The sequence below is a fragment of the Anopheles coluzzii genome, chromosome X, assembly GCF_943734685.1.
Source record: "Anopheles coluzzii chromosome X, AcolN3, whole genome shotgun sequence".
NCBI classification, from domain to species: Eukaryota; Metazoa; Arthropoda; class Insecta; order Diptera; family Culicidae; genus Anopheles; species Anopheles coluzzii.
The window spans coordinates 23,703,429-23,775,517 of NC_064669.1; the positions used below are offsets into that span (position 1 = coordinate 23,703,429).

Genomic DNA, 72,089 nt, shown 5'->3' on the forward strand with positions numbered 1-72,089 from the left:
ATATGAATAGATACATCAGTGTTTGTGGTGACAGGTACGTGTGTATTTGTTGGTGCTGTAGTGGTAGTGGTCAGGGGATTTGTCGACAATGTAGAAATAGGAGCATTCCTACGATCCGTGAACTCTTTGAAGACAGTTCCGATCGGCCACGATGAGCATAATAATGCTTTCTCCTTATAATCCGGCGACAAACCGACTTTAAACGAAGAGAAAGTCAGAGTGCGGACATCGCGGTTAAGTGGCACCAGCTTAAAAACGGTGACATCCTCGATGCCGATTTGCTCCTTGACGAAAGTCTCCACTTCTAAGATTGTGGCTGTCGGGCGGCAGCGCGACAGGTACAACCAGAATTTAGGCGTTTCTGGTGGTAGGAGCAATGTGGCATGAGCTGAAGTGGCGATGGGTGCGGTGCCATTTAGAAGCGGAGAGGTGGCGACAACGGACGGCGGAGAACGGTCCATTAAACGACGTTTTGCCGGGTTGCTAAGTTCGGTGGCTGGTGTTGACGAAATAACTGGTGCTTTGGATGTCGATGTCTTGCGTTGAATGGTGAATGTAGAAGTGTGTAAAGCAGGACGAGTATCTGTGTGTTGATCGAGTGAGGATAGCATCGTGCGTTTTAGCGATTCCGCGGCAGCATCCATACGTGTTTGGAACTCAGCTGACAGCTGAGATTTGAGATCGGTGAGTGCCGCCGTTAGCTCAGCAATCATCACTGAGTGTCCGTTGCGGCGATTCTCCGAACAATTGTGGCAAAGCCACAGAATTTGAGAATCTTCTTTGATGAGATCCTTGACTGCGGCACTACTCACACCAAGACACGAACGATGAGCCCATCGCTTGCAGAAGCCGTCGCAAGTGTAAGTAAGTCCCTCGGATGACAAAGCACGGGCGCAGGTCAAACAGTGATCAGCCATGACGATTCAACAGGCTCACCGCGCCAAGGAGTATACACTTTAAATCACTTATACAGGCTTTGAGCACTTGAGTATATGAACAGTTTATTGAGGCTTGCACAACTGATATTCAAAACACAGTGCAATGATAGAACCAGATCGGAATTGGCGAAAATAAGTGCACAAAACGGAAATAAAGCGGAGCGAAATGTGGTACGTGCTATCAGTGTGAGTGTAGGCGAAGGAATAGATCCTGGCGATGCACGATAGCACCTATCTTTTGGTGATTGCCCCAATCACGTATGGGGTGTTGATTTTGAACTGCAACGTGTCAGATGTTGGGTCCCAAATCAACCCGAGGGTGGCGAGAAGTCCCTTCGATCCACTGGTAGCATAAGGGCTGGATGCTAACTTCTCCTGGTTCACGTTCTGGAGTACTGATGGGTCGCTGGACGCCCACTTCCGCAGCTCGAATCCTGCACTTGCGTAAAGTTGCTCAGTTTGCAGCTGCAGCATCTGCGCCGCTTCAGATGATTGCCCGCCGGAAACGAAGTAATCTACATAGAAGTCACAGGAACGTTCTGCGGCGGCTGGAAACTCTCCTCCATGGTCCGCTACGATTTGTTGCAACGAGCGGACTGCCAGGAATGGAGCGGATGCTGTCCCATATGTTACCGTGTTGAGCTCGTACTCTTGAATGGGATCGTTGGGTGAATTCCGCCAAATGATGCGTTGCAGTGACCGGTCCTTTGGATGAATCCAAACCTGCCGGTACATTTTTGTGACGTCAGCGGTAAGCGCGATTGGTTGAGTCCGGAACCGCAGTAAAATAGAAGTGGCATCTTGTTGAATGGTCGGGCCGACCATTAGTGTGTCGTTCAACGACACACCCGTTGAGGATTTACTCGATGCGTCAAACACCACTCGACACTTCGTCGTGGTGCTGTCGTTCTTGAAGACCGGATGATGTGGTAGATAAAACGATCCATCGTTCTTTGAAGACGCTGCCACCTTGCTCATATGACCTAAGCGAAGGTACTCATCCATGAAGTCCACATAGGCACGTTGGGTGTCGGGTTCCCGTTGAAGTCGACGTTCTAGTGCTAGGAACCGTCGAAGTGCGATAGTCCTTGAATCGCCAAGCTTGCCAATCATCTCTGGCTTGCGTGGAAGCTGAACCATGTACCTGCCATCCTCTTCTCGTGTGGTGGTTGCCGTGTAATGATCCTCACAGGCTCGTTCCTCGATGCTCCAGCTCGGTGTGTTGCTCAGGTCTTCGATGGCGAAGAACTGCTTCATCAGATTGTCCAACTCGTTCGTGTGTGTTGCCACCGCACACATTACCGGTGACATGGGTTCGGTGATGGTAGCACTGCCACTGACTACCCAACCAAATTCAGTTTCCTGAAGAGTTGGCATACTGTCTCCCAGGGAGAGTCGTTCGGTCCTCAGGATCTCGTAGAAGTGTGTTACTCCCAAGATGATGTCAATGGTTCCTGGCCGATTGAAGGATGGATCAGCCAAGACGCAGGTTTCCGGTAACTTCCAGTGGCTGATGTCGATCCGTTGAGTTGGTATGTCTGCTGACAGCTTCGGTAACACAAGCAACTCCAATGACGCAGCATAGCTCGAGCATCGAGAATGGATGGTGGTTTCGATGGAATGTCGCACATTCGATCTTGTACTGCCACCAATGCCTGATAGCGGAAGATTGATCAGCTTCCGCGGCAATTCCAGGAACTGTGCCATCCTGCCAGTGATGAAGTTGGATTGAGCTCCGCTATCCAAGAGAGCTCTTGCTGGATGGCTAACTCCGGCACGATCGGTGATGTTGAGCACTACTGTTGGCAATAGCACTGTGGATGGCACGGCTGTCGTCAATGAAGTCATCGATGCCCCGATGAATGTTGGTTGAGCTGCATCGACTGGAAGCTGATGAGATGTTGCAGCGGCGTCTGGAGGCTGAAGAGATGGTGCTGCTGGAAGCTGCTCCCCATGAAGTAGATGATGATGACGTTTCTTGCAGATACGGCACGTCCATTTCGATCGGCACTGCGAAACCGGGTGTCCAGCGCTGAGGCAATTGAAACAACGTTTCAATGACTGTACTTTGCTCTTCCTCTGCACTACGGACATCGCGATGAAGGTTGGACAGTTCTGAAGAGTATGATGCTGCTGGCACAGAACACACGATGGATTGGCAGCTGTGGTAGAAGTGAATGCTTTGGTGCTTGTTGATTTCCGTGACGTCTCTGGCGTGCAGCTTTCGAGCACCTCACATTGCCGATTGATGAAATCGAGAGTTTTGAAGAGATCCGGAAACTCTCCATGTTCCAACGAACTCTCCCATGCCTTCCTTGTGTCAGCGTCCATACATGAGCTGAGCAAATGCGTGATGATGAGGTTGCTGGTACTGTCGATAGTCTGCTTCATAAATACTAAGCCATCCACATGACTCTTGCACGTTTCCGCTAGCTTCCGTAGGTCCTTTGCAGATTCTCGGGGTGCATGCTTCAGCTGAAGCAATCCTGCGATGTGCTTGTCGACAATCAGCCGAGGATTCTCAAAACGCCTCTCCAAGACGTCCCATGCCGCCTGGAAGTTGTTGCCATTCAGAATGGACGTGTTCAGGATGCCAGCTGCTTGCCGTTGCAGCGCTTTGTTGAGATGATGAAGTTTTACTGCATCCGAGTCATTAGTCCCCTTCATGATGTCTAAGAACATGGCCTTGAACGTTGGCCAGTGTTCGTATAGACCATCAAAAGCCGGCATTGGGATGTTGAGATGATGCTGGATGGAGACCGATGATGATGCAACTTCAGGAGGTGTTGTAGCTGACGATGGCTTTTTGTCGATTACGACCAGCTTCGCTGCCTTAGAAGCATATAGTGAGTGGAATGCTTCGTCTTTTGCCAAGTCTTCATCTACGTCATCTGGCAATTCTTCCAGGATTAAATCCATGACGTGGCTCTGCACCGCTTTCAGTTCTTCCAGCATACCTCGTTGGACTTGAGATATGCTGTCGTCTTTCTGTTCGGTGTTCATGTTTGCTAGCTTGCGGTATAAGCCCTTGTGTTTGGCGCGTAGACTTTGGATGTACTTTGAAGAGTTTGGCTGCGACGCTTCACATCCTTCTTGAAGATTGGCTTGTGCCATTTCGTCGCCTTGCTGTTCTTCGATGATAAGATAATCTTCTTCTTCTACAGGAGGTGCACGTGAGATAGACATTGGGCAAGTCTAATCTCCACGTGTGCTGACGATGATCGCTGTTACTTGAAGTGGGACCAACCCGCCTGGGTGTCCGTCGAGGATGGGACCAACCCGCCCGGTTGTCCGTAGAAGATGGGACCAACCCGCCTGGGTGTCCGTTGAGGATGGGACCAACCCGCCCGGTTGTCCGTAGAAGATGGGACCAACCCGCCCGGTTGTCCGTAGAAGATGGGACCAACCCGCCCGGTTGTCCGTAGAAGATGGGACCAACCCGACCGGTTGTCCGTAGAAGATGGGACCAACCCGCCCGGTTGTCCGTAGAAGATGGGACCAACCCGCCTGGGTGTCCGTCGAGGATGAGACCAACCCGCCCGGTTGTCCGTAGAAGATGGGACCAACCCGCCCGGTTGTCCGTAGAAGATGGGACCAACCCGCCCGGTTGTCCGTAGAAGATGGGACCAACCCGCCTGGGTGTCCGTAGACGATGGGACCAACCCGCCTGGGTGACCGTAGAAGATGGGACCAACCCGCCTGGGTGTCCGTAGAAGATGAGACCAACCCGCCTGGGTATCCGCCGAAGATGGGACCAACCCGTCCGGTTGTCCGCCGAAGATGGGACCAACCCGACCGGTTGTCCGCCGAAGATGGGACCAACCCGTCCGGTTGTCCGCCGAAGATGGGACCAACCCGTCCGGTTGTCCGCCGAAGATGAGACCAACCCTGGTTGGTTTTCTCCTGGTGATGAACGCACCTGGCTGCGTTATCCGGTTCGAAGGACCAAAATGTAGATTTCTACGGCCTACTCCGTCTCGTGGACTGTATTTTTAGAAAGGGGAGCAGTACTCCCGAGCAAAAGCCTTGAAAAAGGCTGGCACCCCGATGCAAACTTCCGCCTAACAACGGATATTGCCAAAGGGGTCTGGCCACTCTAAATGAGAATCGAATTTCTCAAGAAGAGCAATGCTCACACAAAACTGGAGGAAGAATTAAGTATTAACACTGGAATTCTAACTCGATTTATTGGTGATTTCTGGGGGGTTCTTATCAGGAGCCGACGTGCTCCGTTAGCGATGCATACATTTTCCTGTTCAAATCCTGTTAAGTTGGCAATATTCCAACTGGATTCTGGTTCAACTGATCTAAATGGTAATTCATGTGATGCGTGTTGCCTATGCATAGGCGTTGTTAATTCATTGCCTAACTTGCGGGTGTGTTCTGCCTATCTCAAAATCCAACAATCATCATCAGCAGTCGAAGGCATGAGAAGAGTGTGACGAAAGTAGTGATCTGTACGGCGAGTGCAGTGTACAGTGTACCACGAGGCCAGTGAACAGTACGAGAAGTGTGCGACGAAAGTAGTGATCTGTACGGCGAGTGCAGTGTACAATATGAGAAGTGTACCACGAGGCCAGTGAACAGTACGAGAAGTGTGCGACGACGGCGGTAGACGGCAGGAGTATACTGTGTGACGACAGCAGTGAACAGTACGAGAAGTGTGTGACGACGGCGGTTGAAGGCAGGAGTATACTGTGTGACGACAGCAGTGAACGGAAAGAGAAGTGTACGACGAGAGAAGCGAGCAGTAAGAGAAGTGCATCACATTATCAGCGTGCGGTACGAGAAGTGTGTTGTGACGACGGCAGCGGAAGGTGAGAATTAACGAGAGCAGCGGACGGCGTTTGGCGAGAGCAGTTGACGGCGTATGAAGTGTTCGAGAATATCGGACGGCAAATGCAGCAGCGAAATACGATAATGACCCCTCCCCCCGTAAGGTAGGATATGCGTAATGAAATAGAATTGGGTTACAAAGAATATTTTTGGGTTTAATTATACTAAGGAGCTAACGATTAAGGGTGAAATTATAATTGTAATTGCTCAATTAATATTTTTCGCGCAAAGAAAAAAAAAATAAAAAATAAATATATATATATGCATACATATATAGAACAAAAAAGTCACTATTCAATATACCCCTTCATGATTATTTACCTTCGTTGCCTCAAAATAGTCGACATGCTCGTTTAAATGTTACCTAAGATCAAACAATATTTAAAAAGATTACAAGATATTGAAGAAAAATTAAAGCCGGGTGATAAAAAGTTTCGCAGATGTTTGATTGAACACTATGGTGTCACTGCAAACAACACGTTCGAAAAAATAAAAAATTTAGTATCCAAATTAAAGATAGCAGAGGCGCCAGTAGAATTATAAACAATTACTAAATTTGCAAATATCAGCTACAACAACATTAATTCGTACATAAAGTTTCAATTACACAATAAAGTCCAATTTAAATTTAAAACACTTGTTAAGATTAGCATTGCATTACGCCGTTGGAAAAGGAAAACCATGGAGGATTTCGATATAAAAACCGCAGCAACATTAGTACAATTATATGACGGAAATGCGGACAGCTTAGAAAATTTTCTGGGTTCAACAAATTTATTAAGGAAGCTTTTTCCGAAAGACACGAAGCAGATACTAGCAGAGTTCCTCAAAACACGATTAACAGGTAAAGCTCAACTAGGGTTAGCACCAAACATAACTGATTTTGAAACCCTTATCCAGGATGTAAAATCACGATGCCAAGAAAAAATAAACCCCGACAAGGTTATAGCAGAATTAAAATCGATTTGCCATACAGACACGAAGACCCTATGTGACGAAGTGGAGATACTATGTACAAAATTAAAAGTGATGTATCTCAAACAAAACATACCGGCGCAAGTGGCTAACGACATGGCAGTCAAGCGAGGCATAGAAACACTCATTGACAAGGTCAAACTCACGGAAACAAGGATTATATTACAAGCAGGGCAGTACACCTCTATATCGGATGCAACAGAAAAGGCACTTGAAAGCGAAAGAATGCACAATTCAGCTCAACAAGTGTTCGCATTTAGAAAAAAATTTAATGCTCCCAATCGCTCCTTTGACAATAGATATTCAAATCAGTACACTCGTAATACGTACAACAGGTCACAAAATAGAGGAAATTTTACTTCAAATTGGCAAACAAATAATCGGCATCAACATAATAATTTTCACAACACCAATAACTGACGATTTTTCAGAAATACCAACAAAAAAAATAACAGGATTTACACTACACAAGCCACAGAACAAGAACATTTTTTAGAAGAAAACCCGCAGCATACCGATTACCAATCTTAGCCATAAATCTAAATGCCAATAACCTTATCAAAGTAAGAGTAGAAATGTCAACAGAAGAATACAGTCACCTAATCATAGACACCGGAGCAGATGTTTCTTTGTTTAAAATAAATAAAATCAAGTCCAACCAACATATATCTGCGCAAAACAAAATTAATCTGACAGGTATAACTACTCATACAATAGATACTTTAGCCACTACTTTTACAACAATACATTTCGGAGAGACGTCTGTCAAGCACCAATTCCACCTGATACCAAAAGAATTAGATATTGGGGCAGATGGCATTTTGGGCAGAGATTTTTTTTTGCAAACTATAGATGTGTAATTGATTATGAGCATTGGTTACTCAATTTTACTCACAATGGCATGGCCGTCTGCCAACCCATAGAAGATAAATCCAATGAGGGTTTCATATTACCCACGCGAAGTGAAGTGATACGAAAAGTAAAACTGCCAAACATCGACGAAGATTCTATTGTGTTTGCAGAAGAAATAAGGCCAGGATTATTTTGTGGCAATTCAATCATATCGAAAGAAAACCAATACGTAAAATTTATAAACACAACTGAGAAAAACATTTTCATCAACCACAAGTCCTTCAGACCCCAAGTCGATCAAGTCGCATCTCTCTCGAAGTTGCGAGCTATGATGTCATAATACTAACTGAGACATGGCTGGACGATTCGATTCCTTCATCCCTCTTCTGTGACCGAAAGTATACCGTCTATCGTTGTGATCGTTCAAGCGCTAACAGTACCTGCTCTCGCGGCGGTGGTGTACTCATTGCCTGTTCCGCTAAGCTCTTGTCGCTGCACATTGAAGTATCCCAATGCTCGTTAGAACTTTTATGGATTCAAATTAAACTGAACGGTCACTCACTCTTTGTTGGTGGTGTGTATTTACCTCCAAACCTCAGCTCGAATACTGACACGTTAGACTCATTCTTCAATACAATTACATTAATACAATCTCGCATGAAAGATAGGGATTTGTTTGTCTTATGCGGTGATTTCAATCAACCTGGACTATCGTGGTCTCAAAATGAGGATTATTTCGCACCGCTTGCCGTTAACCCTGCCTCATCCTACTTTATAGACGGATTAGCTGAATTCAATCTGCGTCAACTTTCAGGGGTCGTAAATATTTTTCGGAGGCAACTAGATTTAGTTTTTGTTAATGAGTTAGTGACATATTCATGTTCACCAGTTTCTTGTAGTATTGACCCTATTGTTAAATTAGATCATTATCACCCACCTCTGGAATTCGTAGTAAATGTTCCTTTACCGCATAATGGTAATAATGTTAGAGATAAAAAATCTGATTTGAATTTTCGGAAAATGAACTTAAAAAAATTTAGGGAAATCATAACCAACTCTGATTGGAATTTTTTAGAAATTAGAACCGATTCTCCCTCCACTGTGGACGTAGCGGTGGAGCAATTTAGTAATATTGTTAAGGCAGCTTTCCCTTTATGTTGTCCTCGTTCTAAACCCTCCTCTCGCCTTCCTTGGTATGATGCTACATTGCGGTCATTAAAGGCGGATAGAACACGTGCCCTCAAAAAACTCGGTTCAACTCCTTCTGAGTATAATCGTAGAGTTTTCAAATATGCCGCTTCTGCTTTTCGTATTTATAATCGGGCCAGTTATAGGTTGTATCTTGGAAGGCTTCAATGCATGTTATACCGTAATCCTAAACTTTTTTGGTCTTATGCCAAGAAGCGTCGTAATCCCTCTTCCCTTCCTACTTCCATGTCGCTCGGTTCGGTCACTACGGACAATGCTGCTGACACCTGTTCCCTATTCGCTGAGCATTTCGCCAATGGTCTGTCTAGACCGGAGAGTCAACCTTTGACGGAGTCTGAGGGCATATTGCCTGGTTTAAACTCCGTCGCATGGGCTGAGGGTATTGTCAATGTTAATACAGTCTCTGTAGCTCTTAAAAAACTTAAGCCATCCTTCTCCCCTGGACCGGATGGAATACCAGCCTCCGTTTTAAAAAAGTCACCTTTTCTATTCGTCCCTCTATTGGTAAAATTATTTAACCTATCTTTGTCCTCGTCTTCATTCCCTTTATTGTGGAAGCGAGCATGGCTAGTTCCCATTCACAAAAAAGGTAACCCGTCTGTCATTTCCAATTACCGTGGCATCTCAATACAATGCGCAATAACCAAGGTATTTGAGCATATTATCCATACCTATGTGTTTAAACTCACCTCTTCTACTATTATCCCTCAGCAACATGGCTTTTTTCCTAACCGTTCTACAACAACTAACCTTATGTCCTTCACCTCTTTCGTATCATCCCAGTTAGAGTCAGTTAAACAAGTTGATACTATTTATACTGACTTCAAATCTGCATTTGATCGTATTCCTCATTCCTTACTTCTAAATAAAATTTCACAACTTGACGTCAATAATCTTTTTGTATCTTGGTTACGTTCTTTTCTATGTGATCGTTCCTATAGTGTTAAATTTAATGATATGTTTTCGACTCCCTTTTCATGTAGTGCAGGCGTACCGCAAGGTAGTGTTCTAAGTCCTTTGCTGTTCATAATTTTTATTAATGATGTCCGTACCACCCTCCCTCCTGAGTGTTTCCTCTGCTACGCAGACGACCTCAAAATCTTTCTCCCAGTTTCGTCTCCTAGAGATTGCATTTCCCTACAAAATATTCTTGTTCGTTTTTCGTCTTGGTGTTCTAGTAATTCCCTCACATTATGTCCTGATAAGTGTAACGTCATTTCGTTTAGTCGTTCGCAGTCTCCAATCACTTACTCGTACGTCCTAAATTCTGTACAAGTCAATCGTGTTTGTGTCGTAAAAGACCTCGGTGTCTTGCTTGACAGAGGCCTCACCTTCAGCCACCACATTGACTCAGTTGTCAATCAGGCGCGGAAAACATTGGGTCTCCTAAAGAAAATTGCGTGCGATTTCTCCGACCCAATGTGCCTGAAGACTCTGTTCTGCTCTCTGGTCAGATCGATTTTGGAGTACTGCTCAGTAGTCTGGTCCCCTACAGCTCGAACCCACGTGGAACGTATCGAGCGGGTGCAGCGATCGTTCACCAGGTTTGCTATATGTAAAATCCTGGGTAGATTGTCCTCCCCCATACCTCCTTACGAGGACAGGTGTCGGCAGCTTGGCCTGGAACTATTGGAAAACCGCCGTTCCCATGCCCAGTCCACCTTTATTGCCGCATTACTCCTTGGTAATATTGATTCTCCTTCCCTTCTTTCTTCTATCCCTTTCTACGCCCCTAACCGTGTTCTTCGAAACCGCCCTCCCCTAGTGATCCTTTCCCGCCGAACTGCAGTGGGCCGTAATGACCCCCTTCTTCGTGCAATTCGTCGATTTAACTGTGTATATTCTATGTTTGATTTCAACCTTCCCTTATCCTCTTTCCGATCCCGCATCAGAACCCTCCATAATCCCGTGCTGCCTTAATTTTTAATTTTTAATTTTTAATTTTTAATTTTTAAATTTTAGATTCTAATTTTCTAAAAAAAAATTTTTTTTCTCAAATTTTTGATAATTCGTGTTCATTTTTGTTAGGTTAGGAACATAGGTAATAAGTATTATTTAAGCATTTGTGTAACCAAAAGGTAGACAAATAAATATGAATATGAATAAGTGAATATGAATAAGTGAATATGAATAAGTGAAAAATTATAATGTTACAAAACCCTCCGGTAACAAGGAAATAACCAGATTTGATAGTATAATAAATAGCATAAATATGAAAAATGTCCCACAACACATAGAAAGTGACTTAAAGAACCTCCTAGCAAAATATACAGACCTGTTCTGCGTAAATGAAGATAAAATTTCCATTAATAATTTTTACAAACAATCGATACAGTTAAAAGACAACATACCGTGTTTCGTTCCGAATTATAAACAAATTCATTCCCAATCAGATGAAATAAAACAAGTCGATAAAATGTTAAAAAATGATATTATCGAACATTCAGTATCATCCTATAATTCCCCGATATTGTTAGTTCCGAAAAAATCTGAGACAGAGAAAAAATGGAGACTTGTCGTAGATAATCGGCAATTAAATTAAAAAATAATGCCAGATAAATTTCCATTGCCCAGGATCGATGAAATATTAGATCAACTCGGTAGGGCAAAATACTTCACAACACTAGATCTCATGTCAGGTTTCCACCAAATACCTTTGGATGAAGAATCGCGGAAGTTTACTGCGTTTTCCACCGCTACAGGCCACTATGAATTCAAAAGGTTACCCTTTGGACTAAACGTGAGCCCAAATAGTTTTCAGCGCATGATTACAATAGCAATGGCTGGGTTAACCCCTGAGAGCGCGTTCGTTTACATCGACGATATAATCATAACAGGTTGCACTACTAAGCACCACCTTGATAATTTAAAGAAAGTTTTTGATAGACTACGGCATTATAATCTTAAATTAAATCCTCAAAAATGTAAATTCTTCCAAACCGAAGTTACTTACCATGGGCACAAAATTACAGACAAGGGAATATACCCTGACGAGTCCAAATTTGAAGCAATTAAAAATTACCCCAAACCAGTTAACTCAGACGAAGTTAGAAGATTTGTTGCTTTTTGCAATTACTACCGTAAATTCATTCGTAACTTTGCGGAAATCGCGAAACCTTTAAACGAATTGTTAAAAAAGGAAAAAATATTCAATTGGTCGTCCGAATGTCAACAAGCTTTCGATACCCTTCGCAACAACCTTCTATCACCTATGGTCCTCAAATATCCTGATTTTACAAAAGAATTCATTATCACTACTGATGCGTCGGACACGGCATGCGGGGCCATACTATCGCAAATATGCGAAGGAAATGACCACCCTGTGGCATTTGCTTCTAAAAGCTTTACCAAGGGTGAGAAAAACAAGCCAACCATAGAAAAGGAATTGACAGCTATACATTGGGCTATCAATTATTTCAAACCTTATGTCTATGGTCGAAAATTTAAAATTCGTACCGACCATAGACCCCTAGTTTTTCTGTTCAACATGAAAAATCCGACCTCCAAACTAACACGAATGAGATTGGACCTTGAGGAGTTTGAATTTGAAGTAGAATTTGTAGCCGGTAAAACTAACGTTGGGGCTGACGCACTCTCAACAATAGTAACTACCTCTGATCGTCTGAAATCATTGCAAGAATGCACTAATGAGGCCAACAACAATCAAGCTTTAGTAGTAAAGACTAGGGCAATGACTAGAGCTAATAGAGAGGAAACAAATCCTGTAGCACAAAACGACACAAGCGAGAAGATAGGCAAACCAGCATTTTGGAACACCGAGAACCCATCAGAGGTTAATAAATTATTAAAAATTCAGTCGAAAATAAATAAAGATTCAATTAAAATAACACTTTTTAACAACAACTACAACAAGGAACTAGAAAGTACAATAATCAGATTAAACCAGAATGGAAGTCAGGCATTCGAGGCTGCTCTTCTAAGATTATGTACTTATGCAAAAAAGTTTAATAGAGTCAAATTAGCTATCTCCATGGAAGACGAAATTTTTGCTCAATACTCGCCTCAAACCATTAAGGAAATCGTAAATAGAACCATTTTCGGTAGCGAGATTATTGGATTTGTACCACCTAAGTGGATTACAGCAAGAAAAGAAATAGAAGAAATTCTACACAATTATCACATGCTACCTTCGGGAGGACATGTTGGGCAATACTTACCAATACAATAACTACTTACAATTTTACACTTTTTACATTTTTTCCGTGAGAAATGAAGTTATTGTACTGCTTTATTTTTTGAAACATTGTTCGTGATATGCTTAAGAATGCGCAGTACCATAGCATGACAAAAATGAGAAGTTTGCTTCAAGAAATAATATTTTTTCCAAAATTGATCAAAATCACTGTGCCAAAATAAAGTGCCCACTTTATTCATTCTACAGAAAATATTTTTCTGAACAAATATAACACCAAACTTATAATTTGTATGCGTTCCTCTCGCATTCTTTACATGTTCGATGATCTTTGCCATAATTTATTTTGTTTTTATCTGCACATATTTGGCATTGGTTCTTCCTAAAATTATTTCAGAGCTTTAACATATTTTGTTTTTCTTAATCACGTCATTTTCACTACATTTGCATTAAAATTTGCACACTAAATCGCGATTGAATTAAAATTCAGAATAACTGGGAGCCATTAAAAAAAATTATTCGATTTGATTGAAAAAATAAAATAAAAAATTCTTCGTGTATAACTTGAGTCGCCTTCCTGTTGTAACATCAATTTATTTACTAACTCCGTATTTTTCACAGAAAACAGATAAATTCACACAGGATGCTTGAATAGGTATTAGCTTTCATTATGCCGTCGATTCAAACCATGCTCCCCACTTCTCGTATAGAAATCCCCTCCCTGGTCATCACATTGCACTCTTCATACATATTGGTTTGTTGGATCGCGTCTACTTATTTTTGAACATCAGTTCTAATTTGGACTCATCTGTCCAAATACCAGTTTTTCATCGATCTAACGATATATCAGCATGTTCTTGATCATATTGAAGCCAATTGGCTTTGTTAGTCTTGCTGTAGCTCGGGCGAGGAACTTGAAGGACGCTACACCTAACGGGCAGTAAATTACGAAAATTGCAATGTGATAGCTAGGGGGTGTTTCTCTTTAGGAGTAGCAGGAAAACTGGTGTGAATCGAAAGTACAACGATTGCTGATACCTTTTTTAACATTCTTCATCACTACTTTGGGATATTTCTTTTAAAAAAATAGGGTTTGAAAACTAAAAACATGTTCCTACAGGCTAACATCTCAACAGACACAATCAATACAAAAATCATTTCTCAACTAGTATTGTATAAAATACCTTGCATGTCCTTCATGAAGTCTAAATTTTTGTTCCATCGAGAATTTGTGGAAGATTCTATGTGCGAAGGTGGATAAGACTGGTGTCACACACATATAAATTTAAATTTAAAGCTCTTAATAACGCTTGAGAAGAACGAGATGCAAAAACTAGATGCAGAACAAGATAAACCTTTAAAAATTAGAAAAAAATACGCCAACGATCCTCGAACATGTAAAGAATGCGAGAGGAACGCGTATAAATTATAAGTTTGCTGTTATATTTGTTCAAAATAATATTTTCTGTAGAATGAATAAAGCGGGTACTTTATTTTGGCACAGTGATTTTGATCAATTTTGGAAAAAAAAATTTTTTCTTGAAGCAAACTTCTCATTTTTGTCATGCTATGGTACTGCGCATTCTTAAGCATATCACGAACAATGTTTCAAAAAATAAAGCAGTAAAATTGTAAGTAGTGGCCACTTTATTCTGCCGGCCACTGTACATATGGAAAAACATGAAAGAACATATAAAAGGCTTCGTTCGATTATCGAGCCATCCTTTGACAGCGTCTCGTGCAGGTCTTGTGAGACACTCTTCTAACCGGGCTGTATTTTGGACTAGAGAAAGTCCGCAGGCTTTTGTTGATTCCACAAAATAGTTGTGGAATTTTGGCCACTCTCGCGGTTGCCCTGAAAAAGAGGGTAGTTTTTTTGGCCATACCTGCCTAGCCGCTATGTGGTCCGCTGGCCTCCATTTCGCAGCAGCCATTACTGGTCCGGCTGCAGCTTCTAGTTGTTGCTCATCTTGCAACATGGGATTGTCGCTGAAATACCCTGGCGGCTTGAAAAAATCAGATTGGTGTTGCACCCACTCTGTCTAATTGGACACACCACTGATGCTTGTGGAGCATATCGAACTGATCGTCTCCTCGAGGTTGTTTCTCTGGGTCTCGTGTTGCAGTTCTAGAGCGGCCAATTTACATTTTATTTCGACCTGCGTCGCCTTTTTCTCCTTCTAGGCCATATTTTTTTCCTTTTCGGCTGACAGAAGTTTGACCTGCAGGGCTTGCTCCCTTACCAAGCGTTTGGAGGGTTTGCTGTGCAACGCGCTGAACCCTAATTTGCATTGACACGTTCATCCCGGCGCTGTTTTTCATCAGCTTTCCGTTCCGCCAGTATCAAGAACGCAACCTGATTGTGAAACCGGCACACTGGAAAGTTCACTGGCAGTCCCTGCGGCCCGCCATCGAACTGAACGTGTTAAGCATTAAGCATAACTTTGGTATCCTAAGCTTTTGCTTTCTTATGGTGTAGATAACATAGATATCCTGAGCCATCTGCGCGTGGGTGTGAGCGTGCGTGTGTGCAACACTTTCGCCAAATGTGTTTTCTTCCGGAATGTTATGATCCATCGGTCAAAGAAAGGAAGGTGTTCATGAAAGGCGGAAAGACGAATTGAGGCCCCTGTAAATGGTAACTGATGACCGGGAGCAGGGGGTACTGACACACAGCTGTTGGAAGATTGAACGGTATACTTAAATTGCCGGCGGATGGGGGGGAGGGGGGGGGTGGCCATGGGACCCCTACGATCATTAGTCACAGGCCCTAAAATAGTTGTCGCCATGGGGGGAGGAGAGGTGCAAATGGTTCTCCAGCCACGGAGCCCTAACGACCATCTTTCCGGAGGCCCTTGTCGTTAATACTCTGTCCACTTGTAGAGATCATCGGCGACCGCCTAGTCCGCCTACCGTTAGGTCCGCAGCTGGTTCATGACGGTGTTATTTTGTATCGTGGAGGTGCATCCTTCCCCCTGCCTGCAGCGTATATATCGAGCAGGAGACAGTGTGGCAGTACCCCCGTCGTGGGTTCTAACCGCGTATGAACCGTCCGCCGTAGCAAGGGATTAGTCACCGGCTCCGGCTACGTGGTACTCAAGTCCTGAAAAGGCCGGCATGATCGCGTAGGCCATTACGCCAATAATAATAATAATAATAATAATAATAATAATAATAAGAAGAAGAACTTAACATAGCAGTCCACACACGGGTAAGAGTTTGTCTTAACTTTGTTGCTGCCGGGCTACCGCTGTGACGCGACAAATGCACGGAATGCACTCGACCAAAACATGAACCTACCGATCCGAACCCATTCCAAGGCAGTGCCGGTCGCACGGCGTCATGATACCGACTCAAAACCAACAAGCCACCAGATTCTGGACGGACAGAAATTTTTTATTTTTTGACCGTTTTTTTGCTCCGCCGCCATAAATAGTTCGTCCATTTCGCCAACAGATGGCGCTAAATTTGCTCGACCCAGCGCAGGAATCGCTAAAGTCCCCCGCTGCGCAAAGCGACGGAAGAAATCAAGGCGTTCGGAGAATTTTATCATGCCATCTTTTTCCCTCCAACGGCAAATTTGTCAAGCAGCTCGTCGAGCTACCCGTCCCTGGCTCCGCCTCATACCCCTCGCCTAAGCGCGCTGTCGAAGGTTTGGATGTGTTGGTGCGTCAGACGGCCAATCGCTGTCAGCCGTCGTCCGTGATTTTTCCCTCCATAGCGCCATCTCTTTCTCGCGTGTGGTCAATGCTCGCGAGCTGTTGTGGCGCCTAAAAATGCCGTTAACAATCATTGCGGCGATGAAGTTGCATTTTCACAAATCAAACCAAAAAATCGCAATGAGTTCAAACACTGCTGTTGTGACGAGTAGAAAACGCTCTTAGGCACTCAGGAGCTGCGCGCCTCGGAACGTGAGTGTGCTACGTGGTACTCAAGTCCTGAAAAGGCCGGCATGATCGCGTAGGCCATTACGCCAATAATAATAATAATAATAATAATAATAATAATAAGAAGAAGAACTTAACATAGCAGTCCACACACGGGTAAGAGTTTGTCTTGACTTTGTTGCTGCCGGGCTACCGCTGTGACGCGACAAATGCACGGAATGCACTCGACCAAAACATGAACCTACCGATCCGAACCCATTCCAAGGCAGTGCCGGTCGCACGGCGTCATGATACCGACTCAAAACCAACAAGCCACCAGATTCTGGACGGACAGGTGCAGTATCATACGCGCACCGTAATAAACCAAACCAGAATTCTCTTTTGTATGAATTCAATTCAAAATGTTGTTTCCACTTGCGTCCGCTAGCTGAATTAGAAAGAAATGTGCAACATATCACATGCACGTTTGCTTCGATCGTTTGTCTTTTTAATACCCCCAACAGCAGAACCGGTCGCAAAGATGGTGGTGCCAATTAAATGGTTGTATTGTCTCCTAGGTAGCGGTAATCGACCGGGCGGCGTACAGTGCGTTTTCTGAGAATGCATGGAGTGTGTAGACGCAGCCGGTGACAATGCACGCATCAGAATCAAACAGTTTTGGGGTTCCCGCACGCACACACACACACACGCGCACGCACGCATGCACGCGCGTACGCGAGAACGCACCCCCAAACGCGCGTACACGCACGATCGATTTCCGCTACCTTATCGGTAGAATTGCTGGCTTAACTTGTAGCGCATCCTCATGCAAAGCACCGGGAGGGGAGGGGGATCGTGACATGATAGAGTGGTCACTTTCCCCACGCTGTGTGTGTGTCGCGACCCGAAAACTCGAGACAGATTTTGACACATTAAAAAAAAAATATTGCCACTATACATCTTGCTACACGATGCTTAGAAGGTCGTTGAAGCATCAAACATGTTCAAATTAAAAAATATTATATTAGTGTTGGACACAATCTTCACAGTTCTCGTACGCTTGTTTTAAATAGGCTTCTTCACCCTCAATTGGCAGGGGCATCGAATGGTCTCATCAGCAGCGGCACGAAATAAAATAAACCATCAATACATCGATAACTCTTGATATCCCAATCCAGCTTCTCCCACAGCGTCTCAAGGTCACACACAAATTAATAAATGCTAACACCCACCAATAACAATACACAACCGCAATGCACATATATGAACCAACGCATACACCACAACAACCAATCAGCTGGCGACGGAAGGCACGGGCTGAAGCGCAAGTAAGGCAGGGCAGGGTGAGGGAGGGAAAAGAAGCGGACAAAAAAAGGCGCCAATATTTTTAAATTTTTTGACCGTTTTTTTGCTCCGCCGCCATAAATAGTTCGTCCATTTCGCCAACAGATGGCGCTAAATTTGCTCGACCCAGCGCAGGAATCGCTAAAGTCCCCCGCTGCGCAAAGCGACGGAAGAAATCAAGGCGTTCGGAGAATTTTATCATGCCATCTTTTTCCCTCCAACGGCAAATTTGTCAAGCAGCTCGTCGAGCTACCCGTCCCTGGCTCCGCCTCATACCCCTCGCCTAAGCGCGCTGTCGAAGGTTTGGATGTGTTGGTGCGTCAGACGGCCAATCGCTGTCAGCCGTCGTCCGTGATTTTTCCCTCCATAGCGCCATCTCTTTCTCGCGTGTGGTCAATGCTCGCGAGCTGTTGTGGCGCCTAAAAATGCCGTTAACAATCATTGCGGCGATGAAGTTGCATTTTCACAAATCAAACCAAAAAATCGCAATGAGTTCAAACACTGCTGTTGTGACGAGTAGAAAACGCCCTTAGGCACTCAGGAGCTGCGCGCCTCGGAACGTGAGTGTGTTCGGGTTTAGCCAGGGATTGTGAGGACACTCTCGGATACGCGGTCAAGCGAGTAGGAACGCGATTAGGAAATAAGCGGAATAAAAAGTATCCTGTTTGCTGTATGAGTAAACGTGTGTTGTTTTAACGTTTTATATTACGAACCACCCGAAAACGTAACAACTGCAATATAAAAATGACTAAGCAATCGCTAGTTTACGCTGGAGGGTTTGCTGTGCAACGCGCTGAACCCTAATTTGCATTGACACGTTCAGCCCGGCGCTGATTTTCATCAACTTTCCGTTCCGCCAGCATCAAGAACGCAACCTGATTGTGAAACCAGCATCCTAGAAAGTTCACTGGTAGTCCCTGGGACATGTCATCGTGCTGAACGTGTTAAGCTGTTGGAAGATTGAACGGTATACTTAAATTGCCGGCGGATGGGGGGGAGGGGGGGTGTCCATGGGACCCCTACGATCATCGGTCACAGGCCCTAAATTTTTTGCCGGCTTGGGGTGGTGGTGCAAATGATTTTCCACCCCCCCCCCCCCCCCCCCCCCAAAGTTGTTCAAGGGACCCCAACGACCATCTTTCCGGGGGCCCTTGTCGCTAATAATCTGTCCAATTGTAGACATACGGCATACTACAGACTAGAGATCATCGGCGACCGCCTAGTCCGCCTACCGTTAGGTCCGCCGCTGGTTCATGACGGTGTTATTTTTTATCGTGGAGGTGCATCCTTCCCCCTGCCTGCAGCGTATACATCGAGCAGGAGACAGTGTGGCAGAATGCAAGTTACCCGCTGGATAGGAGCGGTCGCGCGGCAACGTCATCATTCCGCACATCTGCATGCCCGTCGTGGGTTCTAACCGCGTATGAACCGTCCACCGTAGCAAAAGGTGACTATCCGGCTACGTGGTACTCAAGTCCTGAAAAGGCCGGCATAACCGCGTTGGCTATTACGCCAATAATAATAATAATAATAATAATAATAATAATAATAATAATAATAATAATAATAATAATAATAATAATAAGAAGAAGAAGAAGAAGAACTTAACATAGCAGTCCACACTCCGGGAAGGTTTTTGTTTTGACTTTGGTGCTGCCGGGTCTACTGCTGTGGCGCGACAAATGCACGGAATGCACTCGACTAAAACATGAACCTACCGATTCGAACCCATTCCAAGGCATTGCCGGTCAATTGGCGTCATGATAACGCCTCCAAGCCAACAAGCCGCCAGATTCTGGACGGGCAAGCGCAGCACCATACGCGCACCGTAATAAACAAATCCAGGATCCTCTTTTGTATGGATTCAATTCAAAATGTTGTTTCCACTTGCGTCCGCTAGCTGAATTAGAAATAAATGTGCAACATATCACACGCACGTTTGCTTCGATCGTGTGTCTTTTTAATACCCCCAACAGCAAAGCCGATCGCAAAGATGTTAATGCCAATTGTTGTGTAGTCTCTCAGGTAGCTAGATCGAAAATGCATGGACTTTGTAGCCGCAACGGATGAAAATGTACGCATCAGAATCAAATAGTTTTGGGGTTTCAAAACGCACGCACACACACAATCACACAAACACGCGCGTGCAAACTCTCTCTCACACACACACACACACACACACACACACACACACACACACACACACACAGACACGCGCGCGCGCTGGCCAGCGCAGAATTTGGTACATTTCCTGCGCTGGAAACTGCTCGAATTTGCGCAGCGGGCAGAAATGTCAGGGAAAACGCTTGGATTCCGATCGAAGAAATATTTCAATCCAAAAATTTCAGCGCTGAAAATATCGAAATATTTCATTTATAAAGTTGCAACAATTTTGAATACAAAATATTTCACAGTCATGAGCCGGCATCGCGAATAAATGAACACATTTTAACAGTCGTTTAAAGTTCATTTTGGTTTGACCGAGTTTATTTGTTGTTCATTCCTGTTAAAATAAACGATCGTTAAAACAGTTAACGACTGCTCGAAATGGCATATTGGCAAACACGGGGAAAAAAATTCGAGCACTATAATTAAACGACTGTTAATTTTTATCGCATACGCTCTTAATAGTTTTTTGTTTAACGACGACATAGGACCAGTCGTTAAAATTAACAAATGAACTCAATACGTTCACGATGTCAAATTCTAGCAATTTTTAACGACTCTGGTTAATTTTTAACGACTGTTAATTTTAAACCAATTATTTCGCGATGACAGCTATGGGCTGTGAAATATGTTTTCAGTTTGAGTTTGAGAAGTTTTCGATCGCTTTGCGCAGCGGGTATAGGTGGGCTTATCGCCAGGTGTATGAATTTAGAAGGCTGATTTTTATCGTTTCTGTTTCTGAATGAAGATTTTTAGAGTGTTTTGTGTATTCGTCAAGCCTCCAGAAAGCTTGTTTGAACAAAAGTGTTCACCCATCCTGTCAAAAAGTGATATTCAAATTTGGTTATAAAAAGACCACCTGGACTACATACACTTTGATTCTGGATTCCACCACCAGATCTCTTGGAAAAAATGCATGTAAACTCCACCTTGTTTTGCCATTTTTCGAGCAGGTACTCGAATCTAATTCTAGCTTTGAGGCTAGAATAATCTAGACTAAAAATTTGCAGGCTAGTTTTATGTGTGGTTTTGTATGGAGTGTTTACATGATTTCAGCCTCCAACTGTCAAACTCCATACAAAAGTTGACTAGAATCGTGAAGGGCCCCCGTGTTGTTTTATTGCAATCCGATCAACAACTGACTTCTCAGCCCAAGTTCTCTTCTTTATAAGTTCATTCTGATAGCATCAGGCAATACTATCTTGCAACTCTACAAACAATTCCACATTCGGCCCTTCCTGATGCACTTCGATCCTTGAAGTTCTTCCCTTCTTATTCATTATCCTATTCAAATTCCTGAATATGACTTTGAAACTCACTACGCCTAATCATAATTGAATTCTAACCTACACCACATTCACGCTCTTGCTTTTCCCCCTATTAAAATGCATTTTGTATCGACCTTGTTCCTTTCTTATCTCCTTTCTCCCATCCTTTCCCAATTCCTGCCCGCAACGATCAAACACTTCCTCAATCAAACCATCAGACACACTTTTCATTTTAACACCCGGCTTCGAATCCAATGACGATTTTCCTCGGATTGATGATACTATCCAATTTTTGCGTTCCGGATGATCGTTTCCTCGTAGCACCTCCGTTACTGAAAGAATGTACTCGTTATTATGGCCCTGCGCACATTCTACGAACGTCCTTGTCTCAACCGGTGTTCTTCTATCGGTAGTCGCTCGTGTTGAATATCCAAATATCGACGACCTTGTCTCGCTCTTTCGCATGTCTTTACTCGATTTTGTCGTTCTGGTGGATAAGAGCCAAGCAAAATTAGAAAAACAATCTGTTAACATATACACTGGTGGACATAAAAATAGGAACTTTTTTCTGTGACCGAAAGACATAGTTCTTGTCAGAAATATTTGGTAGCCCTGAAAAGGACTGTTTAAGTGGTTGTTAGGAGGTGGTGTTGCGGTGTTCCACAGAGCGAAAACACATTCTAACGGTCAATGTGTTGACCGTTATTCGCTATCACTTCCTGACAGCGTTTGGCCATATCGCCGATGAGCTAACGGCATTCGCTTCTGGGTATGCGTTCCCACATAACCTCGCAGCGTGTCCATAGATCATCGGCTGAACGTGCAGGCTGGTTCTTAAGCTGACGCTTGAGAGTTGACCACAGATTCTCAATCGGGTTGAGATCTGGACTCAACGCAGGCCACGGTAGAACTTGCACATCCTCGTTTGCCAAAAAACATTTAACTAATCGCGATGTATGCTTTGAGTCGTTATCGTGCTGAAAGATGTAATGCTCTTCGTCTCCGAATTTTTGTCGGGCGTATGGCAATATCTTACGACGTAGTATGTTTCTATACCCTTCCGAGTTCAGTGTCCCTTTGATATGGAACAAAGGACCCGAGCCGTGCCAGGAGAAGCAACCCCACACCATTACGTGGCCGCCTCCGTGACTTCGGGTTTTTATCGTATTTTTCGGATGATACGCCTGTTTAGGAAGGCGCCAGACGTATTTAGTGCCGTCCGAATCATCCAGATTGATTCTGGACTCATCCGAAAAAAATATTTTGCTCCACCAAAAGATGGATGCAACTAAATGCTCTTCGGCAAACCGAATGCGCGCTTCTACGTGGTGCGGCATTAGCTTACGAACCTTTCGTGGTTTCCGGGCACAGAACCCACCGGCGTGTAAACGGCGCAACACCGTTTTCGCCGAAACTTGCAATCTAAGCTCCTGCTTAATACGATTGCAAGTTTTGAAAGGGTCCGCCCTGATTATCTCAACCATCTGCGCGTCAACGTAAGCCGTTGTTTTTCGCGGACGACCTGTGGATTTACCCGTAGCCTCGCTACGAATGGCGTTGTCCACAAACGTCCGCGAACGGCCGAACGCCTTGCAGATGGTTTTGATAGGCACGTTCTCACGATACAAACCCTGAATATGTTTCCGCTCCTCTGGAGTGCAGTGCTTTCCGCGACCCATGATGAACTTGTGGAATTTTCAAATCGCAAACTTTCACCTTGACCTCTGAATAAAGAATGAAGCGCAACATGGTTTGGATCTCTTTTTATACTACCGAAAAACGCTGCTGTTACTCAAAACTCAGATAAGTAGTGCACCACAAATGCGAGTATAAAAGGCAAACAAACAGCGATTGCAAAGTTAGTGCGCCAGGAAACGTTAGGCAAAAGAACTCCGCAGGAGCCAAAGCCTCTCTAAACCATACTAACAACAACATACGCCTCGATCTGTTGGCGATAAGAGGCCAACGAACTCCGTAGGAGCCAAAGCCTCTCTAAACCATACTAACAACAACAACAACTGTTGGCGATGACACACCTATTGCACGCAAAAAAACACACAACAAATTTTTTTCCTATCTTTTTGTCCACCGGTGTACAGTATCGGACATTAAGATAGGACCCTGGATTTTTGAACGCACCGAGCACTTGTTTTACCACGTTACTTGTGTTTGTGTGTGTGTATGTGTGTGTGTGTGTGTGTGTGTGTGTGTGTGTGTGTGTGTGTGTGTGTGTGTGTGTGTGTGTGTGTGTGTGTGTGTGTGTGTGTGTGTGTGTGTGTGTGTGTGTGTGTGTGTGTGTGTGTGTGTGTGTGTGTGTGTGTGTGTGTGTGTGTGTGTGTGTGTGTGTGTGTGTGTGTGTGTGTGTGTGTGTGTGTGTGTGTGTGTGTGTGTGTGTGTGTGTGTGTGTGTGAGTGAGTGTAGCAGAAAGAGAGTGTACTTTTTAATGTGTATTTGCAAGTGCGCGGGTTTGTGTCTGAAAAACGTAGCTTGCCATTATGTCATATTGCGTTGAAAGTATTCTGATAATGTGTGTTATCATGTGAAACAGCGTGCGTTTTCACTTGGATAAAAACTAAAGTTTGCATCGACAGCAGCGCTTGTTCCTCGGACGAAAACGCCGGTGTGCTGATTGATGAATGTGCATGTGCAGCGATGCAAAATGGACACGCACACAATAGCAATGAACTCGGCATTCCCTCACAGGTGTTTCTCCAGTGCACGCCATTGAAAGGCCTTCGTGCATCTCTGCGTTGAACGTTGTGTGCGCATGGAAAACTTGGTGCGTGCATTGAGCTGGTGCGCAGTTATTCTTTTCAATAGGCGTTTTGTTTCATGAGCGCGGCAGTATTCTGTTCTCGATTTTGAAGGGAAGACGCTTACTCGCGTACCCGTTGATAGTTTTTATCCATGCGATGTTCTCGTTGCTCGACAACGATGTAATTCATCGCGTATAGAAGTAGAACGCAGGCAGAGCACGGGATCAGCCGTGTCCAAGTTTTTAACCAGCGCGTTCTTGACGGTCCAAGCAAGCAATGTTAGTAACAATGGGTCGAGGTAAACATTGTACCGATTATCAGCGCCATATGATAAAGCGAATGGCGGCTGCTGGCATTAAGCGCAAAACGATCGAGTTCGTAATGGAACGATCGCGCACTTTTGTGGCATACGCGCTTCGGACAACCGAAACGTGCTTAGACAACCGAAACGCGCTTGGACAACCGAAACGCGCAAGTCAACCGGACGTTCTCAGAAGACCACGGCGAAAGAAGACCGTAAAATTGTTAATATATCAAAAACACACTGATCGCGAGGGCGGAGGTCCTGCTTATTACATCAAAAACCTAACCCAAAACACAAAAAAACTACTAACAAATCAATCCAAAACGACATACTTGTGAAACAAACACTCACACCAATACAAATACATACACACACACACACACACACACACACACACACACACACACACACACACATGTACACACACACACAAACACAATCACACAAACCACACATAAACCTTTCCCAACGGGTGCATGCTGCGTTGAAAACGCTAGGGTCCTATCATTCTGTCCGATACTGTACTTAACGATTCTTATAGTTTAAACTAACGAAATAACGATTTCAATTTCTTATCGGGAAAAAAAATCAATTGCTCGTTGAGCAAAATTTTACTCGCTAAGAGGGGTATTCGTAGAGCATTTAGATTTGCTCGTTATTCGTTGCAAAGGGTCTCTTTATGAGTGGTTCCCACTGAACATGAGATATATATATCTATATATATATATATATATATATATATATATATATATATATATATATATATATATATATATATATATATATATACTTCCTGATATTCGTGATCATTAAAGTTTACTTTTTCATTCTTCTGTAACAATTTGGTGAGGGGTTTTGTTAATTTTGAGTAATCTTTAATAAAACGTCTATAATACCCTACGAGTCCTAAGAATTGTTTTATTTCTTTTTGATTGGATGGAAGTTTCCATTCTTGAATTTTTCTTATTTTTTCTGGGTCAGGTTTGATTCCGTCAGGGGCAATAATGTGTCCAAGAAATTCCGTTTCTCTGCGAAGAAATTCACATTTGTCTAATTGTATTTTAAGATTGAAATCACTTAACCTCTTAAGAATTTTTGAAACATTGTTGAGGTGATCTTGAAGATTTTTACCAATTATGATTATATCATCAAGATACACATAGCAGATTGATCCAATGTAGTTTGATAAAACATTATTCATCGCACGCTGGAATGTCGCTGGGGCATTTTTCAGGCCAAACGGCATTCTCGTAAATTCAAAATGCTCTAAAGCTGTTGAAAACGCTGTCTTTTTTTTGATTGTCGGGGTCCATTTCGATTTGATGAAAACCTGATTTTGAATCTAAGGTGGTAAAATATGCTGATTTGCCAAGATTATCTAATATTTCTTCTATTTGTGGGATGGGAAATTTATCGTGAATGGTTTTATCATTGATCTTACGATAGTCAATAACAACGCGCACTTTGCGTTTTCCTGATGCGTCTATCTTTTTTGGAACAACCCAAACTGGCGATGAGTAAGGGCTAATTGAATGTTGTATGATTCCGTTATCGAACAGTTCCTTGATTTGCTCTTCCACATCTTTTTTAAAAACGTGTGGATACCTATATGATTTTGTGTAAACAGGGTTTTCATCTGTTGTTAAGATTTTATGTTTTATTAAAGATGTAGATGTAAGTTTCTCTCCAGCCCTAAGTAAAACTGTTTTATTTGCAAGTATTGTTTTGAATAATTCATCCCTCTCTAGTATTGACAAATGATCTGTGCGGACTATTTCGCTAAGCACTTCATCTGTAACGCTACAATCTGGATGTAATGGGATTGGGGAAATTGTTTCAAAATTATTTACTATTATGTTTAATTTTCCTTTGACATCAGGTATTGTTTTTTCTGTGCTTAAAATTTTTGTTGTCGTTTTATTGTTATTAGCTCTATATAAACCTGGCTCAATAACAACTTCTTTACAAAGTTTTTGAAACGTTGGTACGAACCAATCGCCATTAACGGATGTTTCCATTTCTAAGTTGTGCGAATATAATTGTTTATCGGGAAAATATTTTTCATATTTGAGTTTCATGTTTCCGATTTCAAATGTTTCTTCTTTAAAATTTATTATTGCTTGGTTTTTAGCCATTAGTTCTGAACCAATGAGTGCGTCGAAAAAATTATGAAATTTTAACTCATAATAGGTTAGATTTGGAAAATTATCGCCGAGTAAATTAATACGTCCTTTCTCCGTAACGTGCTTACATCCAGCGGTGTTTTTTATTTTGGTTTCCTTTACCTTTTTTGTTTGTGGGAGAATGCCCGGCCGTATTATATTTTTATTTGCTCCAGTATCGATCAAAATGTTTGTGGGATAAGTTTGAGTATTTGATATAATGTAAGGCAAGTAATTTACGTGTTTTTGTTTTCTGGATGAATTAAGCAAAAATTTATGTCTAATTCATCCTCGGACTCAGATTCTTCGTTATCGGAGGGTTTTGTTATTTCAGCATTAAACAGCTGTTTCTTATTTAAAGTAAGTCGACTTTTGGTAGAACCTATTTCCATCGGTTCGGGTGGCAGATTCGTGTCAACTGGTTTACGAGGTTTGTAATCCTGTTGCTGAGGCTGTGTGATTTTTGTATTGTTAAATTTCCTTTCTGTTTGTTTTTTTATTATTTCCTTGCCCTGCGGTATGTGAGTTGCCTAAGTATTGTTTTGATTGTGTTAATTGAATATGGGTAAGGTTTCTGTTAGATTCATTTGATGTAAATTTACATATAAATGCATACGCATTTTCGATTGATTTGGGTTCAGCAGCTTGTACATACCCAAAATAGGGTTTCTGCAGCCCACTGACGTATGCAGCTAGACTATATTCGTCTATAAAGTCGTTTATGGCATCCCAATGAAGATTGTACTTAGGATTTTGTTTTGCCAACGATTTTATATTGTGAACCAGTTCCTTAGTTTTCTGATAATGCGTGTTTGCGTTACCATCCATTTTGTTATGCCAGAGTTGGCAGTTATACGTGGAAAGATCTTGTTTATCTCCTAGAGATGTTATCAAAATTTCTTTCACTTCACTGAACGTTTTTGGGTTGCCGTTTGTACAAATTACATCTTTAGCATGCCCCTCTATTTTGTTTATAACAGCTGTCACATAAATTTCAAATATTTGTGATGACACGAGGTTTTCGAATAAACTAAGAGTTTTTTCTGCTGTTTCTATCCAACTTCCGAGTTGCTTTTTATTGCCATTAAATGTGGGCAACATTTTTATGGGATCAGGGATACGGAACGGATCACCTGATATTGTCACTTCACGAGGAATAGGATCACTTCGTTGGTGTGCTATTCCCTGGTATCCATTTGTACTTTGCCATTGCAACTCCTGCTGCGTTAATCTTGCACTTATGTTTTCGATGGCTTGTATCATACGAGCCATCTGATCATTACCACTCTCTTGAGTAGTTTGAGCTTGAGGTTCCATGTTTAGGTGCTCAAGTGATAACTGCAAATTTGCAATTGGTATGTGCGAATATTCCTCAGATACCGTACTTTCTTCTAATTCGGAACTTGTTTCAGATGTAAAAATCCTTTCCTGAATCAGCTGTTGGGCCTTTTTGAAAGCGTTGTTCTTGATTTTTGGCATAAAGAAAGCCAATCCTAAAGCTCTATCTGGTAGTGGCTGATAGTGCGCACTCACATTAATTTTAAATTCTTTCACCCCCGATTTCTTGTGTTATTATTTAGGTAGTTTTACTGAACACGATTTCACGCACAGAAACTCAGCACTAAATACTTACACGGTTTATGTTGAAGTCGTGTTTGGGCGAAGACCAAGAAAACAATGACGGTGCTCCGTGTGCGTTTTAGCGGGGGGATCCTCAACTCCTCAGCGACGTTGCCGTCCTTGGTGCTTGTGGATGCTCGATGCTCGTAGATCACGATGCACTTTGCGGGATCACTGTTGTACTGTGTTATTAGTTCAGTACTTTCCACTGTTTCTCACTATGACGTCACTTTTCTTTAGTGCCTACCCGGCTGCGCCAATTATGCGGTGTACATTTATTATTCGGCTTTTTATTAAAAAAGATTAAATGTTACTCCAATGAGTTCTAAACTAAAACTAAACTCTCACATTAATTCTACCTCGGTTGGCGGTGTATGTTTGTGGGAGCTGTCTGCGTCCGGCTGGTGTCCGATGTCGCGCGACCGTGCTGTCTGCGTTGTCGGCCCGGCTGGTGTCCGATGATGCGCGCCCGTGGGAATTAGGAGAGATGGAATGTGCCGCGCTGCAATATGGTAAAGCATTGTGTCGTGACACGAGCTGGTGTCCAAGGCCACATAAGTATATGTGTTTATCTGTTTCTGACAAAAAAGCTCGAAAGAAATCGGGGGTGAAAGAATTTAAAATTAATGTGAGTGCGCACTATCAGCCACTACCAGATAGAGCTTTAGGATTGGCTTTCTTTATGCCAAAAATCAAGAACATCGCTTTCAAAAAGGCCCAACAGCTGATTCAGGAAAGGATTTTTACATCTGAAACAAGTTCCGAATTAGAAGAAAGTACGGTATCTGAGGAATATTCGCACATACCAATTGCAAATTTGCAGTTATCACTTGAGCACCTAAACATGGAACCTCAAGCTCAAACTACTCAAGAGAGTGGTAATGATCAGATGGCTCGTATGATACAAGCCATCGAAAACATAAGTGCAAGATTAACGCAGCAGGAGTTGCAATGGCAAAGTACAAATGGATACCAGGGAATAGCACACCAACGAAGTGATCCTATTCCTCGTGAAGTGACAATATCAGGTGATCCGTTCCGTATCCCTGATCCCATAAAAATGTTGCCCACATTTAATGGCAATAAAAAGCAACTCGGAAGTTGGATAGAAACAGCAGAAAAAACTCTTAGTTTATTCGAAAACCTCGTGTCATCACAAATATTTGAAATTTATGTGACAGCTGTTATAAACAAAATAGAGGGGCATGCTAAAGATGTAATTTGTACAAACGGCAACCCAAAAACGTTCAGTGAAGTGAAAGAAATTTTGATAACATCTCTAGGAGATAAACAAGATCTTTCCACGTATAACTGCCAACTCTGGCATAACAAAATGGATGGTAACGCAAACACGCATTATCAGAAAACTAAGGAACTGGTTCACAATATAAAATCGTTGGCAAAACAAAATCCTAAGTACAATCTTCATTGGGATGCCATAAACGACTTTATAGACGAATATAGTCTAGCTGCATACGTCAGTGGGCTGCAGAAACCCTATTTTGGGTATGTACAAGCTGCTGAACCCAAATCAATCGAAAATGCGTATGCATTTATATGTAAATTTACATCAAATGAATCTAACAGAAACCTTACCCATATTCAATTAACACAATCAAAACAATACTTAGGCAACTCACATACCGCAGGGCAAGGAAATAATAAAAAAACAAACAGAAAGGAAATTTAACAATACAAAAATCACACAGCCTCAGCAACAGGATTACAAACCTCGTAAACCAGTTGACACGAATCTGCCACCCGAACCGATGGAAATAGGTTCTACCAAAAGTCGACTTACTTTAAATAAGAAACAGCTGTTTAATGCTGAAATAACAAAACCCTCCGATAACGAAGAATCTGAGTCCGAGGATGAATTAGACATAAATTTTTGCTTAATTCATCCAGAAAACAAAAAACACGTAAATTACTTGCCTTACATTATATCAAATACTCAAACTTATCCCACAAACATTTTGATCGATACTGGAGCAAATAAAAATATAATACGGCCGGGCATTCTCCCACAAACAAAAAAGGTAAAGGAAACCAAAATAAAAAACACCGCTGGATGTAAGCACGTTACGGAGAAAGGACGTATTAATTTACTCGGCGATAATTTTCCAAATCTAACCTATTATGAGTTAAAATTTCATAATTTTTTCGACGCACTCATTGGTTCAGAACTAATGGCTAAAAACCAAGCAATAATAAATTTTAAAGAAGAAACATTTGAAATCGGAAACATGAAACTCAAATATGAAAAATATTTTCCCGATAAACAATTATATTCGCACAACTTAGAAATGGAAACATCCGTTAATGGCGATTGGTTCGTACCAACGTTTCAAAAACTTTGTAAAGAAGTTGTTATTGAGCCAGGTTTATATAGAGCTAATAACAATAAAACGACAACAAAAATTTTAAGCACAGAAAAAACAATACCTGATGTCAAAGGAAAATTAAACATAATAGTAAATAATTTTGAAACAATTTCCCCAATCCCATTACATCCAGATTGTAGCGTTACAGATGAAGTGCTTAGCGAAATAGTCCGCACAGATCATTTGTCAATACTAGAGAGGGATGAATTATTCAAAACAATACTTGCAAATAAAACAGTTTTACTTAGGGCTGGAGAGAAACTTACATCTACATCTTTAATAAAACATAAAATCTTAACAACAGACGAAAACCCTGTTTACACAAAATCATATAGGTATCCACACGTTTTTAAAAAAGATGTGGAAGAGCAAATCAAGGAACTGTTCGATAACGGAATCATACAACATTCAATTAGCTCTTACTCATCGCCAGTTTGGGTTGTTCCAAAAAAGATAGACGCATCAGGAAAACGCAAAGTGCGCGTTGTTATTGACTATCGTAAGATCAATGATAAAACCATTCACGATAAATTTCCCATCCCACAAATAGAAGAAATATTAGATAATCTTGGCAAATCAGCATATTTTACCACCTTAGATTCAAAATCAGGTTTTCATCAAATCGAAATGGACCCCGACAATCAAAAAAAGACAGCGTTTTCAACAGCTTTAGAGCATTTTGAATTTACGAGAATGCCGTTTGGCCTGAAAAATGCCCCAGCGACATTCCAGCGTGCGATGAATAATGTTTTATCAAACTACATTGGATCAATCTGCTATGTGTATCTTGATGATATAATCATAATTGGTAAAAATCTTCAAGATCACCTCAACAATGTTTCAAAAATTCTTAAGAGGTTAAGTGATTTCAATCTTAAAATACAATTAGACAAATGTGAATTTCTTCGCAGAGAAACGGAATTTCTTGGACACATTATTGCCCCTGACGGAATCAAACCTGACCCAGAAAAAATAAGAAAAATTCAAGAATGGAAACTTCCATCCAATCAAAAAGAAATAAAACAATTCTTAGGACTCGTAGGGTATTATAGACGTTTTATTAAAGATTACTCAAAATTAACAAAACCCCTCACCAAATTGTTACAGAAGAATGAAAAAGTAAACTTTAATGATCACGAATATCAGGAAGCCTTTAAACATTTAAAAAATTTAATAGTTTCAGATCAAATCTTATCTTATACTGACTTTGAACTTCCTTTTATATTAACAACTGATGCCAGCAATTATGCCCTCGGTGCCGTTTTATCCCAAGTAATCGATAAAACAGAAAAACCCATAGCTTTCGCAAGCCGTACTCTAAACAAAACAGAGTCAAATTACTCCACAACAGAAAAAGAGGCACTAGCCATCATATGGGCAGTAACCAAGTTTAAGCCGTACCTGTATGGTAACAAATTTACTTTGGTTACCGATCATAAACCCCTTATTTACATTAAAAACTCAAATAAGAACGCTAAATTGATACGTTGGCGAGTAGACTTAGAAAATTACGACTATGACGTAATCTATAAGACAGGAAAGACAAATGTTGTGGCAGACGCACTTAGTAGAAAAGTCGAAGTTAACAACAATCAACTAGAAAATGTTGTTTCTGTTGATCAAGTATCTGTGGAAAATAATATCAGTTCATCTTCTTCCGAAACAGCACATTCAGCAAACACATCCGATGACTATTATATGCATTTTACAGAAAGAGCTATTAATAGTTACAGAAATCAAATCATTTTTAAAGTAACGGACTCCGACTCCGTTATCACGGAACAAATTTTTCCAAAACTATAAGCGACTAACTATTTGCTCCACTTCGTTTGATAATATAAAAGTTACAACATTTTTGAAAGATCATTCGAATGGAAAGCAAAATGCTGTGTTAGCTCCGGAATGCTTACTTAATTTAATTCAAGAAGTTTACAGAGAATGCTTCTGCAACACAAACTGCCATTTCATTATCACACAAAGTATGGTTGAAGACGTAACTTCCGAAACAATGCAAGACATTATCATAAGAAAAGAACATGATAGAGCCCAAAGAGGCATAACCGAAGTCGAAAGTCAGATTAAACGATCTTACTTTTTCCCAAACATGATCAAACGAATCAGGCAATTAATTAATTCGTGTACAATTTGTACTCAACAAAAATACGAACGAAAACCATATAATATAAAAATTTCACCAAGGCCAATAGAAAATGGTCCTTTTGACAGAGTCCATATGGATATTTTCGGCATGGATAGACACTACTACCTTTCTTTAATTTGTGCATTTTCGAAGCACCTTCAACTTATAGAAATTAAATCTAGAAACATGACAGATATACGGAATGCCCTTTCACAGTATTTCAGAACATTTAGACCACCAAGAAAAATCATTTGCAACCATGAAGCAGCTTTTACTAGCATTCAGTTCCAAGACTTTTTAGCTAATTTCGGAACCGTAATAGAATTCGCTTCCTCATCAGAGTCAAATGGCCAAATAGAAAAAAACTCATAGTACTATCATTGAAATTTATAATACCAACAAACACAAATTCATCAATAATTCATCTCCTGAAATAGTGCGAATAGCAAATTCAATGTACAACGATACTGTTCATTCAGTCACCACTTATACCCCTAATGAAATTATTTTTAATCCAGGGTATACGATAAACCCACCAGAAATAGCCGATAACGCCGACAAAATTTTCAAAAATGTAAAAAAGAACCTTCAGCTAGCTGCAAATAGAATGAAGAAAAATAACGACAAAAAAGAAATTGCACCTGCTGTAAATGAAGGACATGATTTTTATATAAAGAAAAACACTAGAAAAAAGCTAGATCCACGCTTTTCAAAATCAAAATGTTTGGTTAATAATGAAAAAACCATTCAAATTGGACCAAGAAATGTCAAACGCAATAAAAATAAAATAAAACGCATAAGAACATAATTGTACAAGAAACTAATATTTTTTATATATTTACAGGATTTGACGTCTCAAAAAAAAAAACAGACGGCTGGCTGAGCACAATTTTTAATTTTTTTCATTCTCTTTTTAGCAAAAAAAACTAAAGAAGAAGAAAAAAAAGGATCGCAGTGGTACGACTCATTGTCGCTCATTTAAATTTAAAGCATTTAAATTAGGAAAAGAAACTTGATAAAAAAGGGTTAGGAAATCGAAGGAATCACAGGAAATAGAAAATTAAATCATGAATTGAAAAATGAATAATTTTGAATTTAATTTTTTTTCTACTGCACGACAAGACGTCGTCAGAATAGTTATGTTGATGGTCATTCTAATGATAGCTCGTATTAAAGCCCAAGAATTGAAAATAACTAGTTTGATTGATCAACCAATTTTAATTCTAGAGAAACATAATTGCAAAATTCAAATCGGTAATATCAATATAATACATGAGGTAAACATAACAGAAATTGAAAATACTATGCACCTATTAACTCAAGTAGCTTTTCGCCCAATCAATAGTCCTCTATCAATAATTGCGAAGCATAAGGTTAGAAACTTATATTCTAATTTTAATCTCATAAGACCAAGGAAGCGTTTGATAAGAAGCGTAGAAGCTATAGGCTCGGTTTGGAAATGGATTGGAGGAAGCCCGGATGCACATGACCTGCAAATCATCAACAGTACAATGAACGATTTGATAGAGAGTAATAATCATCAATTCCTAGTAAATGAAAATCTTGGAATGAAAATTAAAAACCTCACCAACGAAATGAAGCAGATGATTGAAAATAGAAACGACATTCTTCTTAATGAATTAGACATGCTGACGGCAATTATCAATATAGATACAATTAACAAGATATTAGAAGATATACAAGAAGCGATATCGTTATCCAAAATGTCTATTACAAGCAGCAAACTTCTATCACCACGCGAAATTGCTATTATACAACAGCTATTAGAAGACCAAGGAGTTAAAAGCGATATTCCTGACGAGATCATTTCTTATGTCACACCTAAAATAGCAGTCAAAAACAACAAACTGCTCTACATACTTAAAGTGCCAGAGTTGCAAAAGGAGGAGTCAAAAGTAATAGAAATACTAGCACTGAATCACAATAACTCGTTAATCAAAGACTATCCAAGGCAACTCGTGAAACAGAAAAAGAAACTATATACAACAAAGAATCCAGAGAAATACGTACAAAAGTATTCTGATATCATGGATTTTTTTGATAACTGCATCGCTCCATTAGTAATGGGGAAAGAGAGCCATTGTGTAGTAGTTCCGGAAAACGAAACAACAGCTAAAATGATAGGTGATAATCAACTTCTTATTGAAAACGCAAAAGATCATTTGGTAACATCCGATTGTGGACCGAACGATCGACATGTGAATGGAAACTTCTTATTAACTTTTTCTAATTGCACCATACAATTCAGAAACAAAAGCTTCACATCAGAAGAAATCCATGTCAAGAGTCCAGCAGTATATGGGACAGTATTCAACATCGCAATTCATCGAAAAGTTGTCGAAACTCCTTTAGCCTCCCTGGATGATAGAACATTGACGAATCGCAAACACATCGAACACATCTACTTGCAACAATATAAAAATATTACTTGGAATTGGAGCTTATTAACTGGACTGGGACTGTCCACTACAGTATCTATTGGCATTATCATATTTGTCTATTTTTACTTTAGTCGTTTCATCTCAGCCATATCAAATCAGATAGAAAAGAGGAAATCCCGCTCACAGAAGTCGTCACGAAACCATCATAGAGAAAATAATCTCGAAGACAGTTTAAACGTTTGAGGACACGCTTTTTTTCACCCCCTGGAGGAGTTATGTGGCATTGGACACCAGCTCGTGTCACGACACAATGCTTTACCATATTGCAGCGCGGCACATTCCATCTCTCCTAGTTCCCACGGGCGCGCATCATCGGACACCAGCCGGGCCGACAACGCAGACAGCACGGTCGCGCGACATCGGACACCAGCCGGACGCAGACAGCTCCCACAAACATACACCGCCAACCGAGGTAGAATTAATGTGAGAGTTTAGTTTTAGTTTAGAACTCATTGGAGTAACATTTAATCTTTTTTAATAAAAAGCCGAATAACAAATGTACACCGCATAATTATATAGCGCGCTCTCGCGAACGATCGTAAACGCTTCAATCGATCAAGAGCTTCAATCGGTTCTTCGGACGTTTGTGCTCGCTTTCTCGATCGGTTTCGGCGGAAAGCGAGCTAAAAAGCGAGCTCAAAAACTGCTCGATTTTGTTGTGCGGGTATTCTTTAAAAAAGTAATACTGAACGTAAAATAATACTGAAATATTTCACCCGTTAATCTTAAATTTCTGACTTATACACCATTAAAAACACATTTTAATGGTTTTAGCCTAACCTGTTATACGTTTTTACCAAATTCAAACCATTTCGTTATCGAAAAAGTGGGTCCAATATTTACAATATTACTAGCCCTGAAAACTAGCTAGCCTAGAAAACTAGCCCCTAGTTTTACGCCAAATTGTTTGTTGTTGCGTTTGCTTAGGGTACTTGTCATATTTTGACTTTTGAATGTTTTAAAATGAATGTTTTACTGCACTTTCCAATGCAACTAGTTGTATACAAGAGTTTCAAACAAATTTGATCGCTATAACAGAGTTCTAATAAGGCAACACATTTCATCTATGCCTATGTTGCGTAATCAATGTCGGTAAAAGTTTATAAATGAACGTGCAAAACATTTAAGCGCGTTTTGAGCAAAATAACACAATTTTCGAGCCCAAATCTACGATGTTAAGCTGCGTTTGATCATTGTTCAACTATAAATGAAAAAATGAAGTCCAATAGAAATACTAATGCCTATCTGTACATTACTGAACAATATTAACGTGCTCCAATATTATATACTACTAGGGTTCGTTTTATTAATGTTCATTTTGTTGCAATTAAATTATATTTAACTTGATGCGAATTAATTACTAATGCATTAATTTATATACTAGCTGATTTACTCAGTTTCACACGGGTTAACATTAATGTCTCATTTCAATTAACAGATAGAAGAACATGCAATCCGTGAAACACAAAAATTATTCGAATTATTTTATAACCGTAAGTAGTTAATATCTGTCATAGCAATCATTCGTTTGGATACCAGTGGATACCCATATACTAGGATAAACAGTCTTGAGTATCAGGGACTCGATCCATGCAAGAGTTGAGCACATGACAGGCATTCTATTTATAAAATAATTCAAGAAATTATGAAATACATGAATTCAAGAATTTTATGGTTTAAATTGATGTCAGCGAACAAAAAAAATGAAATCGGCGTTTGCAAAATGAATTATAATTAAATTACTTACTGTTTTTGGGTTTACGACAGTGCTTTCTACTTGACAGCTCGTTACACTTTTTGTGATATAAATATTCGATTCCACATGGTACCTGTCATGAAGTTTAGGCGGTTTTCGATGTAATCAAACTGTAACCAACTTTCGCGGCACGATGCTCATGAGTTCGTGTTTGACGAGAAACTCTTCGTCTTCTAACAGCCACATAATGCCCAAAATGATCGGTTGTGGTCACCGACGTTGGTCAGCATCTCGCCATCCTTAATAAACATACCAAGATTCCAAAACGCCGCCTTAGTGATGATTTTGGGGGATGTATCCATACGTAGGACTGACTATCCTGCTATGGGGGGGAATCAATTAGTCACTAAAAGCCAAGCCCACAAGTGGGTACAGGCAGGCTTTGACCGACATCGGTTGCTGAGCCAAAAGAAGAAAATCCAAACGTGGATATATATATATGTATATATATATATATATATATATATATATATATATATATATATATATATATATATATATATATATATATATATATATATATATATATATATATAGATATATCTATATATAGATATATATCTATCCTTTTTCATTAAAAGGTTAAGGCATTTTGTTGTTTTTGTTTTTACTAACGCTTACTTTTACGGCTTTTTAAATTTCGTATGGCCAAAATTACACTACACTGATTGAATTAATATTTCTTAATATAAGCAGATAGAATCGAATAACATTGGTTTAAATAAAATACATAGGCTGTTAAGTTGTTTCTGTAGGGTTGACATTATACTGTACGATGAACTACCCGTGTGAAAGTGTCCGGTAGTGCACTTTAATTGTCCATACAGGGTTTACCAGCATAATAAACAACTGTTCATTTGTTTATAACAATAGTCGTTTTGAATAGACACCGCTGTCTACCACTTACTCACACGTCAGATGGTGTAAGCTACTCTGTCCAATTCAATAACACAATTTTCGCCTTCGATTGCACAACGGTCGGATTTGGCACGGTTTCTTGTGGTTGTTGTATAATTAACAAAATAAAAGAAACGTATTTGAAAATGTTTTGTTTTTGCAAAATTTGTCAAAACAAAACAAACTGTGCCGAATCTGACAGTTGCTTATCGAAGGCGAAAATTGTGTTATTGAAATGGACAGAGTAGCTTACACCATCTGACGTGTGAGCAAGTGGTAGACAGCGGTGTCTATTCAAAACGACTATTGTTATAAACAAGTGAACAGTTGTTTATTATGCTGGTAAACCCTGTAAGAATAGCGCTGTTTCACGGGGCGATAAACGGCGTTAAAGAAATTATTGCGGAAGGCTAAACGTGTCATGCACCCTCAATATTTAGTTGCACAAAGAAGATCTCAGGTAAAAATTCAAACGAGTTCATTGGAGATGCATGGGCAACGAAGCAGCTTAGCGCCGGACACATAGCAATTCATTGACTACCACAATGAACGCACAATAACGCACCTATACTGATAACATCCATATGGCAGAAAAGAAACATTTCATTCGTTGCGCTTACCGCTAGTGCAGGATTGTCTCTTTAAATTTTGGCGATTAGCTTCCCACCAATCACAAATCTCTATCCTTCTCTGGCTTCACGGCTCAGGTGTTGTACCGTTATCTCTTTGACTGAGAGAGTATGGCTTACGCTGTTATCACTCACATAGACAGAATGTGTGTGTGTGTCCATACTAGAAAGAAGCAAAAGAGAAGAGATCGCCGTTCTTTACCGGAACGAAAAGAACGCTGAGAGAAACAGGTTCAGATTTTACCTGCTTCCTTTGTACGAACCAAATCAGCCCACCCGACAGACAAAGAGAACGAAATTTTCAGGCGAGGGGTAGGTAGAAACACGCGGTGGGGGCCCGGCCCAAGATCGGATCCAAAGTCCGTTGTTTTGGGCTCGAAATTAAAAATGGCGAATGGAGCGCTACCACGGAGAGAATGCGCTCTCTTGCTTGCCTTTAAAATACACGAGGCGCTCTCGCTGTAAAGAACGCTCGCTCGCGCTGTTTCATAGTATTTTCCTCATACCCCTTCCTTCCCGTTTCTTTCGGCTTGCGCTGCGCTGAACTGGTACCCCCTCCCACTTGATTCCAGCGAATTGCGCTGCACTGGACTGACACCCCCTCCCGCTCGTTTCTTTCGTAGCGCTGTGCGCTTCCCTTCATTCGGACTTGGTGCACCCGAATCAAAACAAAAACTTGAACACATCAAACTTGGTTTATATTTTATCACTTTTATTGCAAATAAAGGGGCATTTTCACACATAGCTTCACACAATCTTGCCACAAAATCACACAAATTCTTAATATAAAAAAAATCGTCGTATTTCAAAGAGCCGTCAAACTGCGTGGATCCCGTTGTTGATGTTCGATACAGCAAAAATAAACATTGAAATAAAGCAGCGCATATCACACATTTAAGATAAATGGTGAAAGAAAAGCGCAGCTTCATTTCAATGTGCACAACACTTCAACACTTAGCGAAACTTCGATCGCCCGGGACTTAGGCTAACACGCGCGCAGCCTTTCACGGCGAACGCTTGAGCTGAACTGACGATTTCGTGTGGTGGCAAGAAGGGGAGCGCACAGAGGAACACTCGCTGCACTAGTGCGAGCGAGACACCGATACCCGCATGCCGCTGCGAGAAAACCAAACTGAGCGCGCAGGCTGAAAGTGAACGCACACATTCACACATGTGTAATTGTGTGAGTGCAAAAACTGTGTAGAAACCAAAACACGCTCGCGCCTCCGAGCAATTCCGCGAATTTCCAACCGTCTCCCCATGCTTCTACATGCCCCTCGCCTGAAAGTCGCACACTTTTTCATTCTCATTGCTAGTAGGGCATCGTATGAAAGAGAGCAGATGATCGTGCGTTCCAGACTGGATTGAAAAGAACGCTGAGAGAAACAGGTTTAAATTGAACCGGCAAACCGGCTCACCAATACAAAGAGAGTACAATGTCGTGCGTTCTAGGCCGGATGCAAAGAGCACTGAGAGCAACCGGTCCAGCACAGATCGCCAGGAACGCTGAGAGCAGCCGGTTCAAATCGGATCGATAAGATCGTTGATAACAGTCGGTTCAGGTCGGATCGCAAAGATCAGTGGGAGCAACAGGTTCAGTTTGAACCTGCTTGGGTTGACAGTTGACAGTTGTCAGACAAGGGATGTAAGGCGAATGTCAAGGAATGAATTTAGGATCACCCTGTGCTGATGTCAATCGAACTGACGACGCAGTAGGTTTAGCTAGAGCGAAACATTCACGCGGGAGAAGCCAAGCGAACCAGACGAAAGTGAATAAAGTGGATTGTAAAACCATCGCTTTCCGCGTATCCTCTTTTCTTCATCGTTCTACATGGGGGCTCAACCGGGATGAGGCTAGGCGATGCAAAGTGATGAGTTTACAGTTATGAAAAGTTGCATAATGTGTTAAAGTTGATAAAATTGTTCAAGTCGTAAAGTTGATAAAGTTGTAAAGTTGTTAAAGTCGTTCATGTCGTAAAGTTGATAAAGTTGTAAAGTTGTTAAAGTCGTTCAGTCGTAAAGTTGATAAAGTTGTAAAGTTGTTAAAGTCGTACAAGTCGTAAAGTTAGTAAAGTTGTTAAGTTGCAGTAGTGGTTCGAATTGGAAAAGTTGACTTAGTCGGTGTTTCACCTGATGTGAAAGTGTGAATTTGTGACGAAAAGTTGACATTGTGACGCATAAAGGTTGTTAAAGTTGCGATTGTGATGTTGTAAAGTGTGTTTAAATAAAAGCTAAAGTTGTGCAAAACGTTAATGAGAAAATGGAGAACGCGTTGATTGCAGCGATGGTCGAAGACCATACGCGGTTGGGTTTGGTGAAAAAATGTGAAGAGCGTGAATTAAGTACGGTCGGAACAAAAGAGGAGCTGGCCGCACGCGTCGTTGCGTATGATCGAACCATACTCCTTTCGCGATGTCGAAGATGGTGTTGATGCATTTGGCGCCGGATCTACGCAAGACGTGCGCGCATGGATCAGAAGTTTTGAGGAGATTAGTACGATGGCTGGATCAAGGATAATGTATTTAGAAGGTTGATTTTTACCGCTTTTGCTGGGCGACATTGTGGGGGACATCTGTCACTCTCTGCATACAAATTTCATTACCCCGCACCAGCCCTCCCCGATTTTTATACCGGAGCCCCCGGAAGAGATGTGTCAAGTCGAGAAACGTCATTTTGCTCTGAACAACTTCACCTTGTCATTTATAACACCTTTGGCTGGATGGAACGAGGATCAGAAATTGATCATGTGCCGTAAAAAGTTGACCGGAGTCGCACGTGGTTTTCTAAATACGCTGAAAGGTGTGACGACATATGTAAATCTACGTAGAGCGTTGATTAACGAGTTTGATCCAAGTGTGCGTGCAAGCGACATACACAGGCAGCTATCGACGCGTCGCAAGAAAAAAGAGGAGACCGGGCTAGAATTTGTTTATGCCATGCAGCAAATTGCGCAGCAAATCGATTTAGACGAAGCCAGCCTCGTAGAATATGTGGCAGATGGAATAACAAACGACGAAAGGCAGAGGTCAATGTTCTACGAGGCAAAGAATATTAACGAACTTAAGGAGAAAATACGTTTGTTCGAGAGAGCGGCGAACAAGTTTCAACAGGAACGCCCAAAAGTTGTCGGGCAACGAATTCCGGATAAGTTAAAACAACGCCATTGTTTCAATTGTGGCAGCGCTTCTCATCGACTTATCGAATGTCCAACAAAACAAGAAGGTCCGACTTGTTTCAAATGTGGAACAAAAGGACATTGTGCAAAAGATTGTACGACAGCGCAAGGAAGAAGACCGCATTGTTATGCTTGCGGCGAAGTTGGGCATGTTGCAGCACGATGCCCGAATAACAGTAACAATAATAGAGTTCAAACAATGACGAGCTCATTTCCAATTGTGTGTGTGTCAGTTGGAAACCAGTTGTGCGAAGCGGTGATCGATACGTGCAATGATGTGACGCTCATGCGCTGGGATTTGTTCCAGGAATTAAAACTCAATTGTAATGAGTTGAAACCGTCTGCACGGGTAATAAAAGGCTATGGTGGAAAACAAAGCAACGTGTGTGGTGAGCTGACGATCCGTGCTACCATCGATGAAGTTGAGGAAATAATTCGTTTCGTGGTGGTACCTTCGAATTCAATCGACACCAAAATGCCGATAGGAATCGATGTGCTCAAAAGGGTCAACTACGTTATCACAAACGGTCATGCAAAGATAACAAAGCAACAGGAGGAAGAGGAAAAACCCACGGGTGTTGATGATCGTTGGGTGTATCGTATAGTTTGTGAAAGTCATCAAGAAATAGACGCACCGTCAAATTATTGTCGCGTGATTTGTGATATGGTGAATAATTATGAACCAGCAAAGATTTCTAACGTTGAAAGTGAGATGAAAATATTAGTGAACAACGAGGAGGTAGTGCGTACGTTGCCAAGAAGAATAGCTCCGCTAGAGAAAGAGGTGGTAAGGAAACAAGTTCGCGAATGGTTAAACGACGGAATAATTCAGCCATCGCGAAGCCCTTACGCTAGCGCAGTTGTGGTTGTATCGAAGAAGGATGGATCTCACCGTGTGTGTGTGGATTATCGTGAGATGAATAAGAGAATCGTGCGGGACTCTTATCCGATGCCCAATATCGAAGACCAGATTGATCAGTTGGCAGATGCTCGTGTGTACAGTGTATTAGATCTGAAAAATTCGTATTTTCACGTCAAGGTGGAGAAGGAAAGTCGCCAGTACACATCTTTCGTAACAACGGATGGGCAGTATGAGTTTTTACGTGCTCCGTTTGGATTGTGTCTCAGCGGCAATGCGTTTGGACGCTTCATCGATGCAGTACTTCATGAGTTGATCATAGACGGTACCGTGATGGCCTTCGTAGATGACATCATCATTCCGTCTCGAGACGAGGAGCATGGTTTGGCGTCTTTGCGGCGAGTTTTGGAAGTGGCACAGCGGGCAGGACTTCACTTCAATTGGAAAAAGTGTTCGTTCCTCAAACGGCGTGTAGAGTATTTGGGGTATACCGTCTATGAAGGTAAGATTGAACCAGCACCCCAAAAAATAGAAAAAGTTAAATATTACCCGCAGCCAAAAACGGTTAAACAGCTGCAATGTTTTATAGGGCTAGCTAGTTATTTTAGAAAGTTTATAGAAGGTTTTGCGCGTATTGCCAGGCCATTGACCGCAATGTTAAAAAAAGAGAGTGTTTTTGAATTTAATGAAGAGGCAAGGGCAGCTTTTGAATCGATTAAAGAAAAATTAGTGGAATATCCTGTATTACATATTTTCAAGGCGAGTTTGGTTACCGAATTGCATACTGATGCGAGTAAAGATGCTCTGGCCGGCATATTGTTGCAGCGTTCTGAGGAGGATGGTTTATTACATCCTTGCTATTATTATAGTAGGTTGACAAATAAGGCCGAGAAAAATTATCACTCATTCGAATTAGAATCATTAGCCGTTGTGGAATCCATAAAGAAGTTCAGGTGTTACTTGCTAGGTAAGAAATTTAAAGTTGTGACCGATTGTATAGCGTTTAAACAATCCTTAAACAAAAAAGTTCCCAATGCGCGAGTGAGTCGTTGGTTTGTAACGTTGTCCGAGTTTGATTTTGAAGTAGAACATCGTTCAGGTGAAAAGATGAAACATGTTGACGCTCTTTCAAGAGCAAACGTATTGAAAATATCGGCAGGTGTATGTGAGAAAATAATACAAGGACAATTGCGCGATGAAGATCTTACGGCAATTAGGACGGCGCTTGATCAGGGCGAAGAAAGAAATGGTTTTTGTTTGATAAATGGAGTACTTTATAAAAATGAGAATGCTCGTAGCAAAATATGTGTACCTCGAGCAATGGAGACGGGTATGATAAGAGAAGTACACGAACGAGGACATTTTGGAATCAAGAAAGTGAAAGAACAACTAACAGAGGATTATTTTATTCCTGAAGTAGAAAAGAAGATAAAATATTGTATTGATAACTGTGTCCGATGCATAGTGAGTGATAGAAAACGAGGCAGGGCAGAGGGAGAACTTCATCCAATACCGAAAGGAGAGGTTCCGTTGGATACCTTTCATGTTGATCATATTGGCCCTACGCCATCTACTCGCAAATGTTACTGTTGGGACCAAAAAGATTGGGTCTGTTTTCCTACATTGTGTTTTATTTTAGCGAAATTGCAGTGCAAAAAGAGGACGATACAAAATTCAGACTTCTTATATACCCTTCTCTTGAACCTGTCATTCCTGACGGACACAATCCTATCCGTTCCCAACTAACAAAAAACCCGCACAACGGTAGTTCCTCAATCCGTTAATTCAAATTATGAATGAATCCTAACGTGGCGGCCACCAAAATTGAACAATTTTTAATTCTAAAATGAATATCCTATCTCTCTCTCAAAAGGTAAAAGGCATACCTTGGACACTGGTCGTTTGTAGATCCCTTTCGCTGTTCTAACTGTAACTACTCGCACCACGCTGTCTTTCCCTGGATGAGTATCTTCTATCCTCGCCATACACCACTCTCCACTAACCTTATCCTCTTCCTTCAGCATTACCATTTGACCTTTGCTCAGCTGGTGCACTGCCCTATTCTTCTGGTAAGAATTATGCAACTCTCCCATATATTCTACCTGCCATCTTTTCCAATGATCTTGAACAATCTGTTGAAACTGATCTTTTAGTTTCAACCTATTCATAGGAACTTCTAACACATTTTGATCGGGTAGTGCTAACAATGACGCTCCTATAAGAAAATGGCCTGGAGTAAGAACATCCAGCTCGCAAGGATCTTCTGATAATGGTGTAAGGGGTCTAGAATTGAGTTGCGCTTCAATTTGGGTCAAAACATTTACAAAATCTCCAAACGATAGTTGTCGATCGCCCAGCACTTTCCGCATAGTTCTCTTCGCCGCCTTCACCGCTGCCTCCCAAAGTCCGCCGAAGTTGGGAGATCTCGGGGGGATGAAGCTCCAAGTTATGCCAAGCTTCACTGCTTCACTCTGAACGATCGCTTTAGCCGACTTGTTTTTCAGCATGCCAAATAGCTCCAACAGTTCCTTCTGCGCGCCTTGAAAGTTCAATCCATTGTCCGAGTACACATGGATCGGAAGCCCGCGCCGAGAAATGAACCGACGAAAAGCCGCGATGAAAGCTCCAGTCGAAAGATCTTCCACCAGCTCGATATGGACAGCTTTGGTGCTAAAACAAACAAAAATAGAAATGTAAGCTTTTAAAGCCGCCGCCTTACGGTGCGTTGGCTTTAGAAACACCGGTCCACAGTAGTCCACTCCGACGAAAGAAAACGGCCTAGATGGTGTTGTCCTCTCAGCCGGAAGTTGTCCCAGAGGCTGCGCGATAGGCAAAGGGTCCGCCTTGAAGCATGTCACACAGCTGCGACAAACAGCATTCGCAACCGATTTTCCACTCAGGATCCAAAACTCCTGCCGCACCAAAGCCAGAGTTTGACGGGGGCCAGCATGCATCGCCAACTGATGATACGCCTTCACCAGGATTCTAGTGAAGTTCGTCTTAGCAGGGAGAATCATCGGATGCTTCGCACCATACCCGATGGTAGCATATTTAAGGCGGCCACCAACACGGAGTACACCTTCAGGATCCAAAAACGGTCGCAAGTATTTCAAGCGCGAATTCAAAGACACTTTGTCACCCTTCCGTAACGCCAGCAGTTCATCACTAAATTCTTGCCGCTGCAGAATTTTCACCAACAGTTTAACCGCATCACGAAATTCCTTATTAGAACACTCTCCTTGATCGTGTTCCTTTCCAAGACGTATTTTCACAAATCGGGAACAGTAGGCAGCAACACGAACTGTTTTCCAGTATGAAGAAAACTTATCCAGCAAAAAATGCGGTTCGAACACCTTTTCCGTCGCACTTAACAACACAATTTTCTTCCGCTCTTGTAACGCTTCTTCAGGATCAGCCAACTCTGTCGCACGATTCCACTGCTCTTCACGCATAAATAGCCAAGAAGGCCCTTCAAACCAACACGAATGTGCTGCAAACTCTTGAGGTAGTAATCCCCTAGAAACAATGTCGGCAGGATTTTCTGAACCCTTTACATGGAGCCACGGAAAACCCTTACACGTTTCCTGCACTTCAGCCACTCTGTTTGCTACAAAGGTAGCCCAAACATAAGATGGAGATCGGAGCCAACACAATACCACAGTGGAATCCGTCCAGAAAAAACACGGGATTTCCGGTTCCTTGAAATCCCTGTAAACCGATTTCCACAACTTTGCTGCTAGCAAAGCACCACACAGCTCGAGTTTCGCTAAACTCACACGTTTCAACGGTGCTACTTTGGATTTAGCTGCCACCAAAGACACCTTCACATAACCACTATCATCCACCGATCGAACATAAAGACACGCACCATAAGCCCTTTCCGACGCATCCGAGAAACAATGCAGTTGGAGTTTGCACTTTCCAGGCAAAAGCACAAATCGCGGAACACGTATACACTGCATACACGACAATTGCTCCACAAAAGATTTCCATTTGATCTCGATCTCTTTGTTAACCGGTTCATCCCAACTCGTTGTTGAGATCCACAACTGCTGCAACAGAATCTTAGACCATACTATCACAGGCGCAATGATTCCCAACGGATCAAAGAGACGCGCAATTTGCGAACAAATTGTTCTTCTTGTAAGAAATTCATCTTCTTCCGGTTGCCTGATCTCTACACTTATGTCATCTGAGCACGGTCGCCACAACAAACCCAAGGTTTTCACAAAAACATTTTCACCAAGACCGACGACATCAGGACACGATAGATTTTCTACAGGCACATCGTTTAGCACAGCTGATACATTAGACACCCACTTTCGCAATTGAAAACCTCCTCCACTCAACAATTCACTCAACTCAGCACGAAGGGTTTTTGCTTCCTGAAAGCTATTCGCACCACTAAGAAGAACGTCCATATAGAAATCTTCCCTGAGGACACGCTGCGCATTAGGATACCTTGCACCATCATCTTCTGCTAGTTGCTGCAAAACCCGCGTTGCAAGAAAAGAAGAGGGAGCCAAGCCGAACGTCACCCTTTGCAGCTCGTATTCTTTAGGCTGCATTTCCACTGACGATCGCCACAAGATTCTTTGCAATGGTGTGTGGTCTGGATGCACTTGCACTTGCAAATACATTTTCTCGATGTCGGCTGATAACGCTATCGCATGCATTCGGAAGCGCAGCATTATCGCAAACAACGATTCCTGTATCACTGGTCCAGTAAGCAACAGATCGTTCAACGCATATCCACTTGCGGTTTTCGCTGATCCATCGAAAACAGGTCGAATTTTCGTGGAAACACTACTTTCCTTCACCACTGGCCTATGAGGAAGATAACACGAAACCACTCGTGAATCTACACTTGTTACCTCCTTCAAATAACCATTAGAGCAATATTCACGTAACACTTCACCGTAGCCGGATTTTAATTGAACGTCACAGCTCAATTTTCTTTCCAATTGCTTCAAACGTCGCAAAGCTATTTCTTTAGAATCACCCAGCAACATTTCGTACCCATTTTTCAGTGGAAGTTTAACCACGTAACGACCACTAGAATCTCGCGAAACGCTTTGTGCGAAACTGGTTTCACATTCCTTTTCCTCATTGGTAAGCTTCGATGCTTGTTTTACTTCCTCTAGCTGCCAAAATTTCTCCATCGCCACCGTTAGGCTGTTTCCAATCAACACACTATGGACACCTTTTGTTTGCGCACAATAACCCAATTGTCCGAACGATACCCATCCCAACTGAGTTAATACAAATTGCAAACCATCCACTTCGCAGAACTGTATTGTTTGGTTTGTTTTATGCAGCTCATAAAACACTTCTTGCCCCAATAGAATATCAATTCCACTACACTTGAAGAAACCGGGATCCGCCAATTTCAAATCTCTTGGAATTACCAGCTTTGACAATTGCAAAGTGTTCAAAGGTTGTTCACTGGTAATTTTTGGCACCACAATAAATGAAACGCCTTTCCTGAACTCATTGTATCGCGAAGCAATATCTGTCTCGACCACACGCGTCGCTTTTAGCTCCTTGCCACCAACCACACTAATACACACATCCGCACATTGTCCCGAAATCGCCAACGAATTGTACAGCTGCTCCGTCATCAAGCAAGATTGCGCACCACCATCCAGAAGCGCACGCGCAATTTTCCATTCTCCCGTTCCCGTTCGCACCCGTACCAATGCAGTAGACAATAGTTGATACGAATTCCGCGAATCTCTCACTTCAGAAGAGGAAAAAGTCGTCACATTTACTCCCGAGGTCGAAGGTTCTGCCGATGCCTGCTGATCTACGGTTGTATTTGTGAACAACGATGTTGCTTCACTCGCTTGATGCAGCAAAGAATGGTGTTTTTTGCCACAAATTCCGCAATTTCGCTTCGATTTGCAAAAACGACTAAGATGGCCTCCAGCGAGACAGTTCCAACACAACTTTCGAGATTTGACAAAAGTGATCTTTTCTTCACTAGGCATACTCTTAAACCGCTCGCACACATACAACGAATGTGTACCATCGCAGGCTCGACACTTCGGCGTGTCGCTTGCCGCGTTCACTAACACTTTCACAGGTTGCTTTCTAGCCGAACTTTCCTGTACGTTCTTGTTTCCCGACACTGCTTCTAATAAGCGATTTGCATTACGCAGGAATGTAAGCAGTTCGTCATAACCGGACTCAGGGTTATCCACTACATGCTTCTCCCATTCTTTCTGCGTATTTTCATCCAACTTGAGCACTATTAACTGTGTGAGCAAAATGCCCCAACCATCAGGCTTTTCATCTAATTGCCCTAGCATTTTCACGTGCGTTTCACAGCAATTAATTAATGCGCGAATTTCCTCCGAGTTGGGAACTTTCATCTTCGGAAACAAGATAAGCTCGTTCACGTGCTTTTTCTTTATGAGATACTTATTTTCGTATCTTTCCACCAATGCCGACCAAGCGACCTCATAACCTTTGTCACTTATCGGGAAAGCTTGCACTATGGTCAACGGTTCACCTTTCAAAAAACTTTTAAGATAAAACCCCTTTTCCGTGTTTGACAATGCACTGTTTTTGTGAACCACTTCCAAAAAACATGTCATGAAACGATGTCCACGTTTCATAAGCTCCGCTAAAAGTGGGAATCGTAAGTTTTGGGAGCTGCACTGGTTTTCTTTCACTACTGTTAACTGGTTCTTGCAGCACACACACATTTGCATAGGCAAGCTTTTCAAGCTTCTCCGCGGCTTCGAAATAGACACATTCCACTTCCTCGTACAATTTACTGTCACATATTTCAAGCTGCAATGCGTTGAAACTCGCCCAAGCTTCCTCCAAAACCTTACTACGCACACTTATTTTCTCCTTTTCAGCGGTCACATGCGATTCAGCAAACAACAGTATGCGTCGCATTGTACCAACCAAACACTCACACTTCTTCCTATGAAGATCGTTTGTGGTACCTCCTACCTTCTTCGGAGCCTCCACCAGCGTACTGTTTGACTTTCCAACGTAGCCGCGGAATTCTTCATCGCTCGACTCGTTCTCCATTGTTGACTGCTACACTTTTGCTCCGACCGGTCAATTTCACGGAATTCAATCCTGGTCGCCACGGCACCAAATGTTGGGACCAAAAGATTGGGTCTGCTTTCCTACGTTGTGTTTTATTTTAGCGAAATTGCAGTGCAAAAAGAGGACGATACAAAATTCAGACTTCTTATATACCCTTCTCTTGAACCTGTCATTCCTGACGGACACAATCCTATCCGTTCCCAACTAACAAAAAACCCGCACAACGGTAGTTCCTCAATCCGTTAATTCAAATTATGAATGAATCCTAACAGTTACAATTACATTCTTACCGTTGTCGATGCGTTTACGAAGCATGTTTGGCTATTTGCTACAAAAACTACTAGTGCGGAAGAGGTTATAAAAAAATTGACGATTATATCTGATACGTTTGGAAATCCGCGAAGGATAATTTGCGATAGAGGATCTGCTTTTACCTCTAGTTTATTTACAAAATTTTGCGAAGAAGCCAATATAGAATTGCATCACATTGTTACAGGAGTCCCACGAGGGAATGGCCAAGTAGAGCGTGTACACCGCATAATTATCCCTACATTAGCGAAGTTGTCGTATGAAAATCCCGAAAATTGGTTTAAGTTTGTAAATAATGTTCAAAAGGCGATAAATAATAGTTGGCAGCGATCGATTAGGATGACACCTTTTGAATTGATGATCGGAGTGAAAATGAAAGAGAAGGAAGATATTCGAATTAACGATATTTTGCAAGAAGAAATCCAAAAGATGTTTACAGATGATCGTAATGAAATAAGGAAAATAGCATGCAAAGGAATTGCCAGAATCCAAGATGAAAATCGTAGGACGTACAATTTGCGGCGTAAATCGATTCAAAAGTATAAGATAGGAGATATCGTAGCGATTCCAGTAACTCAGTTCGGAATAGGACGAAAAATTAAGAGGAAATTCTTTGGGCCGTATAAGATTGTCAAAACATTTTCAAATGAGCGTTGTGAGGTACTGAAGCTAGATGAGCAAACTGAGGGACCAATGAGAACGACAACTTCATTCGATCAAATAAAAATATGGGCAGATTCAGGAGAATCATGATGTCAGGAAAGGCCGTGTAGGAAATAGGAAACAGTTGACAGTTGTCAGACAAGGGATGTAAGGCGAATGTCAAGGAATGAATTTAGGATCACCCTGTGCTGATGTCAATCGAACTGACGACGCAGTAGGTTTAGCTAGAGCGAAACATTCACGCGGGAGAAGCCAAGCGAACCAGACGAAAGTGAATAAAGTGGATTGTAAAACCATCGCTTTCCGCGTATCCTCTTTTCTTCATCGTTCTACATATATATATATATATATATATATATATATATATATATATATATATATATATATATATATATATATATATATATATATATATATATATATATATATATAATCACGTTTGGATTTTCTTCTTTTGGCTCAGCAACCGATGTCGGTCAAAGCCTGCCTGTACACACTTTTAGTGACTAATTGATTCCCCCCCATAGCAGGATAGTCAGTCCTACGTATGGATACATCCCCCAAAATCATCACTAAGGCGGCGTTTTGGAATCTTGGTATGTTTATTAGGGATGGCGAGATGCTGACCAACGTCGGTGACCACAACCGATCATTTTGGGCATTATGTGGCTGTTACCGTATCAATAAACGATGCGCAATCTCAGATTGCGCATATATTTATCTGTCAAAAAATATATCGTTTCCGCGAAGCCAACCCTGGCCTATAAACGTCATTTGCATGCGTTGTGTTGTTTTGTTTTGGCTTCCGCCACAACTGAACGTGTTAATCCGTAAGCAGCTTCATTTTCCAGCCATGAGTGATTATTTATCAAACAACGATCATAATTACAACCGGCGTCCTCGGCGAAACCGTCGGTGGTGGATGCGACCAGTTTTCTTCCGCAGAAGACAGGATGGAAATCGTCTGTTGGACGACATCAAGGCCGAAATGGTAAACGATACGATAAAAAATTTTATGCGGATGAAACACGAAGATTTCGATCGTCTTTATGCCTTGGTCGGTCCAGAAATAAGCCGCATGGATACAAATATGCGAGAAGCGATCACGGCCCAAGAAAGGCTTTTAATAACATTGCGGTATTTGGCAACGGGGGAGACATTTGCAAGCTTGCAATACTTGTTTCGGGTAAGTATGTTTTGTTTTTTTTCTTGTTTCGGCGGTCCGATTGGAGACGGTAGTGGCGTCGGTCTTTTCCATGGCAGCACCGTGGCAACATCGAATCTCATACAAACCGTCTCCCCGTACGCAGGACTGATAAAACTTTTTCGGACAAAAGCAAGTGAAGAGAAGTTAGCAATCGAAAACGATGCAAGAGCCTAATGTTGAACGAATTAAAATGAAATGTTCGGATTTTAATGAGTATTGTATAATTTTAGGTTTCTAAATCATCGATTGCCAAAATTGTAAAGGATGTGTGTGCTTGTTTAAATAAACATTTGCGGAGCTATGTAAAGGTATGTTTTTGTAATTTTTTTTATTTTATTTTTTATTGTGTTCCAGATCCCACTCCAGCATCGTCTGCCGCAAACGATTAGTGGCATCGTTTTGTTGGTCTGGTGGTAAATGGATTAACCATGCCCCCACCCACTGGCCAAACATGGACAAATAATTTTCCATCGCTGGAGTGGGTGCTGGGCTTGGTGCTGGGGTCGGTGCTGGGGTCGGTGCTGGGGTTTGTGCTGGGGTTGGTGCTGGAGTTGTTGTTGCTCGGATTGGTGCTGGGATCGGTACTGGAGTTCGTGCTGGGGTTGGTGCTGTAGTTGGTGCTGTAGTTCGTGCTGTTGTTGGTGCTGGATTTGGTGCTGGGATTGTTGGTGCTGGGATTGTTGGTGCTGGGATTGTTGGTTGGGGCGGAATTGAGGAATAGGAACAAGAAGGGATTGGGTGGGCTTGGGTGGAGGTGTCTTGTTCTAGGTCGTCATCGAACTGAAAAGAGAGATAAAAAATAATGAGATAGCATAATCAAAAAGTTACAAAATAAATAAGGTTGCATTGATATCCAACGACGAGCAATACATATGAGTTAAATTTATGAAATATATAATTAATTTATCTTTGTATGTGTTATTATCATTTCAGATGCCGTCCACAGCAGAAGAATGGAAGGAGAAATCAAAAAAGTTTGAACAAAGGTGGAATTTTCCGCATGCAATTGGGTCCATTGATGGCAAACACGTACAAGTGGAAAAGCCTAGTAATAGTGGATCAGAGTATTACAACTATCAACATTATTTCAGCATTGTTTTACTTGCGGTAGTAGATGCCGATTACAACTTTTTACATGCAGATATTGGAGGAAAAGGTGGAATATCTGACGGAGGTGTATTTAAAAACACACGCTTATACCAGAGGCTGGAAAACAACAGTTTGAATGTACCGGAACCTGAACCACTGCGAGTTCCATATGCAATGCGAGTACCTTACTTTCTTTTAGGCGATAAAGCGTTTGCTTTTACCAGGTACTGCATTCGACCATTTGGAGGCATGCATGCGGAAGGGACAATTGAAAGAGTTTTCAACAAACGTCACTCTCGTGCTCGAATGATCGTTGAAAATGTGTTCGGGATTTTAGCCAACCGTTTCCGCATTTATAAAAGCCCGATTCTGCTAGAGCCAGAAGATGCTAAAACGGTTATTATGACAACAATATATCTCCATAATTTTCTTCGACAGAGTGCTTCACGCAATACATACACTCGCCCTTCATCTTTTGACAGGGTCGTCAATGGGCGTTTTGTAGAAGGCGAGAGAGCTCCAGCTACAATGAGCGGACTACAAGGCATACCCTGTCGCACGCCAAACGACTTGTTGAATATACGTTTACACATTGCACATGATCTTAAGTATAATAACCAACTTAATCATTAATGCAATACAACTCTTTGTATGTGTCAATTATTAAGCTAATTAGTAGTTATTAAATCGTAGAATGTGCGTAGATTACATGCAATTATACATTATATGAATAATATGCTAACCCACATCGTCGTTAGTACACTTGTACCTTTGCATTGTCCACCCACCATTGTTTAGATGAAAGAATGGTTCAACGTGAATCACGCTTGGCAAGTTATTCAGATAAAACGATTTATTTGCGATCGTTTGAGAACGGTCCATATGAGGCTTCAACCCATGACGGGCATGTTGTTGCTGTGCCACAGGACCGCCCTTAACTCGCAGTGAAATATAAAATTTACAGATAAATAACAAAACAACTTACCGTATCGAGATGCGTGCCGTCCTTCATGGTATCATCGAGGAACCTCATCGCGTCGAAGGCGAACCATCTTGGGTGGAAGACGTCCTCAGCCGCTACGAATGATAAAATTATGTCATTGAACAATTTCATATTATTTTAAATTTGATTAGTACCTGCTCCGCTTTGCTGACTTTTACGCAGCTTGGACTTATAAGTCCTGTAGCTGGTCAGCAGCTTCCTCCACTGGTAGCTCGCCTCTTCGACGGTGAGGTCCAAGAGTCCACCAATCTCGGTCCACGCATCCCTTCGCCGAATACCGTTTTTGTAGAACTCCGACCGCTTTTGCCATAAAGCAGGCCGTCGTTCCACCTCGGCAATTAGCCGAAGGCTTTTCTCAACATTCTGGAAGCAAATCAATAATAAAAAAACGATTAATCTCGACTCTATTCATTCACCATCCCCATGACCCCGTTATTATTTTGATGGCCCGGAAGATGCAGCAGTTTTCTTCCATTATCAGTCCTCTAACTCGAGAGAGCTGTAATATAAAATATTTAAATATACATAAACGTTCCTGTAAAAATAAGAAAGTTTTTTTTAATCGCAGCGGCAACAGCAATAGCTTCCATTGTAGCAGTTGGGGTAGAGGTTGCAGCAAAAATGGTGCAGGAAAGCAGGGCCAGCAGGAATAGTTGGTATTCCGAAATATAAGAAAGATTTCCTGTTGGAAGAAGACCAAAACCGCATAACCTACATTCCAGAATTCCAAACGATTATTAGTGTATGCGGACTAATAAGAAACATAACATCCCGTGGTACAGCCAGGTCAGTTCTCAAAGAGCTGCAATGTACAAATAAAACATTTCAGTTCAATGGTTTATTCCTGTAACAATAAAGACTAGCTAGGTACATTAAATTAGTACAATTTTTACAATTTACTATTTTTACAATTTAATTTTTTTACAATTTTTGCAATCTACAATTTTTACAATTTGACTTTTTAACAATCTACAATTTTTACAATTTTTTTAACAAACTGCAAAGCAGCTGTCGTTTAAAAAAATTGCCGGTAGCTGGAGAAGCAGCAGCGGTGTTGTTTTTTTTCCAAGCCGGAAAATAATCGAAATTTAATAATAATTCAATTGTTGCCCATATTTCTAAATTTCTTTAGTATAACCGCATACACAAATCACAAACACTGAACATATATCATTTAAGGAAAAATAAAGCTACAAAAAAAAACCCAAGCATTGCTTCCACTACAAAAACACCGGTATAAAAAACAGAATGATTATATATTTACCAATTTTATATAGTTCCGGCGATTCGGCACGTTCGGCGATTCGTTCTCCATGGCTGTAATCAAAATTTAATTAGATTTTTGGCTCAAAAATCAACGCTCATCTCATATTTTTTCGTTTCAATACCTACCGCTATATGTAAACAAACGTATTAATCCAAGATTGCGCTAAGATTGCGCATGAATTTTCGAGATTTATATGTCCGAGATATATAAATATTTTTTGACAGATAAATATATCAAATCGGGCCGTTTGACAGATAAATATATGCGCAATCTGAGATTGCGCATCGTCTATTGCTACGGTTAGAAGACGAAGAGTTTCTCGTCAAACACGAACTCATGAGCATCGTGCCGCGAAAGTTGGTTACAGTTTGATTACATCGAAAACCGCCTAAACTTCATGACAGGTACCATGTGGAATCGAATATTTATATCACAAAAAGTGTAACGAGCTGTCAAGTAGAAAGCACTGTCGTAAACCCAAAAACAGTAAGTAATTTAATTATAATTCATTTTGCAAACGCCGATTTCATTTTTTTTGTTCGCTGACATCAATTTAAACCATAAAATTCTTGAATTCATGTATTTCATAATTTCTTGAATTATTTTATAAATAGAATGCCTGTCATGTGCTCAACTCTTGCATGGATCGAGTCCCTGATACTCAAGACTGTTTATCCTAGTATATGGGTATCCACTGGTATCCAAACGAATGATTGCTATGACAGATATTAACTACTTACGGTTATAAAATAATTCGAATAATTTTTGTGTTTCACGGATTGCATGTTCTTCTATCTGTTAATTGAAATGAGACATTAATGTTAACCCGTGTGAAACTGAGTAAATCAGCTAGTATATAAATTAATGCATTAGTAATTAATTCGCATCAAGTTAAATATAATTTAATTGCAACAAAATGAACATTAATAAAACGAACCCTAGTAGTATATAATATTGGAGCACGTTAATATTGTTCAGTAATGTACAGATAGGCATTAGTATTTCTATTGGACTTCATTTTTTCATTTATAGTTGAACAATGATCAAAAGCAGCTTAACATCGTAGATTTGGGCTCGAAAATTGTGTTATTTTGCTCAAAACGCGCTTAAATGTTTTGCACGTTCATTTATAAACTTTTACCGTCATTGATTACGCAACATAGGCATAGATGAATTGTGTTGCCTTATTAGAACTCTGTTATAACGATCAAATTTGTTTGAAACTCTTGTATACAACTAGTTGCATTGGAAAGTGCAGTAAAACATTCATTTTAAAACATTCAAAAGTCAAAATATGACAAGTACCCTAAGCAAACGCAACAACAAACAATTTGGCGTAAAACTAGGGGCTAGTTTTCTAGGCTAGCTAGTTTTCAGGGCTAGTAATATTGTAAATATTGGACCCACTTTTTCGATAACGAAATGGTTTGAATTTGGTAAAAACGTATAACAGGTTTAGCTAAAACCATTAAAATGTGTTTTTAATGGTGTATAAGTCAGAAATTTAAGATTAACGGGTGAAATATTTCAGTATTATTTTACGTTCAGTATTACTTTTTTAAAGAATACCCGCACAACAAAATCGAGCAGTTTTTGAGCTCGCTTTTTAGCTCGCTTTCCGCCGAAACCGATCGAGAAAGCGAGCACAAACGTCCGAAGAACCGATTGAAGCTCTTGATCGATTGAAGCGTTTACGATCGTTCGCGAGAGCGCGCTATATATGTTTATCTGTTTCTGACAAAAAAGCTCTGGTACACGACCGTGTTGGCGCAAAAATGATAATGGCCGAAAAATAGTTCACACCCACGTTCGCATTCTCCCCTCCTCCTCCTCTTCCCCATCCTTTCACCTCGCTTCATCATTATTAGTTATTGCTCTCTAGCTACATTGAGCGAGAGTTTGAGAAGTTTTCGATCGCTTTGCGCAGCGGGTATATTAGGCATTTACATTCGATTAGATACATCAAACCGATGATTCTAGCATTTCTGTTTTTATATAAACGTTTCACCACTGTGCAATGGTGAAATAAATTGCGTTCGGGATTTCCTTCGGATTTCTGTAAAATTTTCTGATTCATAGTGTCTCGTACTTACCGTCATGGTCTTCTGAGTTAAAAGAAAACTGGCGTAATGAAGGGGTACTTGTTGGCCATGGTTGAGTCTCCTCAAAAATGCGATCTTCTAGAGGGTTGGATATTTGATAGATGTGGGAATTATTAAGATCCATCGTTGATTCAAGCTCATTACAAATATTGGGTACAACATTGCTCTCTAGAATGCCGGTGTCCGAGGTTCTGTCGTATTTGATGCGTTGTTTGGCGGCAGCAGTACACCAAGCACAATTCCCATGACTTACAATATTATTACAACCAAACTGTTGACGTACATATGAATGATAATCTAAACAAGAAACAGTATTGATAGTCGAACGCACTGACAACGACTGTTGACTTGTCGTATCAAAGCTATTGATTGAAAAGCAACTATCATGTTTCGTTTCGGTAATGTTATCCCAGCAGTTGTTCTTGTTATAAGACATCGATTCAGCATTGTTCGTGGATAAGATTCCTGAACAACGGTCTTTATTTTTTACAAATTTAAAGTCTCCATCCTGAGAGTAGGAGGTAATTTCCTGATGCAGTGTAATCAATGGACTTTCCATCATCGTCATAATTGATTGAGAGCCTGTTTCAATAAGGATTAGACATGATAGATTGTGCTGCTGTTGTAACTATTGACGAGAAAGATCGAATTCCTTACCTTCTACTGATGGACAGCTTTGAAATCTAACAATTTATTGTCACTCTTAGTATTGATACGATAGTACGATGCTTCAGCAAGGTACTGTATCTCATTCTGTTGATAGAGATATTATACATTCGGTACATGATACAGGAGATTTATTGGCATTAACAAAATCTGTACAGCAACAATAGTACAACATTTCTAAACACTAACAGACAATAACTAAGATGGCACGATTTATTCGAACTATACACATTATGCAGTAATATAACAGCGTTTTAGAAATGCACTGGCCTATTTAACAAAACTGGATAACCAACAAGCGAGGTAATGAACTGGAAATATGATTATTAACTGCAAGATATTTTTACAAAAGAAGCATAAGGGCATCATTCGCGATGCAATCACAAACAGAACTAACAATCATGAACAACATTAATATGCCTGGTGAGTGAACAGTTGAGGGGACGAAATAACAATTACACAGTAAACTCCTCCTACAACCATTGCACAGCCAATCAGTTACAAAAAATGCTTCAAGTTACGAAATGACGCACTGAAATGAATCATAGATTAAAACATATGTGAAGCGAGATATATAAGTATCGAATGTAAATACAAAGAAACATACAAAAAAAAACTAATATTTATACATATGCAGGAACCAATGACGAGCATGTTATTGACGGCTGTACCGAGCTGTGTATGTTTATATACAAAGGAATTATTTAGGAACTATGTAGGAGTACATATCGATAAAGATTAAAATTTATTTCTGTATATATATATATATATATATATGTATATATATATATATATATATATATATATATATATATATATATATATATATATATATATATATATATAAATATATATATATATATATATATATATATATATATATATATATATATATATATATGTTTATATATATATATATATATATATATATATATATATATATATATATATATATATATGTATACATATATATATATATATATATATATATATATATATATATATATATATATATATATATATATATATATATATATATATATATATATATATATATATATATATATATATATATATATATATATATATATATATATACATACAGAAATAAATTTTAATCTTTATCGATATGAACTCCTATTGTAGCGCCGGATACGTTATAAGTACAAGTAGTAAGTAAATATACATGCTCGTCATTGGTTCCTGCATATGTATAAATATTATTTTTTTTTGTATGTTTCTTTGTATTTACATACGATACTTATATATCTCGCTTCACATATGTTTTAATCTATGATTCATTTCAGTGCGTCATTTCGTAACTTGAAGCATTTTTTGTAACTGATTGGCTGTGCAATGGTTGTAGGAGGAGTTTACTGTGTAATTGTTATTTCGTCCCCTCAACTGTTCACTCACCAGGCATATTAATGTTGTTCATGATTGTTAGTTCTGTTTGTGATTGCATCGCGAATGATGCCCTTATGCTTCTTTTGTAAAAATATCTTGCAGTTAATAATCATATTTCCAGTTCATTACCTCGCTTGTTGGTTATCCAGTTTTGTTAAATAGGCCAGTGCATTTCTAAAACGCTGTTATATTACTGCATAATGTGTATAGTTCGAATAAATCGTGCCATCTTAGTTATTGTCTGTTAGTGTTTAGAAATGTTGTACTATTGTTGCTGTACAGATTTTGTTAATGCCAATAAATCTCCTGTATCATGTACCGAATGTATAATATCTCTATCAACAGAATGAGATACAGTACCTTGCTGAAGCATCGTACTATCGTATCAATACTAAGAGTGACAATAAATTGTTAGATTTCAAAGCTGTCCATCAGTAGAAGGTAAGGAATTCGATCTTTCTCGTCAATAGTTACAACAGCAGCACAATCTATCATGTCTAATCCTTATTGAAACAGGCTCTCAATCAATTATGACGATGATGGAAAGTCCATTGATTACACTGCATCAGGAAATTACCTCCTACTCTCAGGATGGAGACTTTAAATTTGTAAAAAATAAAGACCGTTGTTCAGGAATCTTATCCACGAACAATGCTGAATCGATGTCTTATAACAAGAACAACTGCTGGGATAACATTACCGAAACGAAACATGATAGTTGCTTTTCAATCAATAGCTTTGATACGACAAGTCAACAGTCGTTGTCAGTGCGTTCGACTATCAATACTGTTTCTTGTTTAGATTATCATTCATATGTACGTCAGCAGTTTGGTTGTAATAATATTGTACGTCATGGGAATTGTGCTTGGTGTACTGCTGCCGCCAAACAACGCATCAAATACGACAGAACCTCGGACACCGGCATTCTAGAGAGCAATGTTGTACCCAATATTTGTAATGAGCTTGAATCAACGATGGATCTTAATAATTCCCACATCTATCAAATATCCAACCCTCTAGAAGATCGCATTTTTGAGGAGACTCAACCATGGCCAACAAGTACCCCTTCATTACGCCAGTTTTCTTTTAACTCAGAAGACCATGACGGTAAGTACGAGACACTATGAATCAGAAAATTTTACAGAAATCCGAAGGAAATCCCGAACGCAATTTATTTCACCATTGCACAGTGGTGAAACGTTTATATAAAAACAGAAATGCTAGAATCATCGGTTTGATGTATCTAATCGAATGTAAATGCCTAATATACCCGCTGCGCAAAGCGATCGAAAACTTCTCAAACTCTCGCTCAATGTAGCTAGAGAGCAATAACTAATAATGATGAAGCGAGGTGAAAGGATGGGGAAGAGGAGGAGGAGGGGAGAATGCGAACGTGGGTGTGAACTATTTTTCGGCCATTATCATTTTTGCGCCAACACGGTCGTGTACCAGAGCTTTTTTGTCAGAAACAGATAAACATATATAGCGCGCTCTCGCGAACGATCGTAAACGCTTCAATCGATCAAGAGCTTCAATCGGTTCTTCGGACGTTTGTGCTCGCTTTCTCGATCGGTTTCGGCGGAAAGCGAGCTAAAAAGCGAGCTCAAAAACTGCTCGATTTTGTTGTGCGGGTATTCTTTAAAAAAGTAATACTGAACGTAAAATAATACTGAAATATTTCACCCGTTAATCTTAAATTTCTGACTTATACACCATTAAAAACACATTTTAATGGTTTTAGCTAAACCTGTTATACGTTTTTACCAAATTCAAACCATTTCGTTATCGAAAAAGTGGGTCCAATATTTACAATATTACTAGCCCTGAAAACTAGCTAGCCTAGAAAACTAGCCCCTAGTTTTACGCCAAATTGTTTGTTGTTGCGTTTGCTTAGGGTACTTGTCATATTTTGACTTTTGAATGTTTTAAAATGAATGTTTTACTGCACTTTCCAATGCAACTAGTTGTATACAAGAGTTTCAAACAAATTTGATCGCTTTAACAGAGTTCTAATAAGGCAACACATTTCATCTATGCCTATGTTGCGTAATCAATGACGGTAAAAGTTTATAAATGAACATTTAAGCGCGTTTTGAGCAAAATAACACAATTTTCGAGCCCAAATCTACGATGTTAAGCTGCTTTTGATCATTGTTCAACTATAAATGAAAAAATGAAGTCCAATAGAAATACTGATACCTATCTGTACATTACTGAACAATATTAACGTGCTCCAATATTATATACTACTAGGGTTCGTTTTATTAATGTTCATTTTGTTGCAATTAAATTATATTTAACTTGATGCGAATTAATTACTAATGCATTAATTTATATACTAGCTGATTTACTCAGTTTCACACGGGTTAACATTAATGTCTCATTTCAATTAACAGATAGAAGAACATGCAATCCGTGAAACACAAAAATTATTCGAATCATTTTATAACCGTAAGTAGTTAATATCTGTCATAGCAATCATTCGTTTGGATACCAGTGGATACCCATATACTAAGATAAACAGTCTTGAGTATCAGGGACTCGATCCATGCCAGAGTTGAGTACATGACAGGCATTCTATTTATAAAATAATTAAAGAAATTATGAAATACATGAATTCAAGAATTTTATGGTTTTAATTGATGTCAGTGTACAAAAAAAAAATGAAATAGGCGTAATAAAAATTAATTATGATCATTTTACTTAGGCGTCAACCATCAATTATGCAACGCTGGTTGGGTGGTAGGGGAAGTCGCAACGATTTTTGACATGTGGGAGAGGGAAAGTTTAACTTTGTTACGTTTTGCAAAGTAAAATGTTTGATTTTGTTTCGTATAACAAATGAGTTAAAAACGAAATTTCTTCGTGGTGACTACACAACCTTTGCGGTTCTTCTTCTTTTTTTCTATTTGGCGTAATGTCATACGCGGTAACGCCGGCGTAAATAAGGCTTTCTAGACTTAATTCATTACCAGGCAGCCGAATAGTCAAATCCATGCTACGGCGGGACGGTCCATTCTAGGCTTGAATCCATGACGGGCATGTTATAGAGTCGTTCGAGTTGACGACTGTACCACGGGACCACCCTCGCGATTATGGCGTTCTTAAAAAGATCTTGCTATCATTTTGTCCGTCGAATTTGGTTACCACGGACGGACGGACGGAAAAACTTAACACATGATCGTCGCAGTAACGTTGCATTCTGTTACTGCGACGACCACAGCGTGCGTGTCACTCGATTGTTAGTATTATTTCATTATTTCATGATAGTGGCAATTGATTCCCAAGTGACGACACGCAATTGGAAGCAAATGGCATGAGAATCTACTGTGACGCTGTAAACAGGTGTAATACCAATCCAACTCCTCACAAACCCAATTCGTTTCAAACAAATAGAAAATGGAATTGATACAGTCAGCTGTTTTTCATCAGAGTTGATCAATTGTCGTAGTTTTATAAATAAATCGAAAATGCAACCGAAGCTGTTGAAAATTTAACCTTTCGATTTTGTTTGTAATTTGTAAGACATGTGTAGCTAATTAAAATTTATCTTTTGACAGTTGCCAACATAGCGTGTCTACTGCTAACGCTACGCATTAATCCACTATTTTATCCGTGTAATCTGTTTTTGTTCAAATTAACACAAGTTTTTTTGTGTCCATAAGTGAAGTCTCGTGACCCTGCCATTGTGTTCCTAACGACAACTACTGTGTTCACGATATTTTGCCTTCTATTCGTGGCTCCTTCGACGTTCATCTACAGCGGCATCTAAAATGGAGGATGTGTGTTATGCATCTTCTGAAGCACTGGGTACATACCATCTGGCGTGCACGAAGGTGCCTATATCGATTATTCATGAAGTGAAAATGATGTCTTCCCTGCACTGGAGTTGCATTGGGTGTACTAACGAGAATCCGATAAACAAGGCGATCAAGCTCATGGGTATGCAGGTTGGGTTTCAGGCAGCCCTCATAGCTGCCGTTGATGCCATGAAGGCTAGCTTGGTCCCACCGGTAATACAAGAGATTCGGGATGGGTTTGCCGGAATCGCCACGGTCCATTCGGCATCTTTGCAGCACAGCAATCAATTGCTCCCAGATGCACTACTAAATTTAAAACGATTATTTCGCGATGTAGTTGCATCATCAGATGCCGTGTTTGTTGACAGTGCAGCAATCTCAAACGCCACAACTACCAACAATACTCACCGAAAAGCACACAGATACTAATACAACCTCCGCTTCACTAGTAACTGTTTCACAGATACCAAGAACCGATTATTTGTAGCTAGTGTTGGGTAAAATAGCACAATTAAGTGTGCTGTGCGTACACGTACGCACATCTCAGTGTGCGGTGCACATTTCGCACTGTGCACGCACTCCACACTTTTTGCACAGTGTAAGCACAATCCGCACGGTGCGCGCACTTTTCGCACAGTGCACGCACTCCACACTTTTTGCACAGTGTAAGCACAATCCGCACAGTGCGCGCACTTTTCGCACAGTGTGAGCACATTTCATACTGTGCACAGTGCAAGCATGTTTCGCAAATTTCGTGCAGTGCTTCACTGTGTACTGTGCGAGCACACTTCGTGCCATATTGTAGGAAGTAAGGTGGTGTAATACTGAGCATATTTTGACAAACCGCTTTTTGTCGTACAGGTTCTCAAACTAGGTTGTAAAATACGGGGTTTTTCTAACTAACTCAAGCTTCAACTGTAAGCTTCATTTCCAAATCGTAAAATCCCAATACAATGCAACAAACATCGATGACTTTTGGCACTTGGCGGTCGCCTGACCTTTCAAGCCCAATTAACTAAAGAGAAAGGGACATGGGACAGGGCGGGAGGGGGGTGGGCGATGGGCATGTGTGTGGTATGAATGTGTGCAAGCGATTTATGGACCTTTGATTCGCCCCGACTTGAACTCGTTGCACCAACGGATCGGGGTCGCTAATGCTAACTGATGCTAATGCTAAAAGGCGGTTTGTCAAAATATGCTCAGTACTACACCACCTGACTTCCTGTAACATGATACGAATTGTGCTCGCACATAGTGATGAGTCAAGTACCACTTTTCACTGTGTGGTGCTGTGGTACCACGCACAGTCTACTGTGCTGTGTGTGCGTGGTACCACACTTAATGTGTGGTCACACAGTAGCTGTGTTCCCGCACAGTTTTTGCACAGTTACTGTGTTATCGCACAGTTAGTGTGCTTTGCACACTTTTTGTGCTCCGCACAGCTACCACACAGTTTGCACAGTTTGTGTGCTCCGCACAATTTGTGTGCTCCGCACAGTTATTGTGTACAATCCGCACAGTTTGTGTGCTCCGCACAGTTTCTGTGCTCCGCACAGTTAGTGTACTCCGCACAGTTTGTGTACAATCCGCACAGTTGCATACAATAACTGTGCGGAGCACACAAACTGTGCGGAGCACAGTAACTGTGCGGAGCACACAAACTGTGCGGCGCACACAAACTGTGCGGAGCACACAAACTGTGCGGATTGTACACAATAACTGTGCGGAGCACACAAATTGTGCGGAGCACAGTAACTGTGCGGAGCACACAAACTGTGCGGAGCACACAAACTGTGCGGAGCACATAAATTGTGCTAAGTGTGGCACCACAATTTTATAAAATGTGCAATTGTGCTCGCACATTTTACTGTGCTGTGTGTGCGTGGTGGCACAGTGCTACTTGACTCATCACTACTCGCACAGTACAAAGTGAAGCACTGCACGAAATTTGCGAAACATGCTCGCCCTGTGCGAAGTGTGCAAAAAGTCCGGACTGTGCTTGCACTGTGCGTAAAGTGCGCGCACTGTGCGGAGTGTGCTCGCACAGTATGAAGTGTGCTCACACTGTGCGAAAAGTGCGCGCACTGTGCGAAGTGTGCTCGCACAGTACAAAGTGTGCTGTGTAGTGCGCACAATGAGGTGTGCTGTGCGCACAGTGCGCACTCGCGTACAATCCCCAACAATATTTGTAGCTGCATCTTTCAAGCGCACTAACATCAATAATCACAGGTACTAATACAACCTCCGCTTCAATACTAACTGTTTCACAGACACCAAGAACCGATTATTTACTGGCTGCATCCGTCACCATAGAAGTTGTCTCGTTGGTGTGTTTGCAGTTGGACACTTCAGGCGTGATTGCTTTTAGGCTACTAAAATCAGGAACGGTTCCTAGCCTATTGAGTGCTGTATCGTTCATGATCAGAATCCCTACTGCCCTTCGTAGTAAGGCACTTATCACAGCCTCCTGGCCGGTCGGGCTCGGTATACGTGAGTTCATCTCGCTCCAGCCGCGATCTCTATACTCATGCACACAACACGCGAACTCTTACACACCGGTACCGCAACAACCCCGTACTCCGCAGACACCGGCTCAACTACAGCCTCGCACTCAATTATCACCCGATATGAACTGCTCCTTAATATTGCCGGCTTCACCAAAAACTACTACAGCTACACCAAACACCGTTAAAACGCACCAAACTACTAGTGGAAGTCAGGGTTGGTTCGACACTGTGGGTAAGATCGACAACTTGCCGTTTTAAGATTAATGGAACTTTTTGAAGAAAAACATTTGTATACATTATTTATTCTAACTGTTTCGAATATTTGACTCACATTTCAGTGATCAGAAACCTGTCAATTGTCAAAAAAAAAAAAAAAACAACAACAACAAAATTACAACATGGTGGTTCTGATTGACAGACTATGTATTTTATTTTCCGGGACTTAAGGAATTGTAGCGTTAATTCGACAAAATTACAAGGTCTGTGTTAATAGTTTTGTTTTATAAACACTACTGATTAGTTCTGTATCAAAGTGCGTAATTTACATATTAAACTATATAGTATAAAATGTAACTAACGGGGCGACTATGGGCTTCGAACGACGAGATCCGTTCGCCGCGGTTGTCAGATGGCGCTCAGTTTTAAAAGAACGTACAGTATCGGACATTAAGATAGGATCCTTTTTTTCAATGCACCGTGCACTTGTTTTACCACGTTACTTGTGTTTGTGTGTGTGTATGTGTGTATGTGTGTGTGTGTGTGTATGTGTGTGTGTGTGAGTGTGTGTGTGTATGTGTGTGTGTGTGCATGTGTGTGTGTGTGTAGTAGTAGAAAGAGAGTGTGCTTTTTAATGTGTATTTGCAAGTGCGCGGGTTTGTGTCTGAAAAACATAGCTTGCCATGATGTCATATTGCGTTGAAATTATTCTTATTATGTGTGTTATCATGTGAAACATTGTGCGTTTACACTTGGATAAAAACTAAAGTTTGCATCGACAGCAGCGCTTGTTCCTCGGACGAAAACGCAGGTGTGCTGTTTCATGAATGTGAATGCGACACCGGTGCGAAATGGACACGCGCACAATAGCAATGAACTCGGCATTCCCTCACAGGTGTTTCTCCAGTGCACGCCATTGAAAGGCCTTCGTGCATCTCTGCGTTGCACGTTGTGTGCGAATGGTAAACTTTGTGCGTGCATTGAGCTGGCGCGCAGTTATTCTTTTCAATGGGCGTTTTGTTTCATGAGCGCGGCAGTATTCTTTTCTCGATTTTGAAGGGAAGACGCTTATTCGCGTACTCGTTGATAGTTTTTATCCATGCGATGTTTTCGCTGCTCCAAAACGATGTAATTCATCGCGTATAGAAGTAGAACGCAGGCAGAGCACGGGATCAGCCGTGTCCAAGTTTTTAACCAGCGCGTTCTTGACGGTCCAAGCAAGCAATGTTAGTAACAATGGGTCGAGGTAAACGTTGTACCGATTATCAGCGCCATATGTAAAAGCGAATGGCGGCTGCTGGCATTAAGCGCAAAAGGATCGAGTTCGTAATGGAACGATCGCGCACTTTTGTGGCAAACGCACTTCGGACAACCGAAACGTGCTTAGACAACTGAAACGCGCTTGGACAACCGAAACGCGCAAGTCAACCGGTCGTCCTCAGAAGACCACGGCGAAAGAAGACCGTAAAATTGTTAATAGATCGAAAACACACTGATCGCGAGGGCGGTGGTCCTGCTTATCACACCAAAAACCTAACCCAAAACACAAAAAAGCTACTTACAAATCTATCCGAAACGACCTACTTGTGAAACAAACACACACATCAATACACATTCAAACATACATCCACACACACGCACACACACATGCACACACACATACACACACACACATACACACACATACACACACACACACACAAACACAAACACATACAAACCACACATAAACTTTTCCCAACGGGTGCACGGTGCGTTAAAAACCCAATGCCCTATCTTTCTGTCCGATACTGTACCCCTCGCCTCAGCGTCCAAGTGCGAATTGCGTTCTGTAATACGTTTTTTGAGTGCGAAAAAGGTGACACCTATTGAAACCCATCGTCAACTAGTTGAAGTTTACGGGGAAAAGTGTATGGACATAAAAAACGTGCGTAAGCGGAGCCGTGAGTTCAATTCCGGGCACACTAATGTTCACGACGAGGAGAGAAGTGGCCGACCGTCGGTCTCGGATGCGATTGTTCAAGCAGTGGAGGCAGAAATGCTCAAAAACTGCCGTACGACAATTAGGGACTTGGAAGAGAAGCTTGGAGGAGTGTGTAACAGCGAAACAATCCGTCATATCCTTGTGAACAACTTGCAGTATCACAAAGTTTCTGCCTGATGGGTGCCGAAACAGCTGACCGAAGACCACATGAAGCTGCGCGAGGCGGACGGAGAGTGGTATTCTGCCGGCATAGACAAGTTCATCGTGCGGATGCGCAAGGTGTTGGAAAAAATGGCGATTATGTAGAAAAGTAGCCAAGACCTTGGCCTTTCCAACGGTGTATCGCTTTTTGTAAATAAATGTCATTTTCTATGAAAAAAAAAAAAAAATTGGAGACCGTACTTTATTCTCAGCCCTCGTATGTTGAGCTGGGGGCCGGTCTAGTGGTACAGTCGTCAACTCGTACAACTTAACAACATGCCTGCCATGGGTTAAAGCCCTGAATAGACCGTGCCCTTATACGTAGGACTGACTATCCTGCTATGGTAACAATAAGTTAAGTCACTGAAAGCCAAGCTCACTTCACTAGTGGATACTGGCAGGCCTTGACCGACAGCGGTTGTTGTGCCAAAGAATCGAACAAACCAAATTTATCAACAATCCGAAGAGTCAGACTTGTCTAGCTCCTCGTCCCTTTTGGACGGAAGCAAAACAACAGCTTCAGGGCGCATAAAAAACGAGCCCTCTCAAAGGGAAACGCTCAAAGGGAAGAAACCTCCCTCCCTCCCAAACCGTGGTATGTGGTATGTTTTGAGATAGTCACGGTATGTTCGATTTTGGGACGATCGCAATGTAGTAACTTTGAACTCGCGTTGGCCAGGGTGGCCTTCAAACATCGTTTAAGGAAGGTCATCGTTTGCCAAATTAAGCAGAACTGAGGTGGATACTGATTCGAAGTGGACTTTCGACACTTGATCGTCCAGGTGATCATAGAAACCTTTAGGAGGTTTCGCTTACTGGAAACGTTGGCGTTTAGAGGCCTTACCTTGGGTAGGGGGACATAACTAAACTCTTTAAATGAGATGTCGATAGATGTTGGATGGGCATAGTCCTATCCGAACAGTCCGAACGAATCTGACCTGCCATGATCGGAGTTGGTTTTATTGATACTCAAAAGAAGTTAAGGGTTTCTCACATTTGGTTCCGGGTTGTATGTTGGAAAGTTATTGTTTTCACTAAGCTAGTTACGTTTGTCTTTTGTTGACAAGAACGATGGTTCTTGTCACTAAGTTCCTGTTTTGGGTTTAATGCCTATACTGTTCCTGCTTTGGGTTGTAATGCATAAACTGTTCCTGCTTTGGGTTACAATGCATAAACTGTTCCTGCTTATGTTGTACGTTTCAGTGTGTCACAATTGTTTTTATATGAACGGTGTGGCCTGAATTCTTCTGGTTGCGTTGCTATGGTATGCTCTGATTTGCTGAGTGTGTTATAATGAATGTGATTTGGCTGTACAATGTGTCTATAGCTGATAGTGTGTTTTATAATATGTTCTGTATAGCATATATGCTACAAGTCCTTCCCCATCTCCCATCCCTATCTCTTCCTATCCCCTCAACTCTGAGGCAGAGGAGCCGCTCCTCTCGACCGATAATGCCCCATTCATCGAGGTGAGGAAATCAGAGAGGAAGAAAACTTCTAAACCGCAAGTACCACATACACCATACCTTTTTTTTCAACAACTTCAAACTTTCGGTCTCCAAATTCCCATCCTTCGTTAAATAACAATATTCCTGTGTATGTCATGTCCTGGAATATCAGAAGCATGAGCCGCAACTCTGATGATCTAAAAACTCTAATTACCTGTCACAACCCAATAGCCGCTTTACAAGAAATAATGACCGTACCAAACCTAAACAGTTCTCCATTCAACAACTATACCTGGCATTTTTTCCAAACACCAACCAACATGCATCCCTCCGTTGGCATAAGCATACAAAAACACATACCCTCTAACCCTATTAATATTTCTACCAACATACCCGCAATAGCCGTTAAAATATCTTCACCAATAGAATCCACAATTGTTAGTCTGTACCTTTCCCCTACTCTACATCCTTCTATTGTTGCTCAGGAGATGGAAACTCTGTTACCACAGTTACCGTCACCTGCAATAATACTTGGTGATTTTAATGCACGGCAATCTACCTGGGAAAATCCCGGCTCTAATACGCGTGGCCATATGCTACAGAACTATTTTGATACAAGTAGCATAGTGGTCATTCATAACACCACAGCCACACGTACCTGTCCCACTAGTTAGATTTTTGTGCTCTCTCTTCTTCTATAGCTTCTAGTTTTTCTGTTTCCATCCATAACGATACCCATGGCAGTGATCTTCTTCTTTTTTGGCTCTACAACCGATGTCGGTCAAGGCCTTGTGGGCTTGGCTTTCAGTGACAAATTGATTCCCCCCCATAGCAGGATAGTCAGTCCTACGTATGGCGGCGCGGTCTATTTGGGGATTGAACCCATGACGGGCATGTTGTTAAGTCGTACGAGTTGACGACTGTACTACGATACCGGCTCATGGCAGTGATCACCACCCACTTTTTGTACATAGCCATAAACATACATACAGCCGTACAGCCGTCCCAGGTGGAAATATAAGTAGGCTGACTGGGAAAAATACAAAATAGAAATAACATACACACTACCCTTAAATGATCCTCCCTCCCTTACACGCTTTGCAGAGACAATAACAAATGCAGCCTTAACTAGTATCCCTCTTACAAAGGGTACAGTTGGAAGAAAGTTCGTCTTCTGGTGGAATAAAACAATTGCCCTTAAGACTAATTAAGACTCGACGAAAAGCACTCAAGAGTCTCCAACGTTCGAAAAAAAAAACAATATTTGTACCCCGCTCTTGACCGATCAATATCGAGAACCCAATCGGGAATCAATACAAGCCGTCAAATTAAAAAAAAAAAAAAACTATCTTGAGGCAATTTTTTTTCTAATTAACCCTAAGACAATCACCCAAGTAATATTCCAGAAAGTTACAATTTTATCCGGCAAAAACCACAAATCAACTCCATTCATTTTAAGAATACATCATACATCTGCAACACATAATTTTCCATCTTAAGCCATAAATTCATCTCTGAGTCCAGACCCCTTCCACCCATTGACGCTTCCGACCAAAATTACAATAGTCTTTTTTCTCTTAATGAGCTTGATTGGGCTCTTAATAAATGCCGTGGCATGTCTTCAGGCCCGGACAACATTGGTTATCCAATGCTTCGAAAGCTGCTTTACCGGTCCAAAACAGTCCTCCTTCAGATTTACAATAATATTTGGTCTTCCGGGAACATCCGGATGACTGGAAAACCTGTTTCACAATTCCCATTCCAAACCCCAATAAACCATCACATGCAATAGATAGCTACCCATTTCTCTCCTGAATTGCATTGGCAAAATCATGGAGAGAATGGTAAATAGAAGACTGGCGCAAGAATTAAAAGACCGGAATCTCCTAAGTGTCAATCAAAACGCCTTTAGAAATTGGAAAGGTACTGAGGCACATAGGCGATTTTAAGGGTAAGCAAAGTAAGCAATTGCGGTGGGGGGGGGGGGGGGGGCGTCGATGAGGGGCCCCGTATATCTTTAGTCGAGCATGTATTACAGTTGATAGAATATGGCACTCTATTAGCAACAAGGGCTCCATGGGTAATGGACGTTTGGGCCTCGTGCTAGACGAACCCTGAGCAATAAAATTTAGGTTGAAATGTTACATCATTCAAGAAGGCCGGGTGCCGGCTACTCCCTGGTAATCATGTAAAGAGGATCTTAACTATTTCTACTAGTGATTGGTCAAACGATTCATTATACGACCCGACCTGGCCAGTCGTAGTCGATTCCGACCCAAGGGTGTAGCAGGTGCGCTAGGTCGGAGTAGAAATAAAATCCGACCCGGGGGTGCACGAATTCGGGTCGACCCGAATGATGAGTAGGTGCAAGAAAGTATAAGTGACTCCGATCCGTTGGTGC

At 41.2% G+C, this 72,089-nt stretch overlaps 2 protein-coding genes across 2 annotated transcripts; one reads left to right on the forward strand and one right to left on the reverse strand.

Moving 5' to 3' along the window:
* Positions 1–1,169: 1,169 nt before the first annotated feature.
* Positions 1,170–49,798, reverse strand: LOC120948216 (uncharacterized). Its single transcript, XM_040364330.2, has 3 exons — positions 49,718–49,798; positions 48,744–49,008; positions 1,170–4,096 (listed from the first exon to the last, which is right to left on the reverse strand). The coding sequence occupies exons 1-3, from the start codon at positions 49,796–49,798 to the stop codon at positions 1,170–1,172; spliced, it is 3,273 nt and encodes a 1,090-aa protein (XP_040220264.2).
* Positions 49,799–51,644: 1,846 nt separating this feature from the next.
* On the forward strand, positions 51,645–53,844 carry LOC120957240 (uncharacterized). The gene is made up of 3 exons (XM_040379337.2): positions 51,645–51,977; positions 52,229–52,306; positions 52,932–53,844. The coding sequence occupies exons 1-3, from the start codon at positions 51,645–51,647 to the stop codon at positions 53,718–53,720; spliced, it is 1,200 nt and encodes a 399-aa protein (XP_040235271.2). The 3' UTR covers positions 53,721–53,844.
* Positions 53,845–72,089: the final 18,245 nt, after the last annotated feature.

Bases quoted from the DNA above. Each gene is read 5' to 3' on its own strand.
- LOC120957240 (XM_040379337.2), top strand. From the start codon at position 51,645: ATGAGTGATTATTTATCAAACAACGATCATAATTACAACCGGCGTCCT. The intron at 51,978-52,228 runs GTAAGTATGTTT...GTATAATTTTAG, and splicing joins GCTTGCAATACTTGTTTCGG to GTTTCTAAATCATCGATTGC. The intron at 52,307-52,931 runs GTATGTTTTTGT...TTATCATTTCAG, and splicing joins ATTTGCGGAGCTATGTAAAG to ATGCCGTCCACAGCAGAAGA.
- LOC120948216 (XM_040364330.2), bottom strand. From the start codon at position 49,798: ATGGAGAACGAGTCGAGCGATGAAGAATTCCGCGGCTACGTTGGAAAG. The intron at 49,009-49,717 runs GTAGGAGGTACC...TTGCTCACACAG, and splicing joins TGGTGGAGGCTCCGAAGAAG to TTAATAGTGCTCAAGTTGGA. The intron at 4,097-48,743 runs GTATGCCTAGTG...CACCTCCTGTAG, and splicing joins TGTGTGCGAGCGGTTTAAGA to AAGAAGAAGATTATCTTATC.